The sequence below is a fragment of the Malus domestica genome, chromosome 13 (assembly GCF_042453785.1).
Source record: "Malus domestica chromosome 13, GDT2T_hap1".
Classification (NCBI taxonomy): Eukaryota; Viridiplantae; Streptophyta; class Magnoliopsida; order Rosales; family Rosaceae; genus Malus; species Malus domestica.
In genome coordinates, this window is record NC_091673.1 from 15,708,636 (window position 1) to 15,769,583 (window position 60,948).

The 60,948-nt window shown below is 39.3% G+C and overlaps 4 protein-coding genes, 1 long non-coding RNA gene and 1 pseudogene across 5 annotated transcripts; 4 read left to right on the plus strand and 2 right to left on the minus strand.

The window, feature by feature from the left end:
• Positions 1–16,026: 16,026 nt before the first annotated feature.
• Positions 16,027–18,893, plus strand: LOC114820508 (sugar transport protein MST4-like). The gene is made up of 5 exons (XM_029091334.2): positions 16,027–16,329; positions 16,742–17,064; positions 17,347–17,471; positions 17,582–17,873; positions 17,986–18,893. Exons 1-5 carry the CDS (start codon positions 16,197–16,199, stop codon positions 18,646–18,648), a joined length of 1,536 nt encoding a protein of 511 aa, XP_028947167.2. The 5' UTR covers positions 16,027–16,196; the 3' UTR covers positions 18,649–18,893.
• Positions 18,894–20,435: 1,542 nt separating this feature from the next.
• LOC103453196 (sugar transport protein 13-like) lies at positions 20,436–27,418 on the plus strand (annotated as a pseudogene).
• A 5,917-nt stretch (positions 27,419–33,335) lies between these two features.
• Positions 33,336–36,073, minus strand: LOC103453108 (sugar transport protein 13-like). The gene is made up of 5 exons (XM_008392652.3): positions 35,798–36,073; positions 35,353–35,675; positions 35,128–35,252; positions 34,503–34,794; positions 33,336–34,175 (listed from the first exon to the last, which is right to left on the minus strand). The coding sequence occupies exons 1-5, from the start codon at positions 35,925–35,927 to the stop codon at positions 33,513–33,515; spliced, it is 1,533 nt and encodes a 510-aa protein (XP_008390874.1). The 5' UTR covers positions 35,928–36,073; the 3' UTR covers positions 33,336–33,512.
• A 2,007-nt stretch (positions 36,074–38,080) lies between these two features.
• Positions 38,081–38,548, minus strand: LOC139190814 (uncharacterized). The gene has a single exon (XM_070811301.1). It carries the CDS (start codon positions 38,546–38,548, stop codon positions 38,081–38,083), a length of 468 nt encoding a protein of 155 aa, XP_070667402.1.
• A 6,014-nt stretch (positions 38,549–44,562) lies between these two features.
• LOC108175009 (uncharacterized) lies at positions 44,563–46,949 on the plus strand. The gene is made up of 3 exons (XR_001791882.3): positions 44,563–44,674; positions 44,834–45,014; positions 46,632–46,949. It is a non-coding gene; the product is annotated as an uncharacterized lncRNA (long non-coding RNA).
• Positions 46,950–51,316: 4,367 nt separating this feature from the next.
• Positions 51,317–53,603, plus strand: LOC103453109 (sugar transport protein 13-like). The gene is made up of 4 exons (XM_008392653.3): positions 51,317–51,582; positions 51,717–52,039; positions 52,181–52,305; positions 52,446–53,603. The coding sequence occupies exons 1-4, from the start codon at positions 51,450–51,452 to the stop codon at positions 53,398–53,400; spliced, it is 1,536 nt and encodes a 511-aa protein (XP_008390875.1). The 5' UTR covers positions 51,317–51,449; the 3' UTR covers positions 53,401–53,603.
• Positions 53,604–60,948: the final 7,345 nt, after the last annotated feature.

The following is a 60,948-nucleotide window of genomic DNA, read 5'->3' on the forward strand; positions in this document are numbered from 1 at the left end:
CTTTGGGCTTGAAAATACCATATTTGGACCTGGTTTGCATTGAGTGAATATTGATAGGTTAGGTGAGATTGGTAGGTTCTGAAGTTGTTATTGAAAGACTGGAATTTGGAGTGATGGAAGGGACAAAGTGTAAGGAATGAGCTGGAGATGAAGGAGAAGGTTGAAAATTGAAGGTAAGGGTAGAAGGAATGGTGGTGCCTGAGTTAATAGGAAAGTGTGGGGAGGCAGATGTAGTAATGGTGGATAAATGTTGAAAAGGAAAACTGGACTCATTAAACAGAACATGTCTAAAGATGTAGAATCTGTTGGTTGCAGGATCAAGATACTTGTAACCCTTTTGATTCAAACTATAGCTAAGAAATACATAAGCCTTGCTTTTGGGATCCAACTTTAAGGAAGTGTAAGGCTTTAGCCAAGGAAAATAGGCACATCCAAAAACTTTCAAAAAATTATAATTAGGTGTTCTGTGATACAAGGATTCCCAAGGAAATGCTTTGGAGACAGTAGGCAATCGATTAATGAGGTAGACTGATGTGTCGAATGCCTCAAAAGAGTTCGAGTTGTCTCTACTAAATGGCGATGCTTGCGTTCTGCACACCCATTTTGTTCAGGGTTGTGTGGACATGTGAGTTGATGTTGAATGCCATGTGTAGCCAAGAAACTTGAGAAAGAATTACTCAGGTTGTTGATGCACAAAATCAGTGAGGACTTTGGTACAACAGAAAATGTTAAGTTTGTGACCTTCGGTAGATTGCTCCGGCCACTAGTGTGGATAAGTATGTAAATGGATAGAGACAGAGAAGCAAACACAAGATGTACGTGGTTCACCTAGATTGGCTACGTCCACGAAGTAGAGGAGTTCTCATTAATTTTGAAGGGTTTACACAAGTACATAGGTTTAAGCTCTCATTTTGTGAGTACTAGTGAATAATTTAGTACAAATGACATTAGGAAATATTGTGAGAGAATGATCTCTATTTATAGAAGAGAGTTTCTAGTTTCATTCTGACATTGACACGTGTCGTGATGTGATTGGCTTCTGATGTCGACACGTGTCGCGCTATGATTGGCCTTCTGGTTAGAGGGAAACTCTTCTGGGTCCTTGACGGTATAACGTTGACCGGTGCTCAGTAGTTTTGGGATTGGTCAAGTATGGTACAAACAGTGCTCCCTTAAGTTCCCGAGTGAGGGAAGCTCCTCGGTTGGGGACTTGCAAGATCCAAGCCATTGAGTAATCACGAAACTTCTAAGTACCGAAATGTGGTATCATTTTTACTTGCCTTATCTGTCTCATATGTAGATGTGGCATCTTCTCTGGAAGTACTTTTCCTCCATCCAGGGGTGGTATCTTTAACCAATGAAGATGCACAAGGTAATGTATCAATTTCACTTGAAGCTTACTTGTAGTTTCGGGCTTGGTCAAGTGCGATACAAACCCTATAGTAGGAGTCCCCCAAGTCGTCGAGGTAGGAGATTTACCGAATGAAGTAACAGACAAGGTAAGCAAGCAGACTTCTAAGCAAGCAACCTGGATCGGAGGTTCGACTTCGGCTTCCGGTTGATTGTTCTCATTCTCCTTATGTCGTAAACAACAACAAGGATAAGGAGAAGCAAATGGAGAAGAGATGATCTGAGATACTTTTGCTTTTCAAAAAATAACTTTCCACAGTCTTATTCTTGAACTAGGCTGGAGGGTTTTTTGGTTTCCTCCAGAGTATAATGCCGACTCAAGAATTTGAGGGTCAAAACAAGTCCATCAAATCTAGAGTACGTTCGACCCTGATGATATGGGATACTTTTGCTGTTGACAAAGTAGTGGATGTATTGGCACGTGTTCTATTACGCTTGTCTCCACATGCTCCTTGTATCCTTCTGATTTGCCCTATCTGTTCCTCATGCAGATGTGGTATCTTCTCTGGAAGCATAAGATGTTGAAGATGAGTACTCGAGAGCAATGCCAGGTAAGTAATCAGGCAAGGGGTTCCAGGCAGTCAGTTCCTGACTGGAAGCTTGATTCCAAGTGCTGACTGATTGCTCTCTTTCTCCTTGTCTAGCAGGTAAGAACAAGGCCAAAGGAAAAGATAGGGAAAAAGCATGATATGGGATACTCTTGCTTTTAACCCTGATAATATGAGATACTCTTGCTCCGGTGTGGCTTGTTTGCAGAGGTATTATCGGGAGGAAAAGAAGCTGAGTATTTCGAGAGACTCTGCTGAGAGTGCCTTCTCGGATGTGAAGAAAAGTTGATCATATTTTATTTTATTTGCAGGTCTGCCTGGCTGTGGAGGATGGAGGTCGACATATATAGGAGTCTCCCTAACAACAAGTAGTAGTGATATTCCTTTACCCTTCTTGGTTATAGTAATGTAGTGGGAGCTGCAAGTTTTATGTGTTTTAATTTTGTCAGAGCACTTTGAAAAAGTGGTATGTGGTATCTGGAAAGCTGATGTTGCGTGTGAAGATTGCAAACAAGCTTTATCCAAGGAAATTTGGCTCTCGAAGTTCGGAGAGCGGTGCCTCTTCGATTTTCGAACAAGCAATCCTGTCGGGGATCTGGCTCTTGAGATTCAGAGAACGGTGCCTTTCCGATTTTTAAGAAAGCAATCCTGTTGGGAGTCTGACTCTTGAGATTCGGAGAGCAGTGTCTTTTCGATTTTTGAGAAAGTAATCCTGTTGGGAGTCTGGCTCTCGAGATTCGGAGGGCGGTGCCTCTTCGATTTTTGAGCACGTAATCCTGTTGGGAGTCTGGCTCTCGAGATTCGAAGAACAGTGCCTCTTCGATTTTTTAGAAAGCAATCCTGTTAGGAGTCTGACTCTTGAGATTTGGAGAGCAGTGTCTCTTTGATTTTTGAGAAAGTAATCATGTTGGGAGTGTTTTCTTGAATGTGAGTAAAGGTTGGGCATTTTTGCCAGTCTACCTTGCCATGGAGCAAGGAGGTTGACACACATTGGGACTTTCTAGTTATCAAGCAGTGGTGCTGTTCCTTTACCCTTGTGGATAATAGTAGGGTAGTTGGACCTTCAAAATTTATGTGTCTAACCTTTGTCAGAGATATTTGGCAAAGTTATCTGTGGTACCTGAAGAGCTGATGTTGCATGTGGAAAGTGGTGCCTCTTCGGAATCTGGAGAGTGGTGCCTCTTCAATTTTTGAACCAACGACCCTGTTGCCTTTTCTTTTATAAAGGCACCAATTGTGTGCAAGAAGTACATTCATAGAGTTATTGCTTGTAGGAATTTTCCCCTTACTTCAGAGATTTATTGAACCTCATTTCTCCTTCATCATTTCTGAGAATGCCTGGCCCATCCGACCGTCGTTTTGACTTGAACTTTGGTGAAGAGGCAACCATGCCTTCTCAAGACAACATATGGCTCTCATCCTTCTTATCCTCTACTGATCCTCTTACCGTTGGGGACTCTGTGATGAAGAATGATATGACCGCTGCAGTGGTGGCCAGGATCCTTCTCACTCCCAAAGATAACAGACTATTTTCCAAACGGTCCGATGAGTTGGCTGTTAAGGATTCTCTGGCTCTCAGTGTTCAGTGTGTAGAATCTATGTCTAATATGGCCCAACGCCTATTTGCTCGAACCCGCCAAGTTGAATCATTGGCGGTTGAAGTGATAAGTCTCAAACAGGAGATCAGAGGGCTCAAGCATAAGAATAAAAAGTTGCACAGGCTCACACATGAATATGCTATAAACATGAAGAGGAAGGTCGACCAGCTGCAGGAATCTGATGGTTAGATTTTACTTGATCATCAAAGGTTTGTGGGTTTGTTCCAAAGACAGTTATTGCCTTCGTCTTCTAGGGCTGTACTGCGTAATGAAGCTCCAAATGATCAACCTTCGGTGCCTCCTCCTTCTGGGGTTGTGCCTAGTGATGAGGCTCCAAATAATCACCATATGGTGCCTCCTCTTTCTAGGGCTCTGCCGACTGCTAAGACTTCTCCTGAGCAACCTTTGTGAAGGCTCCCTCTTGTTTGTTTATTTTGATTCATGTATGTACATATTTGTAACTTATCAGAGATATCAATAAACAAGCTTTGCTTCATTTCAACGTATTGTGTTAAATACACCAAGGCCTTCTTCACTAAGTTCTTTGAATTTTTCCTTTTGTTGAATCTTGTATGTTGAAGCTTTGTGAGTGAAGCATGTAGGTTGAGGTAGTGCTCCCTTAATTTGCCGAGTGAGGAAAACTTCTTGTTTGGAGACTTGAAAAATCCAAGTCACTAAGTGGTCGTGAGACTTCCGAGTATCAAGGTGCAGTAGTATATGGTAGGAGTCCCTCAAGTCTCTGGTCGAGGGAGTTGACGAATGAGACATTTCTTTTCTAAGTGGTAGCCCAAAACTCTTTCTTCATATATATTTGTTATGAAAGTTGTTAGGCACAAAGAAGATGAGGCCTAGGCAAATTTTTTTTCGATTTATTTTTTATTCGAAATTTTCTTTTCGATTTTTTGAATTTTTGAATTTTCGAATTTTTGAATTTTTGAAAATATATATATATATATATATATATATATATTAAAGCTTTGTAGGTGAAGCTTTGGTGTTGAAGCTTTGTTGGGTACCATGAATTGATTTTGCTTCACATTATCTTGATTAAGATAGTGTGAAGCTTTTGAGAATTGTGGTTGCCCTTTATTGATGAAGCTCTTGTTGGCACCATAAATTGGTTTTGCTTCATACTGTCTTGATCAAGAGTGTGTGAAGCTTTTGAGAATTGTGGTTGAACTCCTTTGATGAAGCTCTTGTTGGCACCATAAATTGGTTTTGCTTCACACTGTCTTGATCAAGAGTGTGTGAAGCTTTTTACGAGTTGTAGTGTTTGCATTGTTACAGAGGGGAAATGTTTGAAGCAGATGTAAGAGGGCTGAATAGCTTGATCTTCGTATGCCATGCACTGAAGTTGTTGTTGGCTTGCTATAAGACTTTGTTGGTGACTATAACTTTTGTTAGGCATAAGTGCTCCCCTAGTTGAGTTGTCAAGTTTGAGGGTTTTTGATTATTTATGAATGCTAGGAGTTCACATGTACAAGTTGTACCACTCGTCTTCTGGTAGGTGGAATGAATAGTGAGTTGCTTTCATCACTTGGTTGGTGATACGAAGGTGAGTTCCTTCATCACCTTTCATCACATTTCATCACCTAGTTGGTGGCACGAGGATGAGTTCCTTCTTCACTTGGTTGGTGGCATGAATGGCAAGTTGCCAAATGATATTAGAGTACAGGTTGTACATTTCATCACCTGGTTGGTGGCATGAAGATGAGTTCCTTCTTCACCTGGTTGGTGGCATGAGTGGCAAGTTGCCAAATGATATTATAGTACTGGTTGTACATTTCATCACCTGGTTGGTGGCATGAGTGGCAAGTTGCCAAATGATATTAGAGTATGGGTTGTACATTTCATCACCTGGTTGGTCGCATGAAGGAAAGTACGGGTTGTACATTTCATCACCTGGTTGGTGGCACGAAGATGAGTTCCTTCTTCACCTGGTTGGTGGCATGAGTGGCAAGTTGCCAAATGATATTAGAGTACGGGTTGTACATTTCATCACCTGGTTAGTGGCATGAAAGAGAGTACGGGTTGTACATTTCATCACCTGGTTGCTGGCATGAGTGGCAAGTTGCCAAATGATATTAGAGTATGGGTTGTACATTTCATCACCTGGTTGGTCGCATGAAGGAAAGTACGGGTTGTACATTTCATCACCTGGTTGGTGGCACGAAGATGAGTTCCTTCTTCACCTGGTTGGTGGCATGAGTGGCAAGTTGCCAAATGATATTAGAGTACGGGTTGTACATTTCATCACCTGGTTGGTGGCATGAAGGAGAGTACGGGTTGTACATTTCATCACCTGGTTAGTGGCATGAAGATGAGTTCCTTCTTCACCTGGTTGGTGGCATGAGTGGCAAGTTGCCAAATGACATTAGAGTACGGGTTGTATATTTCATCACCTAGTTGGTGGCATGAATGAGAGTATGGGTTGTACATTTCATCACCTGGTTGGTGGCACGAAGATGAGTTCCTTCTTCACCTGGTTGGTGGCATGAATGGCAAGTTGCCAAATGATATTAGAGTACGGGTTGTACATTTCATCACCTGGTTGGTGGCATAAAGGAGAGTACGGGTTGTACATTTCATCACCTGGTTGGTGGCATGAAGATGAGTTCCTTCTTCACCTGGTTGGTAGCATGAGTGGCAAGTTGCCAAATGATATTAGAGTACAGGTTGTACATTTCATCACTTGGTTGGTGGCATGAAGAAGAGTACGGTTTGTACATTTCATCACCTGGTTGGTGGAACGAAGATGAGTTCCTTCTTCATCTTTCATCACCTGGTTGGTGAGAATGAGGGCAAGGTATCGAGGCACATTGTAGCAAGTGTCGAAGACACAAAGTATGTTGAACCCTTTCGAAGCACAGTTGGCTTATGTATGGACGTGTTGGAATGTATGATGTTTATATATGAATGTGTTGGAATGTATGATGTTTATGTATGAATGTGTTGGAATGTATAATGTTTATGTTGATTGATATGAGTGATGCTTATGAATGTTTTGCTATGCATGAAGGGATCCATGCTTTTGATATATGAACCATGTTTGTTGTAACACTTAGTATCACATACTTTGTGTCAAAGTACGCATGTTGAAGCTCTGAGTTGGAGTATAAGGGTAGGTCAGCGTAAACCAAGTGTTCCAGTGCTAGGAACGCAAAAGACTCAGAAGAAGTTGCCTAAATTCCCTCTTCTTTAAACATTTGTAATGTGTATGCCTTATTATAATAGCATTTCCTTCAGTACCTAGTCCTCCACTTTGAAAGAGTGAGGCTTAGCCCCATAGTCATAATAGTCGACGGTACGTTCACCCCTGGTTGTCTTGATACGAACTTTTATCCCTCTTGTTGTAATGGGCTTGCTGAGAGTAAAAATCCTTCCTCTTACCAAGAGACAGATACGTTTGGTGACTTAGCGAGTAGCTAAATGAAGCAGGAGATGATGCAATGGGTGTCCGAATGGCCAATATCTCCTCACTTGGTAGAACTTGACTTCCACTTCCCATTTGTTGATAAGGGTTAACCATATGGGGGTTCCTTTGGTATGTCCTTGCTTCGGCGAAGGCATGGTTGTAAGCCTGTGCCATCACCTCAGAGTAAGTCTTCTAAGTGTTGGCATTGATCATGTACTTGAAGAAACAATCATGTAGGCCTTGAGGGCGGTCTTGTCATCTACCTCAGCGCAGCGAGAATACTCATGGCTGAAGCAACCGACATACTCTCGTAGTGACTCGTCCAGCTTCTGGCGAATAATGTACAAGTCATCTGCAGAATGCAAGTGATCGGTCTGGCAGATGTGTTGAGAGACAAACAGTTTCCTCAATTTCTCAAATGAGTCTACTGTCTCAGGTGGAAGACGGCAATACCAGTTTAGAGCTCCGCCAGAAACGGTGAAAGGGAAGAGAAGACACCGCTCTTCGTCGGTGTGCATCTGATATGCCATGGTGGACTCAAAGAGGTTAAGGTGTTTAATTGGGTCCTCCCTTCCAGTATAAAGTTGTAAACCAAGCTTTTGTTTTGCCTTCACTTAAAGGGGGTGTCGATGATCCTTCTTGTGAGAGGGCCAGGCCTGGGTTGGTTCCAATCAGGTATCTCGACCTGATGTTCGGCCTTCAACTTGTTTACTTCCTCAATGAGCTGTAAGACAAGGAAGTCCTGAGTGAAGTTATGTACCACTGGAATTTGCTTTCGTAAATTTCCATCGCCTCTTGGAAGTAGGAAAGTTTGAGCAAGGGTGTGTGGTTTTTTCTTGGACTCGCCGTACTAACTTCTAGGGCGAGTCTGTTGGAATACCTCAGAGTTCCCCGTACCTTCATGTTCCTCTAGGACCTGTCGTTCCTTCCCTAGATTGGCAGCTGGCCTGGGTCATGGGAGGGGACCGAGTCTTTCAGAAACCCTTAGGTCATTGATCTTCTAGCATATGTGGAGGGGATTCTCTCAACGTTGCTTTCTCAACGTTGCTTTAGGAAGTCTCGGCAGTCACGATAAAAGGCTTTCGATCCTTCCAACCATTCTGCAATGAGATGTCTTCCTTCACTTCTTCTACTTTGGGTCGAAACATCTGGGTTGAGAGAAGTCTCATGTTGATCAATGTTTTGATGATTAGCTCGCTCCTCATCAGGGATACCCATGTCGAAGAGAGGTGACCCTCCGTGTTAGGGGGTCTCATGTTGATGTCCACAGGGGCAACGAGCTCGCGTGTTTGAGTACGCCTAGTTTCGTGGAGCTTCTCATACTGCTCATGGAGGACCTCATTCTTCATTGCTATCTTGTTGTTCTGAGCTTCTAGCTCGTCGACTTTAGCTTGAAGAGCAACCCTCTTTCTTTCATTCTTTCATTGCTTCGTACTAGGTGTAAGAGGGGTGTCATTTTGTGTGCTGTGGCTTCCTTCACTCCCCATGTTGGAGAGGAATGCTTGGTCAAAAGAGAGTGTACGAATGGTGGAAACCATCTTGGCAAAGCTGAAGAGAGTGGGAATAAGTGTCGTTCCCACAAACGGTGCCAAATGTTGATGCACAAAACCGGAGGTCTTGGAACAACGTAAATCCGACCGTGAATCTGTAAGTAATGTAAATAACACAAGATGTATCGTGGTTCACCCCAAGGTTTGGGCTACGTCCACACTGATTATGTATTTATCTGAGAAATGAGGGAGAGAGATTCAGAGCCTCTGAGGGAGAAAGTGAGGTCTCTGATGGCCTAGGAATTGGTCTCCCCTAATTGTGAGGGTGAGGAGTCCTTTTATAGAATAAGGGCTCCTCACTTATTACATATTTGCCCATTCCTTTATTACATAATTACATTTAAATCCCCCGAGTATTTGTACCAGATTTAAATACGGAGGCTCTAAATATGGTATAAACAGTAGTCCCCCAAGTCTTCAGTAAATAGAGTCTTTTGGCTGAAGACTTGAAATTCAGTCCATGTGTGGGCCGAAGTAACTAGATGTTGTCTTGAACTGATGGTCGATATGAGGCAGTGCTAAAAGTGAAATGTTGCTCAATTATAAGTAGCACATGTTACGAGGCTGCTCGGCTTGTGGCTTATATTGCCTTAGTTGGCTCGGCTTGTGGCGTTTGAAAGTGAGAGGGTCCCTTTTATAGAATAAGGGCTCGCTCCTCAATATATAAATGATAGGCTAGAGTTGATGCTCGCGGCAATGCGGTTGCTCAGTAGGCGGCGATGCTCTTTAATGGTGGTGAGGGAGTCCCTTTTATAGAATAAGGGCTCACTCCTCAATATATAAGTGATGGGCTAAGTCCCCCAAGTATTATTCATGAATGCTCTCTAATGAAAGTGAGGGAGTCATTTTTATAGGATAAAGGCTCGCTCCTCAGTACATAGATAATGGGCTAAGTCCCCCAAGTATTTTTCATGAGGCCCAGTTAAGGCCCAATATATGGTACATAATGTAGTCCCCCAAGTCTTTGGTCAATAGAGTATGTTGGCTGGAGACTTCAAATTAAATCCAAGTATGGACCAAAGTGGCGGTTGTTTGGATGCGGTATTTGTATACCCTGCATTGAAGCTTTGTAGGTGAAGCTTTGCAAGTGAAGCTTTGAAGCTAGGGCTCTGTAAATGAAGCTTTCAAAGCTGGAGCTTTTGTAAACGAAGCTTTTGAAGCTAGAGCTCTGTAAATGAAGCTTTCGAAGCTTGAGTTTTTATAAATGAAGCTTTTGAAGCTAGAGCTCTGTAAATGAAGCTTTTGAAGTTGATTGACATGAGTGATGCTCATGAATGTTTATGTTGATTGATATGAGTGATGCTTATGAATGTTGTCATGAGTGATGCTCATGAATATTTATGTATGAATGACATGAGTAATGCTCATGTATAATTTGGAGTACTGGGCGTACTCTTGATCACCTGGTTGGTGGCATGAAGGAGAGTACGGGTTGTACATTTCATCACCTGGTTGGTGGCATGAATGGCTAGTTGCCAAATGATATTAGAGTACGGGTTGTACATTTCATCACCTGGTTGGTGGTAATAGCTGCAGGTTGCCGAATAATTGTGGAGTACTGAGTGTACTTTTGATCACCTGGTTAGAGCTATTTTGGGCTTATGGGCCTTCGCCCTCTACACAACATTCCAGCCCATTTATTTTGGGCTTTGCCGTTTTTTTTTTTTAATTATTATTACCTTATGATGGGGTTTATACAGATGTCTCTGAAAGATAAGAAAAATAATTTACACCATTCAAAAACAAGAAAAGTAAATCACATCATTCTGGTGGGGTGTTTATTCCTTGCTTTTGCTTTCTGCTTTCCGTCGCACTCTCTCTGTCTCTTCACCTGGTAGACAAAAGGAATCGTAATAATAGGAACCTTATAATTTTGCCCCTTTTATTCTTTTCTCTTTTCCTTTTCTGCTTTACTTTTGCTTTGTAGAGTGCAGATGGCACTCAAGTTCTCTGTTTCTTTTCCTGTAGCTTTACTGGTGGTCTCTCTGTTTCCGCCAATGTGGCTAAAAAATCCTCATCCTCTACTGCCCCAAAGTACCTCTCCGTCGCTCCAAGTTGGCTTAAAAGCTCCAGTATAGTTATCCTTTGGCAGGTAGATGTCCTTAAGCACGCCAAACTGCCCAAATGACATGCAGAGATCTTCTGGCCTTAACCCACTCAAACTTCTTCTCGGGAAGCCTATCTGCATCAAGCCTTTCCCATGACATGGAAGTGTTACCACTGGCAACCTCAAAGATATCTTGAGGCCAGCTGTCATCACTCAAGCTTGCATCATAAGCCGTTGAAGATCCTTGGTTTGTAGATGTCGGTGGAGACAAGTACGTGCTCGACGCCGAACTTGAGCCGGTTGAGGGAGATCTTCTTATGGACGACGATGAAGGGCAAGTTGGATCTCGTGAGCATCGACATGAATAGCAAGAGAGCTACCACCGTCATGACTCACCACCTCCATCCGAAATCCCCAACGTCATGTGAAGGTCGTCATTGCTGGTGATGAATGCACCTAGGAAGACGGGCCCGTCGAGGCTTCCGTTGCCAGACCAGCTCCCATTTCCTCTCAGAGTTGACTGAGGAGTCCTGGACTTAACCCGCTCGAACTTCTCTTTGGAGAAGGCAGTGGGGAAGATGGTATTGATGACGGCGCTGGTTGGCTTGACTGCGCTAATGTAGAGGAAGCTTGAAGAAGAAAACCCAGATAAGAAAGAAGCAGATCCAGATGGAGAAATACGGGGAGTAGGTGTAACTAGTAATGTTGGGCTTTCTTCTGGTTCTGGTTCTGGTTTTAGAATTATGGGAGGAGAGAGAGACACGAGGGCTTTGTGGAAAGAAAAAGGGAGATAGATAGGAGGAGAGACCGAGAGAGAGAGCGTGTGTGTGTTCTCTGGGAAAGCTTTGGGTTCCTGGGTTTTGCAGATCCACGGTGGACAGTGGTGAGGTTATGAAGGTTTCACGGTGGTGAGATGAAAAATTGAGAGGGAACCGACATAGTTTTTTGTGTCGTTTCCCACAGACGGCGCCAAATGTTGATGCACAAAATAAGTGAGGACTTTGGTACAACATAAAATGTTAAGTTTGTGACCTTCGCTAGATTGTTCCGGTCACTAGTGTAGATAAGTATGTAAATGGATAGAAACAGAGAAACAAACACAAGATGTACGTGGTTCACCCAGATTGACTACGTCCACGGAGTAGAAAAGTTCTCATTAATTGTGAATGGTTTACACAAGTACATAGGTTCAAGCTCTCCTTTTGTGAGTACTAGTGAATAATTTAGTACAAATGACATTAGGAAATATTGTGAAAGAATGATCTCTATTTATAAAAGAGAGTTTCTAGTTTCATTCTGACATTGACACATGTCGTGATGTGATTGGCTTCTGATGTCGACACGTGTCGCGCTGTGATTGGCCTTCTGGTTGGAAGGAAACTCTTATGGGTCCTTGACGGTATAACGTTGACCGGTGCTCAATAGTTTCAGGATTGGTAAAGTATGTTACAAACACAGGTATTCTCCACCAAAGTCAAACCTTAAGGTAATAATCTTTGTGCACAAAGAATTTTCAACCATAGATTTGTATTGAATAAAAGTGGACAATACATCAGACTTGTATTTCAATGGATAGAACTAGCAATATCTTGTATAGTCATCCACAAAGATGACATATTACTTGAAACCTTGAGTAGAGGTTGTGGGTGAAGGACCCCAGACATCTGTATGAATGAGTTCTAAAGGTTTGCTAGTTGTACAAAGTGTAGAGACAAAAGAAAGCCTAGAACATTTAACTAGAGCATAATCTAAGCAAAAAGACTTAGTAGCATTGGATGAAATTGAAATACAAGATTGAGATGATATTGTATTGACAATCTTAACAGAAGGATGACCCAATCAATTGTGCCAGAGATATTTTCAGGCTTTCATAGATGCAGTAAGTGCTTTAGAAGAACCATGTGTTTATGATGAGAAAAGGAATGGATAGAAACCATGCTTAACTGGTCCTTTAAAGCGCATCATCCTTGAAGAAATATCATTCATAGTGAAGTGAGAAGGATAAAGATGCAAATAATAGTGATTATCAATCAGGAATTGATTTGCATATAGTAGATTGTGTTTCAAATTAGGAACATATAAGACTTTATTCAGATTAAAGGCACTAGTAGAAGTATTCAAAACAGTAAAGCCAGAGTAAGTGTTGGGCAAACTTGTTCTAGACCAGTGTATGCTTCAGGGTTTTGCAGAGTAGTATAAAAGTTGGTCACATGGAAGGTGGCTCCTGAATCCACAATCCAAGTAGGAGTGGAAAATGATGTGTTTTCAACCATTGTTGAATAAAAAGATTTCCCACCATAAGCCAGATTCATGCGATGAGGACAATCACAAGCCTCATGATCAAACTAATGACACATCTGGTAGGAGTTCTTCTTGTTGTAGGAAGAAAAGATATTTCGACCTCCACGATTATAACGCTGATTATTGTTGTTTGAGCGATTGTAATTGCTGGACCTCTGATTATTAAAGAATCTAGATTTTCCTCGATTAAAGTTTCCACGATTGTGATTATACCCGTTCCACGACCTTCATTGGTAAATGTAAGAGCCTGAGCAACAAATACTTGAGAGGTAGGATTTGATGCAGGAAATGGAAGAATATTAGCAGAGGTATTTAAAGCCTGAAATGATGATGATTCAGAGGAACTTTTCTTGCGATTTGTCAACTGTATCTCTTTGTTAAGGAGTAGACCATGAAGTTCATCAGTTGTGGTGGATCCAAGGCGAAATTGAATGGCATCAACAAACGAATCATACTCAGGAGGAAGATCACGAAGAGTAACCGAAATCAAATCTGAGTCGTCAACCAGAGAATCGGCTTTAACAAAGGCATAAGGGATGGCCTCAATTTGTTGAAGGTATTAAGTAGCAGTAGATTCACCTTTGGTAAGATTACGAAGGTGAGATTGAAGCTCATGAATGTGAGATTGAGAGGCCGTGGCAAGCCTTGATTCCAATTTCGTCCAAAGTTCACGAGCTGAATTCACACCGACAGTGTAAGGAATGAGAGATTCAGAGAGTGTAGAGTTGATCTAGATGAGAATATTCTGATCATTCTCATACCAAGCAACATATGAGGGATTGAGGATGCGATTTCCTGAAGAATCAAAACAGAACTGAGGCGATGCGGCCATGGATCCATCAATCAGGCCAGTCAAATTGTACCGACGGAAAATTGGAGCAAATAGAGCACTCCAGGTCATATAATTGGTGGTGTTGAGTTTGATTGGCACCATGGATCCAATTTTTGGATTGTAATTGAGGAGGGGATCGAAGAATTAGGGTTTGGAGGTGCAGTCAGAAGAGGATGAACTTGAGAATCCGATTTCGACGAAGGAGATGCAGAGGTCACCATTAACAGATATCGATGAAGGAGGATCGAAGATCTCAAAGCACGATAAAAAAAAAACAATCAAGAAATCAAAGAGAGATGCAGAGATCGATCAAGAATCAATCTGAGAAGAAGGAGGTCGCAGAGAAAAGTGCGACGTTTGGGGATCGAAGAAGAGAGAGAGTCGTGAGACAGTTAGGCGGATGATACCATAATAGGAAAATTATCTTTTCATTTCATGAAGAATAATTTTACACTTTGAGTATATATATATACAATTATATTGTAACCACTAAGATATCTAAAATATAACTAACTAAAAATATCTTAACCACTAAGTAATATCTCTAGATAGTGTAGTTACAATATTGCCCTTTATACTCCATTGCCTACATAGTCATTAATTCTAAAACAATCTCCTCTTTCCGGCCCTTAACACATCAGACAAACTCAGTCCCATTCTAAGTTCACGAGATCCCATTTATCTGAGTTGGAATCCAAACAACCATGTCTTTGTAGACATGTAAATTTTGGTGAAATAAATACTCACCAACACATTAAAATTTCGATATGCCAAAGCTTATGTGGCATGCGCCGTGTCTCTCACAAATCGTACACATGGCACATGACTCATTAAAACCGAACAAGTCATCAAGAATAACACGCGTTGACATTTGGAGGAAAGTAATTAAGGAATTATCTTTATCAATTATTTATTTATTTTTTTGAATAATAATTGATTTAAATTTAAAACAAATGAAAAAGCCAAATCGGGGAAGATTGGCCAAATAATGATGAAATGTGTGCTTTATTTGATATAAATGAAAGATTATTGATGAACTCAATGACGAACCAAGCCCAAATCAAGTCTTGGCTCTTTCGTCAATTAATCAAGTCTATAATAAAGACCAAATCAAGTCTCACTCAAGACTTGGAGAGCCTAAAAATACGAGGCTCTAAGACAAAGAAAGAACATCTCTCTCTCAGACAAACATCCTCACAATCAGACGCTCAAACTCCCAAACACTTTACACACTCAGAAGACTTAGAAAGCTCTCTGCATTGTTCACAATACTTGTGAAGAACGATCAAGCACCTCTACATATGTCAGTTCCTCCACCGCCTTGAGCCAAACTCTTGCGGCATTTGTTGGTTCGAGATCAAGTCACTACAATCCTTAGATTAATCACTCTACACATATACTTTGCAACCCTAGAGATCGAATCAAAGGATTTAAATTTTGTACTCAGAAATGAGACCCCTAAATTTTACATTAATACAAACATTATTTTATACACGTGTTCTTATTCATTTGTCACAGAAAATTTGTATTTACAGTCTTCTTCAGGCCTCCACCCTTTAATTTGTTCGTAATTGTGCCAATGCAACTACTCTATAAAAGCTAATTTGGCTGCTAGGAGTTCATTGGCACCAGATCTCTTCGGATCCGAGGAGCTACTGAACTTTCTTTAAATACCGATAACATATATCTGCTCGACCTCTGTTTTGTCAACAATTCTCTTACTCTTACAAAGATATTAATACTATTAATATACATCAATAAAACGTATATATAATTAAATCTTAATTAAAAATAGTTTAAACATAAAAATCTTTATTAACTAATATATTTACTTATTACAAATTATTTTATATGTCAAAACATACAAATCTTAATTAACTAGCTAGTATCGTTAAAACAAAACATTTTTCTTATAAATAGAGAAGTCTTAAAATAAAAGGGTAATTAAGAATGCCTACATTTAGAAAAGCAACACTGATTATATAACTTCAATCACTGATAAACTTAGTAAAATGGAAATTTAGATTGCCTACATTTAGCTAATATTAAATCAGAAAACGAGAATAGTTCTAGCTGAATGAGGATCTAATTTTGGGCTGTCTAAATATATCTTGGTCATGAGTAAGACTAAGCAAAGCAACAAGAAGGAAGAGTAGATCAGAGTTGACGCCATGTGGAAAGGTCCTGTCCATGCAACTTACTAAGTCATGACAGTCATCCATTTTATACGTGGTTCACTCTCTGTCGCTTTCAGGTCTTGAGGTCGTCGGGTATATAAAGCCTCTCAAGGACACCTGATTTCACCGAGTTAGTCTTCTTCTTTAGTTGAATTCAGGTCTTCTATATATATATATATATATATATATATTTATATATATAAATATATGTCCACACACTTTTATGTATGTAATTAATTAGATACTACGATTAACTAACGTGTATCAAAGTAAGATCAGTAGTGAACAAAAGAAAAAGAAACAAAGAAAGCAGAAGCAATGGCAGGTGGTGGATTTGGGGCCGCAGGAGGAGGCGCAGACTTTGAGGCAAAGATCACTCCTCTTGTGATCATTTCTTGTATATTGGCCTCTACCGGAGGCCTCATGTTTGGTTATGATGTTGGTATTTCTGGTACGTACCTGAGGTACCTCGTAGTAACGTGCCACTAGTTCATGCATGCCATGCAACTCGATCTAGACAGGGCCTGTTTGGGGTTACTTTTGAAATTTTGGTAGGGTTAACAACACTTTTTGACAACCAAGAATGTTTTTATTGCGTTTGGTGGAAAAACTTAAAACTGCTTGGCAAAAACCACTTAGGCAAGCATTTCTAAAAAAAATGCTTATGAAAAGAAGTGATTCAATTCTTACAAAAACAAGGGGTTTGTGCCAGATAAGCCCCTAGGTAATGCATGCATTTATTACATTCGGTTTTACAAAATAAAGCTCAATTAATCAAGAATTATATTAGCTAGGTGAACGTGAGTATTACTTCATTTATATTATATATGGCTTGTCCGACGAACAAATATATGCAAATGCAGGGGGTGTTACATCGATGCCAGAGTTTCTAAGGGAATTCTTCCCAGGCGTGTATAGGAAGAATCAACATCCTGGACGTGAAAGCAATTATTGTAAATACGATAATCAAGGCTTGCAGTTATTCACGTCTTCACTGTACCTCGCTGCTTTGGTAGCAACCTTCGTCGCCATGCACACTACCAAATCGCTAGGTCGAAAGTTAACCATGTTGATGGCTGGCATTTTCTTTCTGATCGGAACAGTTTTTAATTTTGCTGCCCAGAACCTTGCCATGCTTATCATTGGAAGGATCTTACTTGGTTGTGGAGTTGGTTTTGCTAACCAGGTTCAAATAGCAAACTCTAAGGATAATGCTAGAGAGACTAAATTTTTAAACTAAATTTGCGAACTAGATGATGTGTCACTAATAGGAAATAAGCATGTTAAAACACTCAAGCTATAATCCAATTATCAACAACCACATCATTTAGTTTACAAAATTTAGTTTAGAGATTTAGTCACCCTAGCATTACCAAAACTCTAAATTATATTAATGATATTAACTATATATGTTAATCAGTAAATATTTTCTATCTAACTAATTAAGTTATATATATATATGATACAGGCGGTGCCACTTTTCCTTTCAGAGATTGCACCCACAAGAATTCGTGGGGCACTTAACATACTCTTCCAACTCATGTGCACTATTGGCATTCTTGTAGCAAACATGATCAATTATGGAACTTCCAAGTAATTAAGCCAGCTCCCAACTTCACCCAAGTTATTATTAAATATAGCGCGCGCACATAATTCCAAGTACTTACTAATCATAATGTTTATTTAAATCATTTGTGTTGCAGAATTAAAGGGAACTATGGATGGAGGATATCACTAGGTTTGGCTGGTGTGCCGGCCATCTTGCTAACTGTGGGCTCTCTAATTGTGGTAGACACTCCGAACAGTTTGATTGCTCGTGGTAAGTTAGAGGAAGGAAAAGCAATTCTTAAAAGGATTCGGGGTGTGGACAATGTCGAACCAGAGTTTTTAGAAATTGTTGAGGCAAGTCGTGTGGCTCAAGAAGTGAAAAGTCCCTTAAAAAATCTCATGAAGCGTAGGAACAGGCCTCAGTTGGTCATTTCAATTTGCATGCAGGTGCCTATGTGAGAGTTAACTAGTTATATCTACATAAGTATATCATAATTTGGAGCCTTACTAGTAATGTATATCATATAGTCTGACATGTTATGTTTCTACGTATGTACAGATTTTTCAGCAATGCACTGGCATTAATGCAGTCATGTTCTATGCTCCTGTTTTGTTCAGCACCTTGGGATTCAAAACCGATGCTTCCCTTTACTCATCTGCAATAACAGGAGCCGTCAACGTCCTTTCAACCATTGTATCAATCTACTTTGTGGACAGAGCTGGCCGCCGTGTACTCCTGCTAGAAGCAGGTGTCCAAATGTTTCTTTCTCAAGTGGTGATTACAATTGTGCTGGGACTCAAAGTTAAGGACGATGTTAACAACCTTGGACATGGATTAGGAATCCTTGTGCTGGTTTTTGTGTGCAGTTTTGTTGCCTCCTTTGCATGGTCTTGGGGACCTCTTGGGTGGTTGATCCCTAGTGAGATTTTCCCACTAGAGGCTCGTTCAGCTGGCCAGAGTGTGGCTGTCTTTTTTAACATGCTGTTCACATTTATTATAGCGCAGGCCTTCCTATCGATTCTTTGCCACATGAAATTTGCCATTTTCTTGTTCTTTGCAGCTTGGGTCTTCGTCATGACAATCTTTGTAATCTTTTTAATTCCGGAGACCAAGGGAATACCCATTGAAGAGATGACTGAAAGAGTCTGGAAGAAACACTGGTTCTGGAAGCAATATATGGATGAGGTCGAAGATGATCCCAAGGGCAAGGCTGATGCTTGAACCATCTTTACCCTCTTATTCCTCTGCCTGCCAGTTTATTAGTTTAAGGCTGAGGGGTTCTTCATTAGTTATAGGAAGTAGCTTCATAGTGCACGCTCTCTGCATGCCTTTTCTTTGACATGGCTTCATTTCATTAAAACTAAATCAAGCAAAGGTATACATTACTTTAGCTTGGAGAATAAGCTCTCTGCATGTGATCAAATGCAATTTTTTTCTTATCCAATTAATGCAAATTTTAAAGGTTATGTTGTGTCTCCTTAATTAATTATTTTACTACTCTAATTGCGCATTAAACAACAAACCGTATGTACGTATAATATTTTAATTTCTACCGAAAATATGACTTTAGCCCCTGAAATTAAATTTTCTTCACAAAAAATCCGTCATAAGTTTTTTACTCAAATAAAACCCATTAACTAGATTTCACATCAGCAAATTCATTAATTATATTTGACTTTACACATTTAAAAATTTTTTATGCCCAAAACACCCCTATCTGAATGTTTGATGTACACAATTAGTTCCATATAGATTGTCAGAGAGAATTAATGATTTTACGAAAAATAATAAATAATAAATTTATTGCCTAATATATAATAACAACAAAACATGCCTAATATATGTAATAATACATGCTTAGTTAAGTCAACAAACTATATTTTACATATAAATGTAGGTAAATTATTTCACACACATATATATAACCAAAAAAAAAAAAACATGCCTAGTATACGTAAAAATTCATGCAAAATAATTTACCTACAAAAAATGTTATTTGATTCAGTGCACCTATTATTCAAATTTTAAAATGTTAGATTGCTTAAAAAAAAAAGCAAAATAATTTCCCAATTATATGTAAAATACATACAAAATAATTTACCTACATAATAAAGTAAACCCAATGTATGAAAAATACATGCAAACTAATGTACCTACATAAAAAAAATGTTATTATTTTATTCAATACTATTTTACCTATTCTTTTGTACACATAATAATAAAATGTGCCCAATATATATGATGATACCTACAAAATATATGTTATTTGCTCATCATAAATTTACATATAGGTAGATTAATTAGTATAATATGTTTGATCATATATGTAGTATTGTGCATATATTTGAACGTATAGTAGTACTATATATGTAGGTAAACTATCTATCTATCTATATATATATATATATATATATATATATATATATATATATATATATATATATATAGCTTATGGTAGTATTATATAAGTTTGAACGTATATATGTATATATATGTGTGTGTGTTAGGGGTAATAATCTGCAATAAATTATTTATTCATTGTAATTAAGGCGAGTAATAATATTTATTGATTTATTTTGAATATTGTGGTACAAGTTGTAAATATTTTGTATTAATAGTTCAATTACTTTCCTACATGGCAATCACTTTTAAATTTAGGTTTTATTTGAATGTTTATAATTAGATGAGTTTTTATATAAGAAATAAGAGTTGCAAGGGTCTATATCTAAAGAATCCAAATGTGGCCCTTTTCTAATAATACTCCGGATACACTCGATCAACTTTAGTTACAACAAACTTCTTTTTAATGCCTAACCAAGTATATCGACAAAGAATCCCAACCATGTATTACGCTTTGCCACTGCCTAAATAATCCATTTTCTACGCCGTTCACTTGCTGTTGCCTTAAGGTCATATCTGTTGACTTGTATAGTTTCCTGTAATTTAGGATTTCCTAGTTTAGGATGGATCCCGTGTAATATGGGAGAAATCTCTTTGTAATCTCCTGTAATTTTTCTTCCCCATTTGGTTAGGATTAAGATTGTATATTATACATTTTCCTGAGAAGAATAAACATATCATTCTAAGCATTCTCTTCTTAGCACCAGAGCCAGGTCAAAAAAAAAAAAAAAAGGAAAAAACCCCTAGTTACGATAGCATTGTCGTGGCTCAACCGTGTTTGGTGCGACGACCTTGATTAGCGAGCAATTATTGGTGTTGCTATCGCTCGATCAGTGAGCGACTATTGTCGTTGCTACCCTTTCTAAATTCAGAACGAACAACAAGCGACACCTTCGTTGCTAACCTGAATTTGTCGAATCATTTCACTCTTCGTTGTGTGACACGACAGACTAGTTGGTCTGTTTGCTTCTGATTTGATTAGAAGCCGTGAAGGATTGCACTGATTACAGCTTAAACGACTTGTGCCTCTGCGCCGTACCTGACTCGAGGTCCGATGACCCACGAACAAATGCAGATCTCGACCCACTGGAATTGCTATCTGAACCTCGAAGCCACATCGAACCCTGACCTGCATCTGCACTGCTGCAATCCTGAGCTTTGATATGTACTCGCATCTTCTGTGACTTCTATCAGCCATAAAGAACCAACCATCACCGCTACTCCAATCTGTTTTGAACTGCTGCTATTTTCCTCACTAGAGTCTTGAACCAAGGAGAATCAAAATGGAAGAGAAAAAAACTAATGGTGTTAGGCATTTTTTAATCTTTTTTGGCCCATACTGATTGCGACTGTGCTTGGGCCAAGTATATTTGGAGATTGGGCTTTTATCCATCACTTACTTTGTACCGAGAGCAATGGTAGGCCGAACTCGTCGAATCAATAGTAACCAGTCCAAAATTCTTGGACATTCTTCTTATCGTCCATCTAGCAAATGTTCTCACTGCGGTTTGGAAGGACATTCGAAAAATCGATGTTTCAAGCTTATTGGTTATCTTGATAATTGGGACAAGACTTGTGACCCCCGTTATGACAAGTCGCGTGCATTGATTGCTGAAGTTAAGGTAACTTCTGATCATATAGGTAAAAATGGTAAGGCTTTAAATGTTTCTACATCTGTTACGAATAATACATGGATAATTGATTATGGTGCTACTGAACATATGATTTGTGATTCTAGACAGGTACAAACCCTAAAACCATCCACTAAAATTGTCGTTAGTGTTGCCAATGGTAATGTTGCCCCAATTATTGGGGAAGGCGATGTCTCACTTTTTGATACCCTGAATCTTGATTGTGTACTCGTTGTTTCTTCTCTTGACTATAATTTATTATTTGTTGCTCAAATAACTATCACCCTACCTTGTCTTGTGATTTTTTGTCATTCTTTTTGTATTTTTAAGGATATTCGTACTCGCAAGACGATTGGTTATGGTATTAGGAAGGGAAAGCTTTACTACTTGGGGAGAAGCTTTCACCTTAGCTGGGTATCTCATGAATCGTGTTCCATCTCGGTTAGTCAACTTTAACTCTTTCTTTATATGTTGATGCTCCTACAGTTCCTAATCTTCCACCTCACGTGTTTGGCTATGTGGCTTTCGTTCATCTTCATAAACAACTGAGAGGTAAGCTTGAACCTTAGGCTTTACGATGTGTGTTTGTGGGGTATGCCTCAATTAAAAAAAGGTATCGTTGTTATCACCATTCGACGAAAAAATTGTTTCACTATGGATGTTGCGTTTCATGAGAATGATATGTACTTTGCCAATCTCGAGTCTGCACTTCAGAGGGAGATTTAGACAAAAGTTCAAACTCTTGATTACCAAATATAGATAATGTGAATGATTTGGATTTAAGTGGTGATGTCTTGGAAATAAGTGGTGATCATTCACACACAAACAATGATGTGAATGAATTGGAACTGAGTGGTAATGTCTTGGAGACAAATGGTGATCATTCACATGCAATGTTGAAAATCTTGAAAGGGACGAGTCGACATCGCCAGATAACTCACTGCCTGATAGCTCACTGCCAGTTTCCTCACTACCAGATAGTCATGTGTCACCAACTACCTCACAGTTAACCTTGAGTCCCAATAACCATAATTAATCATCTTCGATCTCAGATGCACCACCACCACGTCGTCTCCTTGATCGTGTCAACCGAGGTATTCCTAAACTTACTTATGAAGCTGACACTAAATGCAAAACTAGGTATTCGGTGAGTAAGCCCAACCCTGAGTCTAATGTGCTATACCTATTAAGTAATTATGTGTCTACCAATCACCTATCAGAATCAAATAAGTCATTTGTGCATCAATTATCTACTATATCTATTCTTAACAGTGTGCATGAGGCTTTTGCTGATCCACGTTGGCAAGCAGCAATGAATGAAATGTTGAAGTCTTTGAAGAAGAATGCTACCTGGGAGATTACAAACTTCTAGCTGGCAAGAAACTTGTGGGATGCAAATGTGTCTATACAGTGAAGTACAAAGCTGACGGGACGGTGGATCGCTTTAAGGCAAGACTACTAGCAAAAAGATATACTAAAAAATATGGAATTGACTATACAGATACATTTACCTTTATGGCCAAGATCAATACAGTCTGTGTTTTGTTATCCTTGGCTGCAAATCTTAATTGGCCATTACAGCAGTTCGACATGAAGAATGCCTTCTTGTATGGGGATTTGACATAAGAGATTTACATGGAACTCCCACCAGGGAGTAACGTTCCAGATATGCATAGACAAAAGGTGTGCAGGCTTCAAAAATCATTGTATAGGTTGAAATAGTCCCTAGGAGCATGGTTCGGTAGATTTACCAAGTCTATGAAAGCATTTGGATATAAGCAAAGTAATTGTGATCACACGCTGTTCTTAAAACGTCGGAATGGAAAGCTTACAACACTCATTGTCTATGTGGATGACATGGTAGTTACCAGTAATGATCCAGATGAGCGTGCAGCCTTGCAAAAATATTTAAGTACATAATTCAAGATGAATGATCTTGGGTCTCTGAAATATTTTCTCGGGATTGAGGTATCAAAGAGCAAGTCAGGAATCTTCCTGTCACAGAGAAAGTATATTCTTGATCTGTTATAAGAAATTAGCATGTCAGCATGCAAACCCCTGACTACTCCGTTGGTAGAAGGAATGAAGCTGAGCATTGATCTAAACCAAGTATCGGTGGATACGGAGAGGTATCAATGGTTAGTGGGAAGATTAATGTCTTTGGCACATACTAGACCAAACCTTGCTCATGCCTTGAGTGTCGTTAGTCAATACATGCATGATCCAAGAGAATAACACATGAATGCAGTTATGAGAATATTGAGTTATTTAAAAGGAAGTCCGGGGAAAAGGGATTTTATTTAAGAAGAATGGTCATTTCAGTATTAAAGGTTATACGGATGCTGATTGGGCTAGTTTGAGTGATAATAGGCGCTTAACATCAGGTTACTTCACCGTTGTTGGTGGAAATATGGTTACTTGGAGAAGCAAGAAGCAGGGAGTAGTAGCAAGGTCAAGTGCAAAAGTGGAATACAGAAGTATGGCCCTTGGTATTTGTGAGATTTTATGGCTTAAACTACTACTACAAGATTTGGGTGTCAAACATAGTCAACTGATGAAGTTGTTTTGTGATAATAAGGCTGCTCGCGATATTGCTCGTAATCCAGTGCAAGATGATAGAACTAAACATGTAGAGGTTGACAGGTTCTTTATTAAAGAAAAGTTAGAAGGTAAAATAATTGAAGTGCCTCCAATTAGAACTGAAGATCAAATAGCTGACATTCTCACCAAAGCAGTTTCTAGTGAACAGTTCTCTAAGTTTCTAGACAAGTTGGGCATGTGTAACATATATGCACCAACTTGAGGGGGAGTGTTGATTTGTATAGTTTCCTATAATTTACGATTTCCTAGTTTAGGATGGATCCCATGTAATCTAGGAGAAATCTCTTCATAATCTCCTGTAATTATTCTTCCCTATTTGGTTAGGATTAAGATTGTATATATTATACATCTTCCTGCAAAGAATAAACATATCATTCAAAGCATTCTCTTCTATATCTAGTATATAAACCCCCCTCTAGGACACACTTTTCATTGTACCGAGCTATTCAAACCTTTTCCATGAGGTCGTTAATGAGTAATTTAAAATCCACACTTCAACCAAATTAGATACTGAGAGTTAAGGCGCAGCCAAAGTAAGTAATTAATTCTGAAGCAGAAGCCATGGCCGGCGGTTGATTTGCGGCCTCCTCAGGAGGCGGAGACTTCGAAGCAAAGATCACACCTCTTGTGATCATATCGTGCATAATGGCCGCAAGCGGAGGCCTCATGTTCGGCTATGATGTTGGCATTTCAGGTTCACACAAATGCACACTTATACAATTAACTATTCACGTTTTTTCTTAAAAAAAATGATTAGAGTTTATGGATAATTAATTTTGTTGAATTCGTATATGGTTATATAATGCAGGGGGCGTTACATCCATGCCCCATTTCCAAAAGAAATTCTTCCCGGCTGTGTATAGGAAGACTCAAGAACCTGGACTAGAGAGCAACTACTGCAAATATGAAAATCAAGGCTTGCAGGTGTTCACATCTTCATTGTACCTGGCTGCTTTAATATCAACCTTCATTGCGTCGTACACAACCAGATCACTAGGCCGAACTAAGTTGATTGCTGGGATATTTTTCGTAGTTGGAGCAGTTTTTAATGGTGCAGTAATACCTTCTCATGCTTATCATTGGGAGGATCTTGCTTGGTTGTGGAGTTGGTTTTGCTAACCAGGTGCAAACCATAAAATCTTAATCTTATCTTCTTTTAAAGAAAAATATTCTTTTTTGTTTATAAATTACCTGCTTCTTGACTGCTGACTAGGATTTGCATGATGTCTAGCTACCTTTTCCTATTACATGCCTTGAACACAATATAATTACTGATCAACGTAATATATTTACAGGCAGTTCCGCTTTTCCTTTCGGAAATTGCACCAACAAGAAGTCGAGGGGCACTTAACATCCTCTTCCAACTCGATCAATATTACCATTGGCATTCTTTTTGCAAACCTTATCAATTACGGAACTAACAAGTAAGCCGGGCCAATCTTGCTAGCTAATTCAAAAGACAAAATCTGAAGTTCTGAGACAACAAATTTTAGTGTAGTAATTTGTTCCAATCACTTGAAAGAATATACAACTAAGTAATATTTTGTGTTACCATACATGCGCAGAATTACGGGAGGATATGGATGGAGGGTATCGCTGGGTTTGGCTGGGATTCCTGCAGGTTTGCTAACCTTGGGGTCGCTCGTTGTGGTAGATACTCCTAACAGTTTGATTGAACGAGGTAAGTTGGAGGAAGGAAAAGCAGTTCTTAAAAGGATTCGTGGTGTCGACAATGTGGATCCAGAATTCTTAGAGATTGTTGAGGCAAGTCGGGTGGCTAAAGAAGTGAAGAATCCCTTCCAAAATCTCCTTAAGCGTAGGAACAGGCCACAACTGGTCATTGCAGTTATGATGCAGGTGTTCCAACAATTCACTGGCATCAATGCAGTCATGTTCTACGCTCCGGTTTTATTCCAGACCTTCGGGTTCAAGAGTGATGCTTCCCTATACTCAGCGGTTATAACAGGAGCTGTCAACGTGCTGTCAACCGTTGTATTAATCTACTTTGTCGACAAAGCTGGTCGCCGTGTTCTCTTGTTAGAAGCCGGTGTCCAGATGTTCCTTTCTCAATTGGTGGTTGCAATAGTTATGGGACTCAGAGTCCAGGATAACTCTAACAACCTTACTCCAGGCTTGGCAATCCTTGTAGTGGTTATGGTCAGCAGCTTTGTGTCTTCCTTTGCATGGTTTTGGGGACCTCTTGGGTGGTTGATCCCTAGTGAGACATTTCCCCTAGAGGCTCGCTCGGCCGGCCAGAGTGTGGCTGTGTGCATCAACATGTTCTTCACCTTTATTATAGCACAAGCCTTCCTCTCAATGCTTTGCCATATGAAGTTTGGCATTTTTTTGTTCTTCACTGCTTGGGTTCTTGTCATGACAACCTTTGCCATGTTCTTAATTCATGAGACCAAGCATGTCCCGATCGAAGAGATGATAGAAAGAGTCTGGAAACAACATTGGTTCTGGAAGAGATTCATGGGTGACTTTGAAGATGATCGCAAGGCATATGCTTGAACTAAGATTTTACAAGATTCCGGACTCTGAGGCTTCGAAGTTCTTCTTTTAGTTCAACTAGCGTCACAACACGAGCTCTCTTTACATGCCAAATGTTTGTTTAGTTAATGTTTTGAGAGGTCTTAGTAGCAGGTTGGCACAGCTGAAATTATATATAAAAAAAATAAATAAATAAAAAAGCAGCTATGAAAAAATGTTGGGGGTGTAAAATGTGTTTGGTAAATGTAAAAATAAGTGCTTTTTTTCCAAGTTCTAACCAAAATAAGCAGAAAAATGGAAGCAGCATTTTGCTGCTCCTCAAAACCAGCTTTATTTTCAAAGTAGGCAGATGAACAATAAAGTTTAATGAAACTTTCTTAAACCCAATTACACCCTCTTTCTCCTTCTCGCTTCCCTCATTGTATCAAATCATCGAATCCGATTGTTTGAGAGGACGAGGTCCCTCAGCGAGTTGAATCCGGCACTTGATGCAAGCTGAAGATATACGGGATGAAGGATTGACTGTTGATTACCAAGGTCGAATTCAAAGAGCACCAAGGTCAAATTCAAAGAGCTCCATTTCATTGACACGGTCAAATTCAGAGAGCTCCGACGAATTCAGAGAGCTCCATTCATTGACACAGAGAGACAGCTCGTGAAAACCATGGTCAAATTCATCATCTCGAGCCCGAAGCACGCGGATTCGAACAACAATTTCTTCTCCGGGAATGAGACAAGACGGAGGAAAAAGAACCCAAATGGGAATTCTTTCTCTTCGTGCTGAAATCTGTCGTCGATTTTGGTGATTGGGAAGGGAAGAGAACAGAGGGTTGGAGGGGAGGGATTTGGATCTTGAGCTGTGACCCGAAAATGACGAAGATTGAAGATGAAATTATAAATAAAAAATAAAATAAATTATTATTTCACATTTGATATTATATAATTTTAGTCATTTATTATAGTTGCAACAGTTTTAAATAAAGTTTACCAAATACTTGAACATTATTTTTTTTTTTTTTGTTAAAAGCACTTTTACAATAAAAATTTATTAAACATTTAACTGTTTTATTTTACAACTGATTATTTTTATAACACAGTAAAAATAATTTTTTTTATAAAAAAACACATTATTACCAAACTAGCCCTTAAGCTTTCCACAATATATTGTTGGACTTCCCTTTTGGATTGTATTCTTTCGATCTCTTTTCAAAAGTACTTTTCTTTTGTATTTTAATCTTTCAATCTCGTTTTTCAATTCAGTAGTCGGATGCAGTTGCCATTAATTGTTTTTAATGCGTTATTTGTTCATATGAATTGTAGAGATTTTTTTTTTCTTTTTGAACTCAACTTTTGTTTCTTTACACTGAAAATGAAAATTAAATATGCATTTTCTAATTTACTCCAGTTTGTTTTTTTTTTTTTTTTTTTTGGTAAAAGTGCGAATAAATAGATGTAAAATAAAGTTGTGAAGCTACCTTGTAAATAAAGTCAAGAGGAAAGAATGAATTATTTTTTAGTCATTTAACATATTTATAGCAATTTATATAAAAATTTACCACATACTCAGATATTAGTTTTTTTTTTTTGTTAAAACCACTTTTACCAACCCAAAAAGCAATTTATATAAACGATCTGTCATCCACAATCTCTCTCTCTCTCTCTCGCACATCATCTTAGCCATCTACGAACCCAAAAAGCCTAAATATTCTGATGAAATTAAAACATAACTTGTGCACAAGTGGCCCTCTGCCATAGTGGTAGATAAGAGTGTTGTCTTTGCACCTTGACATGGATTCAAATCTCGTCGACTCTCTAATCTAACATCTAATCTAACAAATTTATCGCTTGAACAAAAAAATACAAAACTTGTGGCAAAACATCAAAGTAGATATTGCAGCAAAGTTTGAGAGGATTAAAAAGGAACTCTCTGAATTGAAGAAGTCACAAGAACGTGACGACCTTTCACACAAGAAGTCACTGGTAAACAAATCAAATGAGTAGAAAAGAAAAGAAATGGATTGCAAACTTGGAATCTTATTTCATAGACTTTACACTAGTACTATAAAATTGTCAAGACAACTACATATAACTTGAAAATATCACAAGTCATACTTAATTTTTTCTATTACCTAGCACGAGGCCTTTTGGAAGCTCACTGGCTTCGGGTTCCATCGGAACTCCGAAGTTAAGCGAGTTCGGGCGAGAGCATTTCCAGGATGGGTGATCTCCTAGGAAGTTTTTGTTTGAGTTCCCAGAAACAAAACCAAACCATGAGGGTGTGTTCGGGGTCCAAAGCAGACAATATCGTGCTACAGCAGAGTCGAACCCGGAATGTGGTGGGGGCCCGGGCCGGGATGTGACATTAATTGAGTCTTTCAAGTTTGAAGAATGTTAAATAAAATTAATAAATTAAAAAACTCTTTTTTGTCAAAAAATTAAATTAAATTTTGTATATTAATAAATTTAAATATTTAATGGGGAGACATTAAATAAAATGCACATTAATTATTTTGAATTAAGGACACATCAAGGGATTATAATCAATATGTAATCTAACACCAGGTTTATTTAAATTTCAATCTTCTTGAAGGATTAAAGTTAAAAAAAAACTCCTTTTTATAATATAACAAAAAAAAAGAAGTTACATCTAGGTAAAAGGACATAGGGGTGGGAAATTTTGCCATAAACTGATTTATCGACCGAACCATACCGGTCGGCTCATAATGGTATGGTATAGTTTTGGCATTTTTTCATAATCGGTTGGCATTTTACCGAACCGACAATTAATGGCATGGCTTTGGTAATTGATTTTGTATGATGGCGGTATGCCATACCTACCAATATATATATATATATTTTTAGATATTTTGGGTATTTTTTACATGCTTGACTCCTCAGTTTTAGGGTTTAGAAAATAAATGACTCCTTAGTTTTAGGGTTTAAAAAATATAAGTATATGTATATGATTCATGCCATAATAAATATAGAAAATATTGTTAACAAAATTGATAGCATGATGATTACCGATACTATATATACACGTACATATATATGATTTTGAATGTATATGCGTTGCTTATGTTTAGGATGATGGGGTCTAGCCAATCAACCGCTAGTGCACAACATGAATTAACCCAAAATGACACAATGCAACCGAACAAGCACCCAAATCTGAAAATCAAATTGAGCCCTTGGAACTAGAAGATAGCGAGGAAGAAGTGGAAACCACCGGTTGTGCCATTTACCAATTGAACCAGCCAATAATTTTGGCTGAACCAATTTTTGGCTACCACAAGAAGACGATTGGTTAGTGGTAACTGATTTTCGGTAATTATGTATATGTGGCTGCCAAGTGGCACAAGGAATTTGGCACGGTTTGCCAACCGAACCCAGCCCTAAAAGGACATAAACCTTACTTCACATAATACAAGAAAATTGATAAAATGAACATGAAAAAGAAGGACATAAACCTTATCCCTTTAGAAACAAAATATAAAAAAAAAAAAGATACAAGGAAAAGAGGGGGGTGACATGAAACCTAATCCCTCTAAAGCCAAACTTAAAAGGTCTAAACCTACAAAATAAGTCGAACAACACCACAAGGTTAGAAAAAGAAAAAGGGAGACAAATTTGTATGCTGATATGCACATTATTCGGAGAAGCGAAAGCTAGGCAAGCCAGCATAGTCCGAAAACAAAGCAACACAAACCACCGGCGAAGGAGAATCATGCCATATCTAAGTTTGAGAAAATAAGCATATGTTAGCAAGTTTGTCTGCGACAACATTTCCTTCGCGATATATTTGAGAGGGATAGAAGTTATCTTCCGAATGCGGTCCAAACAAATAGACCATTGTGTACGAAGAGGCTAAGGAGGATAAAACTCAGTCAATTGGAGAAATATATTATTGAAGGGTTCGGGATATGAGAAGCCAATAGCGCAAACGGAGGAGAGTGATCTGCAAGGGACAATCAAACATCAGTTTGAGAAGCAGGCTTCTTTCAAGAAAGGTATGTCTGCATTCTACTAGTTGAATTTTTTTTTTTATTCGTTTAGGGTGCGTTTGGTACGTGGGATGGGACGGAACAGAGTGGGACGGAACCGTTCCGTCCCACGTTTGGTGCCTTAAAATTGTGTGGAACGCGCGTCCCACGGAACGAAAAAGAGTCAGATTTTGGTTCCCCCTCCCCCACCTGGAACAGGTTTTTCCATCCCGTGGGACACAAATTTTTTTTTTTTTGGACAACAATACCCCTTTTATTTTTCATTAATTACATTGTCTACCTCCCTTCTCTCCCGTAACCTCCCTCTGTTCTACCACAAACCCAGTAACCCAATCCCTTCTTTCCCGTAACCTCCCTCTTCATCCACCACAAACCCAGTAACCCAATCCCAGCAAACCCATCCGACGACGACGACGTCACCACCGTCACCAGCAAACCCCTCTTCTTCTCCGGCGTCGTCACCACCGTCACCAGCAAACCCTCTTCTTCTCCGGCGCCGTCACCATGGAGCCGTCACCAGCAACCCCTCTTCTTCTCCGGCGCCGTCACCATAGCCAGGCCGATGACGACGACGACGCTGCACGGAGGATGATGACGACGCTGCAGGGAAGACGATGACGACGCTGCAGGCCGACGACGACGACGACGCTGCACGGAGGATGATGACGACGCTGCAGGGAAGACGATGACGACGCTGCAGGGAGGACGATGACGAAGCTGCAGAAATTGATTGAAATGAATTTTGGGATTTTTCTGTGTTTGATTTTGGGATTTTTCTGTTTTTTTTCTTCTTGTAATTGTTTGCTGGTGACGAGATCTGAAATTGATTGGAGGGTTTGCTGGTGACGAGATTTGAAACTGGATTGGTTGCCGAGAAAACGAAGGAAAACGAAAACTGGGGTCTGATTGTTTGAGTTCATACTCGCACTCAGCAATTGTACAAACAAGGCTAAGTTAGTCATTTAACACGAAATCCAAACCATTCCGTCCTACGCGTACCAAACATAACACGAACCTCCGTTTCGTTCCGTCCCGTCCCGTCCCGTCCCGTCCCATCCCGTCCCGTCCCGTCCCGTCCCGTTCCGTCTGCGTACCAAACGCACCCTTAGATATTTCAATCATTTATTCTTAGTACAAGTTATAATGTTTTTAGGATTTTTCATGTAGTTCACATTAAAATTTTATTCTGTAAATTGTCAAGTAAAATATGACCATATATTTAAATGAGAAGAAAGGAAAAAAAAAAAAAAAACCGACCATAGTACTTATATGCTAAAAACTGCAACAGAGGAAAAGGGGACAATCTCCACTTCACGTGATCCAGAACCTAAAGAATCAACACATTTGGAGTTAAATCATCATGAAATGGCTACAGTTCATGCTGATGACCAAACTGTAGAAGATGGCAGTGGACCTTTAGAAGTAGGAAGCGAAGACTCCCTAGGATCAAATCCTAATTTCTAGGTGAATGACCACCTCTCGGACGGTGAGGCGTTGGAAATTATGGTTGAAAGTGTTGATTCTAACACTGATCCAATTAGGGAGAAGCAAATGGATGACTTATTACTGGAGCAGAAGGCATCCCAAGAACAATTCGAGTCCCCGAAGAGAAGTCTGAAACTAGAGATGGAGGTAAAGTTGAATGTGGAGAGTAGCCAGGAATAAATTTACCACTACGAACAATCCCAGAAATGATAGACATGCACATTCGATGAAGGTAGATTGGCTGAGCTTAAAAAATAAACTTATTTCGAGCTTTCCAAATAGCCGAAATAGTCGACCCCCAAAGTCCAGAGATTATGCAATTGTTGGGAAAAGGGCTTACGCACATAGATATTCCAAAAATCAACTGAAGAATCTGAAAGAGGCAAAGAAGTACCAAATTGACATGTTAACCACCTCCAAAACAACCTAGATATAGGACAGCTGAAGAAAAGATGAGCAATAGATTTCTCATAATTATGACATAAATAACACATAGATGCCAAAGATATACCACGTCGTTTTAGAGCCCCTTCGGTTGGAAGTTATCATGAAAAAGTTGTCAAGCCAAAATAGACAGCCGAGGTGGGACAAAATGTCGCCAAATAACCTTAGCCCAAACACAATCACTATTCTTTCGTTAATAGAGATGAGACCTAATTGTATTGGCGAGTCTTATCTCTATTAGAATGTAAAGTAATTATGACTTTACTACCGTGAAATATTGTGGTTTTCAAACTTTCATACATCAGATTTTTTTTATCCCAATCTCATGCCTAAAGTTACGTTTTTTTCTCCTAGATTCATACTTCCGTTTTGTTGATCGTAAGTAACTCTGTTAAAGTGTGATGTGTCTCCCATGTGAACGCTAACTTTCATACACATGTCAATGTGGCTTCACGTGGACAATTTAAAAAAAAAAGATTTGTCAAAATAAAAATTAAAAAGTACTTATGTTTTCCCTTCGTCTTCCTCCCAGAGGGAAGAAATTCGATCCAATTCTCGAATCTCAACCTTCCGAACCCAACCCGATCAAAGTTGCTGCGATGGTTCGACCGCCCCGTCTGAGCCCACCGAACCCTCAACTGATCCAGCGGTTCCTGAGCTCCGTCCTCTCCGAACGCGACCCTCCTCCCTGCGTGTACGTCAACCTCACGCGCGACATGGTCATTACTTGAAGGGAAACTGGAATAATCTTCCAAGCATTACTTTTCTCTCCCCCTATCTATATTATGTTTATTCTTGTAGTGTTGACTGTAATAGTACAGAAGCAAATTAAGCACAACGGAGAACGAAATTATTTGAAGGGAAACTGGAAATTAAACTGATAAAAAAAAGTTACAATTCAAACTGTAACAATATAGAAGTGAACGCAAGCACAATTGGCGTGTAACCTACAATTGAGAAAATTAAGCAACAAAAAATTGATTGGAAAACTGCCATTCGAAAGCGCTGCGTGAACAAGGCCAATGCTTCAAGCATGTCCCTTCTCCTTAGGGTTATCTTCACAGTCATCCACATATCTCTTCCAAAACCAATGCTCCCTCCATACTACCTCTACCATTTCTTCAATAGGGACACCTTTAGTCTCCGGAAGTAAAAAGAACACGAAGACTGTCATGAGAAAGACCCACGCTGCGAAGAATAAGAAAATCGCAAACTTCATGTGACAAAGCATTGAGAGGAAGGCCTGTGCTATAACAAATGTGAACAACATGTTTACACACACAGTCACACTCTGCCCGGCCGATCGAGCCTCTAGCGGGAATATCTCACTGGCAACCAACCAGCAAAGAGGCCCCCATGACCATCCAAAGGAACCCACAAAAGAGCAGATTACAACAACCACAAGAATTCCCAAGCCGTGATCGAGGTCGTTGGATTGATCCTTAAGTTTCATCCCAAGAATGATCGCAATAACCACGTGAGAGAGGAACATTTGGATGCCACCTTCAATCAAGAGCACACGGCGACCAGCTCTGTCGACAAAGAAGATTGAAATAATGGCTCCGAGGACCATGATAACACCTGTTATAACCGATGAGTAAAGGGAAGCATCGTTCTTAAATCCCAAGGTCTGGAACAAAACTGGGGCGTAAAAATTGATTGAGTTAATGCCTGTGAATTGCTGGAAGAACTGCAGAAAACATTACCACATATAGAATTCAGACACAACCAAAATTCGAGAAAATTTTCTTCTGACAAATTAATTATGTTGTCAAGTTGTCAATTATAACACGCAATATATTATGCTATGAAAACCTTGGCCATTAAAAGTAGGGATATATAGATTGTTGTCCTTGAATATTGGTTTTATGTGAAAAATTCTAGTGTTAGTTTGGATTTTCATTTTAGTCCATTATGTAAGGTCCATTAATTTTTTTTCCCTGGTTGACAATATAGTATTCGATTAAAGTACTCAGTATGATTTTACATTAACCAAGGCAATTAAATACTTAATGACCTGCAAGAAAATTGTAATGACCAGTTGAGGTCTGTTTTTACGGTTGAGGAGATTTCTGAAGGGATGCTTCACTTCTTTAGCAGCGCGACTTGCCTCGAGAATCTCAAGGAATTCTGGATCGACATTCTCAATACCCCGGATCCTTTTCAGAACTTTTTTTCCTTGCTCCAACTTCCCTCGTTGGATCAAACTGTTTGGAGTGTCTGTTACAATGATAGCCCCCAATGTTAGCAAGAGTGATGGAATGCCAGCCAAACCCAGCGATACCCTCCATCCATATCCCCCTTTAATCCTGCATGTGGTAGCACAAACATTGTAGTTGGGAACTTGGAGAGAAACCGAAATACAAAATTGTAGTTGGGAACTTCAAGAGAAATCGAAATACAAAAAATTTGGTTAGGAACTTGGGATTCCTATTAGGCCCCACCCTCAGATACATATCGATTCAAATTAAATTCTTCGGTGTGACTATAATACTGGTAATTCACCACTGTTATATCCCATGTACATTAATTAATATCAGACAATAGAGTATAAATCGTTTTCTACCTTCATGAACTAGTAATACCACATGACGGTGATACAATTACAAACAAAAGTTTCTTGGGGAGATAGGCTGGCTTACTTGGCAGTTCCATAATTGATAAGTTGTGCTACAAGAATGCCAATGGTGACCATGAGCTGGAAGAGCAAGTTAAGTGCTCCACGAATTCTTGTGGGTGCAATCTCCGAAAGGAAAAGTGGTACGGCCTGTTATGGTTGAAGAAAATCGCAACATGATCAAATTATTTATCCATGAGTTAACCAATCATTAATTAGTATTCACCTGGTTAAGTAATTATGTATTTACCTGGTTAGCAAAACCAACTCCGCAACCAAGTAAGAGCCTCCCAATAATGAGCATGATAAGGTTCTTAGCTGCAGCATTAAAAATAGTTCCGGCTATGAAGAAAAACCCGGCCATCAACATGGTCATCCTTCTGCCTAGAACTCTGGTTGTATACGACGCGAAGAAGGTTGCTGTCAATGCAGCAAGGTACAATGAAGACGTGAACAATTGCAGACCTTGATTGTCATATTTACAATAATTACTCTCAAGTCCTGGAATTTGCTGCTTCCTATATACAACCGGGAAGAATTCCTTTAGGAAGTCGGGCATTGATGTAACACCACCTGCATCGATTGGTACATCAAATTTAAAATTAATATGTACAACAAATTTAATTTTTGATTCATGAAACAAAACAAAATTTTGTGCATAAATACATGACATGTTGTAGGTTTTATACGAGTACCTGAAATGCCAATATCATAACCAAACATTAGGCCTCCGCTAGCGGCCAATATGCAAGAAATGACCACGATAGGCGTGACCTTTCCTTCAAAATCTTCTCCGCCTGTCGGCCCGCCGAATCCCCCCGCCATGATTCCTACCCTGTTTTTCTTCTTCTTATGCTTTGGTTAGTTATACCTGATTAATTCTTGAACCTAATTATGTTACAAGACGATGCGGCCAACCGGAGTAGAGAGAAAGGACAGAGTAGCTCGGTGAAAATGCATATGTGTGCGTGCGTGAGGGGTTTATATATTAGACGACATCAAGGTAACAGATCGAGATTGAAAGACGTAGAAAATGGATGAATTAGTAAGTGCCATGGTCAACAGCTTTTCCTATGGCGCGACCTGCGGTTTCTGTTCATCCTTGTTGCTTGGTTAGTCATGAAGGGTACGAGAAGTTAGTTGCACCACAGTTGATTAAGTCGTTTAGAGTTATGTTAGAAGCACCACGTTTTCCAACCATATTCTTTAGCGAGCTCAACACATCATGTGGCCTTCAATTTATCAAATAACAGCTTGTCATATAATAATCAAATTAATATATAGAGAGTACATAAATTTCCACGACAAGGGTTACATTGTGCATTTGTACTAGTCAGAAAATCGCATCTGATTCCTGGTTAATTATACTAATTAATTGAATATGCAACGATAAATACAAGTATAATTTTAAAAGAGTATTGATAGGGGATCACATTCTTGTAGCAAGTAATGCCACTAGTTATCTCTTGGATTATGTTATTTTTAGGTTGGCTCGGCCTGTAGTATTTGAACCTATCGTATTATTTCGTTTTAGTCTCTAGTTACACAGTTGGGGACTAAAGATTGGTCCTAAATTCAATAATCAATATTTTAATTATTTTTATAAACAAACGATATTATTTACAATTATAAAAACGATATTATCTATACTAAAGGAGTCAAAGAGTGGGCTAAGCCTTATAATGATTTAGCAACAATGTGGTTCAAATTTGTCTTTAACTAAAATTAAATCTAACACCTCTCACTTACAAATGAAAATGAATACCACTATTTTTAAGTTAACATTTAAACGGATATCAACATAGAAATTTTGGCCGAAGTGTATAGCACGCACTGAAGGCTGCATTTAATACTTTTTTGTTGGGAAACAAAATATGGTTTTTATCACAAGTAGTTCCTGAAATTGACTTATACCATCAAGATGGTCCCTAAAAATAAAAATCAATCAATATAGTCCCTAAATATGGGTATTGGAAATCAATGTGGTCTTTCTGTTAGAATTCAGTCAAAATTTCTGTTAGTATGTTGATTTGACACATGTAGACCCCACAAATATTGCCACATGGATAAGTTATTAAAAACTTTATAAAAATTCAATTTAAAATCATTTAAAACTAAGTTCAAAATGTTTAAATAAAAAATTAAAAGTTGTTGGACAAAAACAATTAAAGCTGTTACTTTCACGATGAGGATGACTCAATTCGTACAAGGACAGAGAGAGCTATGGGCAAAGGAGATCATATACAATGACCAAGTCGAGGACGTCATCCAAGCTTGTCCAAAAAATTCTTCGTTCTTAGGTTGTCTCGCTGTCTCAAAATTAGGATCGGGGGTTGCGATGGGGGACTGGTGGTTGTTACCTTGGTGTCGGTCGGAGGTTGGGTTGAACGGAAGCGGGTTGAGGTAGGTTGGTGCGATCACAGTGAGGAGGGAAGGGGTCGATGATTCAACGGTGAGGGGGAATGATTGACAACAACGATGTCAGGGTGAGATGCGGGTGGGGAAGATGGTGGCTTGTGGTGGGAAAGATGGCAAGAGAATTGGCAGATGATGAGGATTGAGAATTAAAGCTGCACCTAATTGTTTAATTTAATTAGATGAGGCTTGAGGATTAAAGATGCATCTAATTTTTTTGTTGAATAGCTTTTAATTTTTTTAATTTAATCATAATTTGAATTTAGTTTTAGTGATAAATTAATTTTTATAAAGTTTTTAATAATTTATTCATGTGGCAATATTTAATAGACTTGTGGGTCCATATATGTGCCAAATCAACATACAAACATAAATTTTGACGGAATTCTAACGGGAGTACCATATTGATTTGCAACAATCATTCTCAAGAACTACATTGATTGATTTTCATTTTCAATCAAAACTGACATTGGAGAAGCATTTCCAAGCTTTCGTTTGAGGAGAAGCATTTCCAAGCTTTCGTTTGAGGAGAAACATTTCCAAGCTTTCCAAGCTTTTTCTATTTACCATTGAAGAACCCCAGTGGAGTTAATAGAAGGCAAAACTGACAATGGAGGAGAAGCATTTCCAAGCTTTCGTTTGAGGAGAGACACATGAAAGACTTGGTGGATTTTGGAGTCTGTAGGCCAAAGAAGTCGATATGTTACAAAACCAATGCACTGAGTTACCTGAAAAGATCCATAGAACTTGGATGCTAGATTGATTTTTGTTCTTGCAGCCACTGAGTGTTGGCGGTATGGATGAAGCTTAAGGTAAACCCAATCACCAATGTTAAATTCCCGCTCAGTTCTCTTGTTATCACATACTTGTCTCATTCTGTTCTGAGCAAGCTGCAGATTTGTTCTCAGAAGGCAGATCAATTTGTCCTTATCTTGGAAAGCAACATCCACTGACTGTACCACCGTGGAACAGGGCATATACATGTGAATTGTCAGTGGTTTAATGCCGTAAACAACCTGATAAGGAGACATTTGGACGGCAGATTGAAAGCTTGGATTATATCACTATTCGGAGGAGTAACATCGAAGGTAATGTTCCAAGGTGCGGTTGAGTACTTCTGTTTGGCCATTCATTTGAGGGTGGTAAGCTGAACTTGGGCAAAGTTTGCTACCTTGGAGTTTAAAAAACTCTTGCCAAAAGTTGCTGATTAAAATTAGGTCACGGTCAGAAACAGTCGACTTAGGCAATCCATGGAGGCGAAAAACTTCCTTGATGAAAGTATCAACTATGGAGGCAACTAAGTATGGGTGCTTAAGTGGGATAAAGTGGCCATACTTCGATAGGCGATCAACGACAATTAGGATCACGGTGTACCCGTTGGAGGGGGGAAGTCCTCCCACAAAAATCCGTAGCTATGTCCTGCCAGACGTCGGTGGGGATGGACAGGGGCTGCAGCAACCCAGGAGGATGTATATTCTCGATGTTTTGGCGCTGACATTCCATGCATTCAACCACAAATTGTTTTGTTTCTTTCCGAATTTCGGGCCATAAAAATTTTCGGGAGAGTCTTTTAATATGTGGAGAGTATATTATTTTCCACGACAAGGGTTACATCGTGCATCTGTACTAGTCATAAACTTGCATCTGATTCATGGTTAATTAAACTAATTAATTGAATATGCAACAATAAATACAAGTGTAATTTTAAAAGAGTATTGGTAGGGGATCACATTCTTGTAGCAAGTAATGCCAGTATTGTCTCTTGGATTATGTTATTTTTAGGTTGGCTCGGCCTATAGTATTTGAACCTATCGTAGTATTTCATTTTAGTCTCTGGTTACATAGTTAGGGACTGAAGATTGGTCCTAAATTCAATAATAAATATTTTAATTATTTGTATAAACAAACGATATTATTTACAATTATAAAATGATATTATTTATACTAAAAGGGTCAAAGAGTAGGTTAAGTCTCATAATGATTTAGCAATAATGTGGTTCAAATTCGTTTTTAGCTAAAATCGAATCTAATACCTCTCACTTGCAAATGAAAATGAATACCATTATTTTTAAGGAAAACTAATGAAAATGGCTTGAAAACTTTGAGTTTTAATGATAAGGACAAAATAAAGGGTAAAGTGAATAGTAACAGAATTGACTTTTCAGTGTAAAAATGTGGTTTTTGGTTAAAGTGAACAGTACCGGGTGCTTTTCGTTAAAGTTCCATTTTTTTTAAGTTAACATTTAATACTTTTTTGTTGGTTGAAGTGTATAGCATACACTAAAGGCTACATTTAATACATTTTTGTTGGGAAACAAAATAGAGTTTTTATCACAAGTAGTCCTTGAAATTGACATATACCATCAAAATAGTTCTTGAAAATAAAAATCAATCAATGTAGTCCTTGAATATGGATGGTAAATAAAAAATTAAAAGTTGTTGAACAAAAACAGTTAAAGCTACTACTTTCACGATGAGGAAGACTCAATTCGTGCAAGGACAGAGAGAGCCCCAGATGAGATCATATGCAATGACTAAGCCGAGGACATCATCGAAGCTTGTCTAAAAAATTCTTCGTTCTTAGGTTGTCTCGTTGTCTCAAAATTGGGATCGGGGGTTGCGATGAGGGCTGGTGGTTGTTGGCTTGGTGTCGGTCGGAGTTTTGGGTTGAAGGGAAACGGGTTGAGGTGGGTTGGTGCGGTCACGGTGAGGAGGGAAAAGGTCGACGATTCAACGGTGAGGGGAAAGGATTGACAACAACGATGTTAGGGGTGGGGTACGGGTGGGGAAGATGGTGGCTTGGGGTGGGAAAGATGGCAAGAGAATTGGTTGCTGATGAGGATTGAGAATTAAAGCTGCACCTAATTGTTTAATTTAATTAAATGAGGCTTGAGGATTAACGATGCACCTAATTTTTTTTTGTTGAATAGCTTTTAATTTTTTAATTTAATCATATTTTGAATTTAGTTTTAGTGATTTTAAATTAATTTTTATAAAGTTTTTAATAATTTATTCCTGTGGCAATATTTAATAGACTTGTGGGTCCATATATGTGCCAAATAAGCATACTAACATAAATTTTGACCAAATTCTAACGAAAGGATCACATTGATTTTGCAATAATCATTTTTAGGAACTATATTGATTGATTTTTATTTTCAAGGATCATCTTGATAATTTGCGTCAATTTCAAACATGTGATTAAAAAAACCCAACAAAATATGTATTTTCATACTGTCAACTTTTGATGTCTTACATAGCAAGGTTTATTTGTCAAAAGTCAAAAGGAGTGTCGGGTTTTCTAAGTCAATCAGAAAGTAATGTAAACTTGTCTTTGCGAGCTTTAGTTTTCCTTTTAGTTGAACACTGACACAATGGCATGTTGTTTTGCTAAATTTTGTATTGCTTTTCTGCTACGTTTGTAATTGAGAAATTGCATTCTCGAGGGACGGAAGTGATAACAGTACCTATGAGTCTGTACTTTTCAAACAATAATACTATTCTTATCATATTTTTATACTATATTTATATATCATCTTACGTGTTATTTGATGTGGACATATACATCATTTAAATTAATCACAATTTAATTTAAATTAAAAACCATTTAGTAAACCAATAATTAAAAAAAAAAATTGGAATTAAATGGTTATTGTGATATATGAGGAATCTTTTGTTTCTTCTCCCGTTTCTTCTTCCAGTTCTTTCACGCCATATTTTTTTTCTTCAGCCGCCTCGCTATTGATGGAAGCAGACGAAGTAATGGAGCTATACGATTCTTTCTGGTTTGAGCTCCAGATCTTCAAGAAACAACCAGTTTCATCGAACCCATCAAATTTCAAAGAACACCCAAATCATGAAATCGAAGAAAACGCATCAAAACCAGAGTTTTAAAGGATTCCAACCAAGCACACCAGGTCCATGAGCGACGAGTTGAGCTCCAATATGAGCACTCTCTCGCTGGACTCTGTCCTCCACAGATCGAAGCTCTCCATAATTCTTTCCAGAAAAGAAGCCAAGGAAATCGAAAATTGGAAACCCGAAGCAGATATATTCAGAAGAAGAGCCACATAAGAAAGTTGAAAAGAGGAGGAGAAGAAAGAAGAAGAGTGAGAGCAAGAGCTTGATGGACCTTCAGTTTGAAGAGCTAAAAGGGTTTATAGATCTTGGTTTTGTTTTCTTAGAGGAAGATAAAGATTCAAACTTGGTTTCAATCATTCCTAGGCTGCAAAGATTGGGAAAGAAAGATGATAGCAGAGATTGAGAGTTTTGATGAGCCTGCAATTACAAGGCTGTACCTTTCTGAAGCTTGGGAAGACCACATCAGATTAATTTAAATGAATTTTAAATTATTGGTTTATTAAATGATTTTTAATTTAAATTAAATTCTGATTAATTTAAATGACGTGACTGTACACATCAAATGCCACATAATATGGTATAAAAACATGGTAAGAATAACTTTACTGCTTTTAAAAACTTCATCACAAACCGTTGAACGTGGTTTCTTTGCAGTACTGGTATTATCCATAGGGGATTTGGATCCTTTCCAAGACAACTAGTCGGATCCTCTTGACCAATGTTCATGGACCGTTAGATTTTTATCTAACGGCTACAATTATTGTAATTTTTAGAGAGCCCCCTGTTTGTAGCCGTTGGATAAAAATTCAACGGTCCACGAACACTAATCAGGAGGATCCGACCAGTTGCCTCGGAGAGGATCCATATCCATCAACAAGGGTGATTGATGAGTATATTTTATATTATATATTTTCAATATAGGACTTTCGACTTCTTCTGGAGCAAAACAGGATCAAATGGACGAATTTTGGAGTAATTCTAGTTGGAGGACGTTCGTGAGTCACTTAGCTTGATCGTATCAAAATTTGGGATTTTTCCACAAAGTGGTTATTTTCTGGCGATAAAATAAAGAAGCAGTGCGTAATGCTGGAAAATGACGTTTTTGGGCTTAAATTGCGTTTTTGGAGCCCAAGATGACCTCGGATGGGTTAGTGGCCTTCTGGAAAAGTGTTCAGAATATTCCAAACATTAAATCCAGCTATATTGGGCCAGTTTTGGAGCAGCTTATGGGTCAAAACGTGGCTGTTCAGATTTTAAACGAATTTTATCATTTAATTTAGGGTTATGTTTCCTAAATTTTAGGGGGATTTAAATTAATTTTAGTTTCCTAGGGTTTGTGTGGGAGGCTTGGCAGATATATGGCTTGGCCGTCTACCATATTTCTTAAGGAATGCTTTATTTTATGCAACTTTGGAGACAGAGAGAATTACTAGGGTTTTGGAGATTTTCTACTTGAAAGTGTTTTCAATCATTTTCTTAAGAATATTTTCTATGATTTCAATTATGAATATGCGGAACTAATTTCTTTTGCTAGGGCGAAGTCTTGAGCCTTAGCATGAATATGTGATTTTTATTTAATTGCTTATGATTGATTGCATGCGTACTTTGAATTGTTAATCACCGGGATAAAATCTATCTAATTGTCTTAATGCCTGATCACCATTAAGATCTTTAGAAAAGTAATTTGATGCAATTTTGGTCGGAAGGTTCCCTGAAATTGACGCTGGCTTCTTGTGATTAATAATTGTAATTTCTCTTAGGATGAATATCACGTCTTAAGGATTGCATGGTTTTTCAAAGGATTTTCATAAAGCATAATGAGTCTTTCATGTTCAGATTTGATCCGAACGTCCAGACGGGTTGCATGTTAGATATACGTTCTATGTTGGAGGTTCCAAGTAGAATATGAATTAGGAAAATCTAACTTTCAAAGTGGCATGTGTAGATTATAAGTAATTGGTAAAAATTCATAGGATTGCTAGGTGATGGTGGAACTCTAGTGTTTTCTTAATTTTATTCTCCCAAAACTGTTTTCTTTTCTCTCTAGTTCTAATATTGCAGATTGTTTATTTTAATTCATTAATTTCGTTTTTATTTTAATTAGGTTATAAAATCAATCACTTCAATTTCTACTTTACAATAATTAAATAGAATCTGATTAGTTCGAATTATTTAATAATCCCTGTGGAGACGACCTTGCGAAATCCGTTTATACTACAATAATCTTGTGATTCTTGCAAGTAAAATAGGAGATTTAAGCCCTTTCACATGAGTAGTAAAAATCCCTATCAAGAAAATGAAGAAAAAGGTGATGTACGCGAAATTCTATATATACTAAAACTCAGTTCAACAAGTTTACTGTTTTTAAGTACAGTAAAATGACTGAATTGCCTCTGTCTTTTGCATTCCTCTTCGTTGTGTTTTTCAGTCTCAACAGTAAAATGATTAATTTGGCCTTATTGGATACGTGTTGGCCATTTGTTATTCCATTCTTCAGCTGTCGTTGGCTCATTTTGACAGCAAGTACTGCCGACCGCTCCTCCACTGCTGCTGTGTTTACCCTCTCTCTTCCTTCCTCTTAGAGCAACTCCACCCATGGAGTTTGCTCGGGGGACAGGCTCCAGGAAAGGGCCCGAGGGCCAGTGGGAGTAGGTCCAGCGTTGAAGGGCCCGAGTGAGGGTGGGAGCCCGAGTTGCAGGCCTGTGGAAAATTGACAGGCCTGCTGCCCGAGGGGGGAGGGGTCATGCTGACGCAAGGGAGAAAAAAAAAACCATTTTTTGTGTCAGGCTGGGTCTGGTTTTTAAATTTTTTTTTTTCTATATGCATTATTTTCACTTTTTCTATGATAGGTGTTGTATTACAGGAAGAAAAAAAAATCATTTTTTGTTTTCATCATTACTTTCTTGGCAAAAGAATTAAAGATATTATTTTTAGATACAATGACACGTGGCGCAACGAGAACGATTTAAAAAATCTTATTCGAAATTACAAATAATTATATTTTGTATTATTTAAACAAAAAAAAAAACTAATATTTTATTGCCTATTGCCAGGGGAGAACTCCAAGGGTGGAGATGCAAATGATAATTACTGTTCATTAATGACAGTTACTATTTATTAAAGGCAGTTACTGTTCAATAGGTGAATTCAACAGTGGATTGCCAAGGAGGGCTCAATGGGTGGAGTTGCTCTTACTCGATCCACTACTGCTTTGATTCATATGTTGTTCTGTCAACCAAAAAGCCAGAGCCTGTTTCTCGAACTCTCTCCTACGGCGGAACCACCGCCATCATCAGGTGCGGCAGCTCCTTTTTGAATCTGCGTATTTCTGTACCTTAAAAAATTAGGGGGAAAAAGTGGGTCTTTCCTTTTTACTACTTCCCTTTGATCTCTGCAAAAGCAAACTGAAGTTTTGATATTTTATTTATATCGCTGATGATTTTCTGGTAATTTAGTTTTTTAGATTCACACTCAATTTTCCTCACAAGTCGAATCTGCAACCACGATGTCCATGGGAAACAGGGAGTCTGATCGGGGAAGTTCTTGAGCCAATTCAGGGAAATTGAGATCGGTAGACGCACCTTTGAGGTCTATAGCTGCTGCATCCTATGCTCGAGCTGCCATTTCAGTTGTTGGGTATGACTAATTTCTTTCCTTTCTGGCCAATTTTCGACACCCAAAGTTGTTATCTTTCAATTTCCCACATGGCTCTTCTGGTTCCTCGATTCCCTTCACTCCTCCTTTCCCCATTCCTACTCCTCCACTCTCCTCTTTCTTTATTCTTCTTATTTCTTCTCTTTAATTTTTAGTGCTTATTTCTATAAAGCTTTTGAAAATATTTTGGCTTAGGATTTTGTTTGTTTTGTGTGATTGTACTTGCAGAGCAAGGGGAATGTTACCCCCAATGATTACTTATAAAAAATAAAATAAAATAATAATAATAATAAAAAAAAAAAGAGCAATTTGGTTCTGCTTCAAACCTACAACGAGTAAGTTCCTCTGATCTGTGATTTTTAGGGTTTCGAAAAGGGTTATCGGCTAGAAATAGTTTGAGATTTGGGGAGTTAATGTTTTGAGAAATAGCTTTGAATTTTTGGTTTTATTTTTGCTGATTTTCGAAGTGGTTGTGGAAACCGGTTCTTTTGAACCAGTTTAATCGGTTTTAGTGATTGCATGTGGAGTGGGTTTTTGAATTTGTTTAGCCTATCTCAATAGGTCAAGATTATATTTTCCTTCAAGATTATATTTTCCTTCATTTTTTAGTAACCGAACAGAAAATTAACTCTCTCTCCTTTGTTTGGTTTAACTTTACCAATTGATACTTTAATAGCATGTTTACGTAAGGGTAATCGGAATAAAGAAAGGGAATTGAATTCCGATTACGGAGTATTCCGGTGTTTACTAAATATTAAGGAATCAAAAAAGTGGTGGAGCCCACACGAAACAAGGAATCCAATTCCTGAAATTGGAGGAACCGGATTCCCTAGTTTTGTGAGGTATTTGAATTCCCTAAGGGCAAGGGAATCAGGAATGCATATTTTATTCCAATTATGCTATCACTTGTTTCTTATTATCCCAACATTGCCCTTCATTTGACACTCATTATGTCATTTTTAATAAATAAATAAAACCTATTTATATTTTTTATATAGATAATTTTATTATATAAATTTAATTAAGAATTTAATTTAATTAATTAGTATGAAAATAATTTATTTATGTAAGGGCAATTTAGTCATCAACTTAGTTTTCATTCCGATTGAAGTGAATTAGTAAACAACTTATATAGACTCAATATCATTTTTGCAATCTTTTAATAAATAAATAAAACCTATTTATACATGCTTATATAGATGAATTTTATTATATAAATTTAATTAAGAATTTAATTAAATTATTAGTATGAAAATAATTTATTTATGTAAGGGCAATATAGTAATCAACCTAGTTTTCATTCCGATTGAAATGAATTAGTAAACAACTTATATGGACTCAACATCATTCCTACTCCGATTCCTGACAGTTTTAGTAAACAACTTCAACAGGAATCTGATTCTGATTCCACCTCATTTCAATTCCTCCTCAATCCAATTTCCCCTCAATCCAATTCCTCTCAATTTGATTACGGATTAGTAAACGCGCCATAAAAGTTTCTTAAGTTACTTCAACTATTAAGTGTGAAATAATTGAATACTTGAAAATTGGGTTTCGTTTGATTGTTTGTGCCAATTGAGCTAATCTTTTGTTGTGTAGCAACAAGGAGAAATGAGTCGGCCGGAGGACTCTGAAAGATAATTGTTGTTGTTGCTGCTATAGATATGCCGGCGGAGCCTGTGGAGGGAGAGTTTAGGCTTGGTTTGAGAAGTGGGATAATCCTCTGCAATGCTATCTATAAAGTTCAAACTGGAGCTGTGCCCAAGGTGACCCTGATCCTCTGATCCTTTTCCAAATTGTCACATTTGTGGTTGTTGTTGAATGGTTTATGCATATGGAAGAAATATGGGAACCATTGAAATATTGAATACTTTGATTTTGTGTATTTTTTCAAGGAATGGGAGAACCTTTGAATAAGTATGGTTCCTTAATTGAAGCAATTCATGTCATGACTGGATCACTATTTCACCTATCGCCAATGAAAATTATTGTCGACGATAGGCATTGAAAAATCCATATGTTTTTATCTGCAAAAACATTCAGATATGGTGTATCTTAATAACTTTCTCATGACCGCCAAAGAAAATTACTGTATCGACTAGGCATTGAAAACTGCCATTATTTATAAGATGTTATTATCTGCAAAAACATTCACATATGGTGCATCTTAATAACTTTCTTCTCATGCTATTTTATTTGATTCTATAATCAAAATTTTGTAGTTTTTAGATTTTGTGGATCTTAGTAAATTAGGTAATACGGAGAGTTGAATATCAGAGTGCGCCACGAACAAACAAACCAACTGAATATAAAATTTTATTAAATGGAATTGCTAAGAATGCTACATGAACCGAAGAGACTACATCTTGACTGACTTATAATTCTACGAGCTGCAAAGTACCATATATATAGAGAATTAACCTAACCCTAATAAGCAAGGAAACAAAACCCTAATACTAACGGGCTAAGCCCAAATTCAAACAATAAAATAATCCTAAATTTCAACACCCCCCCCGTCAAACTCATGGTTGTACACGTCATGAGTTTTCCAACAAGCAAATGTGGATGCAAGCTCTGTTAGGCGGACACGACAAGGCAAACTCCGTTAGGTGGACACGACAAGGCAAGCATGCGAGCAATCAAGTGAACAAACGAACAATCCAGGTTTCAATCAACAAGGCCCAACCAATGGCCTTCAAACAAATCATAATAGCCCAACAGATTGTGAGCTCCATACTTTTTTCTTTTTTTCCTCCTTTCACGCCATAAGTTTGCCAACAAGCAGATGTGGATGCAAGCTCCGTTAGGCGGACACAACAAGACAAGCTCCGTTAAGCGGACACGACAAGACAAGCTCCGTTATGCGGACACGACAAGACAAACTCCGTTAAGCAGACACGACAAGGCAAGCGGGCGAGCAAACGAACAATCTAGGCTTCAATCAACAAGGCCCAACCAATGGCCTTTTAACAAATCATAATAGCCCAACGGATTGTGAGCTCCATACTTTTTTCTTTTTTTCCTCTTTTCCTGTTTTCTTTTTCTATTTGTTTTTTTCTTTCTTTTCCTTCTTCTTTCTTTTTCTGTGCGAACAAGTGCAAACAGCGACGGCGAGACTTTTGGTTGCAGATGGCAGGTGGTGGTGACAGCGTTCGATGGCGATGGCATTCTGTTGCAGCGGTTGTTCCAGTGGGTTCGGCATTCTGGTGTAGCGGTTATTCGAGTGGGTTCGAAACTGCAGTAGAGTACATGGCGAGGACAAACTCGATCTGTGTTTGTGGTTCTACGGTCGAGCAGGAGCGGTAGTGGGGCAGACGGGTTCAAGGGTTCAGGTGGGCTTGGTGGCGGGTTTGATGCAGGTTTGGCGGCGTGATAGGGTTAGGTCCAAGGCGGCGGTAGGTTCATCAGATCCGACGCGGTGCGCATGCAGTGACTTCAAGTGCGGGTGCGGGTCATCAGGTGTTTCAGACTGGGTGCAGGGTGGCGAGGTGGTGCGTGTCTGGAAGAAGCAGCAGTGGTGGATGGTTCAAACAACGGGTGCACAACGATGATCTCATCAAGCAGAGACTGATTTTAGCGAGTTTGCAACAACAGGTTCAAATGGGTGTAGGCTGTGCATAGCAACCACTTCAAATTTTATTTTTTTTAACTACGAAACCCTAACCTAGGGCACAACGAGAAAACAAATCACAACGAAGAAGATGACAAGACAAACAAGCTAGCTACCAAGAACATATTTAACCTCGGAAGATCAAACCTGCTCTGATACCAAGTTGAATATCAGAGTGCGTCACGAACAAACAAACAAACTAAATATAAAGTTATTAAATGGAATTGCTAAGAAGGCTACATGAACCGAAGAGACTACATCTTGACTGACTTATAATTCTACAAACTACAAAGCATCATATATATAGAGAACTAACATAACCCTAATAAGCAAAACGGAACCCTAATACTAATAGGCTAAGCCCAAATTCAAACAATAAAATAATTCTAAATTCCAACACGAAGTACTCTTTCGCTTCTTTCATTGAATGTGGGTGAATCATAGTTGCATAAGTAATGATGTAGTTCGCAATTGCTAAAAACATTTGGCTTACTACTCTGTCAGTTGTGCATCTAATCTTCTGTAGGTCGGCATTATTCATGCTATCAAAAAGCTCCATAGTGATCTTCTAGCCATGGATTAGCAGTTTCACTTCACGCATCCGTCCAAGAAATTTGTTGTCAGATAATGCCTGCAACTTGGGCTTTTCCTTTAGTAAAGCTTATGGATGCATTGCAAGACTACCAAGAGAACACATAAAGTTTTATTACACCTCATGCGTTTAATAAATTATTTTAGCTTTCATTTGTTTGCAATGAAACTTTTACTATCGTTTTACACTCCTAGAGAATCTCACTATAGCCCTTTTATCTGATTCTGCAGTCAACAAAAAATCTTCATTGAATACATAATGTTTGATGGAGTGACTGATGAGGAGCAACATGCACACCTACTCGGGGCAAAAGTTGGAAAATTGCTAGAGACATTTCAAGTGGTTAGTTCTAATCTTTATGTACTTGCATAATAGGAGGAACTTCAATCCCTTTTGTGTGTTTCGTATAATATATATATACAAAATAACTTTTGCATTTGTTGTCTCCTTTCCTACAATTCATGAATTAATACCTTTTCATCCAATTGGTATTCTGAGTAAATTCACAACCAGTAATGAAAGCAAAGTAATGAGCTTCTTTCTTTTCTTAACTATGTTTTTTTTTTTCCAGATCATGGAATGCTTTTCTTATGCTGAGATTGTAATCCAATCAATAAGCAAGTGAAACACACAAGTTCTTCATCGCATGTTAGTTTTGATCCATTTCTAAAAATCCTATGCGTGGTACAAGAAAAACATCTCTTTAGCAGCAAAGAAGAAAGAAGAGTAAAGTACTGAACAACAATATGAAAAGTTGGGACATAGAAAACAAGATATTTTGTGTATTATAACTATATGGATGTAAATAAGATAATTTTTATTTATGATTTGGTCTCTATAGAACATAGGGATGTGAATAGATTTTGATATGGATGTGAATAAATTTTTACAAGTCCCACACATGTAACGAAGTTTTAAAACCCGTGCATTGCTCGAGCTCTTTTGCTCGTTTAAGCTAAAGCGAGGCCTTGTAATGGCAGAAATATATTTCTCAAGATTGAGCCAATATCCAACAGTATGGGGAAGAACACTCTCAATAGGGGTGATTTTATCCGAGTCTTACATGTTCTATCCTTTGTTATCCAATGTGTTAAAGAGGAATTCTCAATGTTGGTGGAACGATATTGAGGTAGACATGTTTCAGATCTAACTATGATACGGCCAAGCTTATAATATGTCAGCAATACTGGGATAAATGGACTACCCAAAGTAGGTAGTTATCGCCTGCGAGCTTAATGGGTAGGAGGGAGGCAACATTCCGAGGATCAACGTGTAATATTGTACGTTTGTGCACAAGAGGAAAAGGTATTGAGGCCAGTAAAAGAATAAGTCAAGCCATTAAGGAAGAGGGGAAGGAAGAAATTCTGGTGGATGAAGAGAGGAGAAGAGAGAATAGACAACAGATAACAGAGAAATTGGTTTCTTGCTTTCGCAGATGAGCTTAAGCTCTTACCTTTGCTTAGTTATTGAGGCAGTTTTAACATGTGAAATATAGCATTCATATTAATATTTTTGGTCGCATATAGATCCTTGAAAATTTGGAGGATTTATAAGATTTGGATTTTCGTATGAATTATATCTACTTGTATTAGAACAGCTTTTGACACCTTAGAAATTGTTATGTCATTAAACTCATCCATATGCTATATTAGAGAGCCTAACTTCCTATGGAACAAAAAGGACAGTCAAATTGGATTAGCCGCAAAAGTGCACAAGTGTCACCCTTTGATCCTTTGTGGCAAATATGAAATCATATTCTAATAAACCTATGCGTACTAGATTCCTAGACACACGGGCAATTTCAGTCAAATGGACCTTACAGTTGACGGATTACCTGCCACATATCGCAATGAAATGTGGTCGTTCAAGCATTACTCATAACAGACTCGATCAACTTTGGTGCAACTAACTTCTCGTGAATGCCTGACCAAGCATAAAGAAAGAAATTCAACCGTAGATCATGCCATGGGGAAAGATCCTGACCGTGGTAGTGACTAAATCATCCACTTTCTACGTAGCTCACTCGCTGTTGCCACAAAGTTTTTCAGCATATAAACCCCACAAGCACACGTCTTATTTCAACAAGCTAGTCTCCTCTTCTAGAGTTTCCTTAGATCATCTAATACATAAAAAAAATTCCACATTCATCAAATTCGATACTGTGACATATAGTGCAGCAAAATAAGTTTGAGCACTTAATTAAGAGCGAGAAACCATGGCAGGCGGTGGGTTTGGGGCCGCATCGGGAGGCGGAGACTTTGAAGCAAAGATCACGCCTCTTGTGATCATTTCTTGCATAATGGCCGCTAGCGGAGGCCTCATGTTTGGTTATGATGTTGGTATCTCAGGTACATATACGTGACTCAAGAGCTTTCCGTCGCATCCACACATACAATTAACTATTAACGTACGTGTTTTGTAGAAAATTTATTAGATTTCACGTATAATTCTGTTTAATTTGATATATGGATATACAACGCAGGGGGTGTTACATCCATGCCCCATTTCCAGAAGAAATTCTTCCCGGTTGTGTATAAGATGACTCAAGAGCCTGGACTTGAGAGCAACTACTGCAAATATGATAATCAAGGCTTGCAGTTGTTCACATCTTCATTGTACCTGGCTGCTTTAATGTCAACCTTCGTTGCCTCGTACACAACCAGATCACTAGGCCGAAAGCTAACTATGTTTATTGCCGGGATATTTTTCATAATCGGAACAGTTTTTAATGCTGCAGCTATTAACCTTCTCATGCTTATCATAGGGAGGATCTTGCTTGGTTGTGGAGTTGGTTTTGCTAACCAGGTATATAGTATAAATTTGTAATAATCTTTTCTTTTTTTTTTTCAATAAACTGCCTGCTACTCAATTGCTAATGCCAGCTGGATTTTCCTGTTAAATGTTTTTGAACACAATACGTTTACTAAGAAATATACGTAACTACAGGCGGTACCGCTTTTCCTTTCGGAGATTGCACCCACAAGAATTCGAGGGGCACTTAACATCCTCTTCCAACTCAATATTACCATTGGCATTCTTTTTGCAAACCTTATCAATTACGGAACTAACAAGTAAGCCGGCCCAATCTTGCTAGCTAATTCAAAAGACAAGATCTGAAGTTCTGAGCCCACAAATTTTAGCGTAGTAATATGTTCCAATCACTTGAAAGAATATACAACTAAGTAATATTTTGTTTACCATACATGCGCAGAATTACGGGAGGATATGGATGGAGGGTATCGCTGGGTTTGGCTGGGATTCCAGCCGGTTTGCTAACCTTGGGGTCGCTCATTGTGGTAGACACTCCTAACAGTTTGATTGAACGAGGCAAGTTGGAGGAAGGAAAAGCAGTTCTTAAAAGGATTCGTGGTGTTGACAATGTGGATCCAGAATTCTTAGAGATTGTTGAGGCAAGTCGGGTGGCTAAAGAAGTGAAGAATCCCTTCCAAAATCTCCTTAAGCGTAGGAACAGGCCACAACTGGTCATTGCAGTTATGATGCAGGTGTTCCAGCAATTCACTGGCATCAACGCAGTCATGTTCTACGCTCCGGTTTTGTTTCAGACGTTGGGTTTTAAGAGCGATGCCTCCCTCTACTCAGCTGTTATAACAGGAGCTGTCAACGTGCTATCAACCGTTGTATCAATCTACTTTGTTGACAAAGCTGGTCGCCGCATGCTCTTATTAGAAGCCGGGGTCCAAATGTTCCTTTCTCAAATGGTGGTTGCAATAGTGATGGGACTCAAAGTCCAGGATAACTCTAATAACCTTACCCAAGGCATGGCTATTCTTGTTGTCATTATGGTTTGCAGTTTTGTTGCCTCCTTTGCATGGTCTTGGGGACCTCTCGGGTGGTTGATTCCTAGTGAGACTTTCCCTTTGGAAGCTCGCTCAGCTGGCCAGAGTGTGGCTGTGTGCATCAACATGCTCTTCACCTTTGTTATAGCACAAGCCTTCCTCTCAATGCTTTGCCATATGAAGTTTGGCATCTTCCTGTTCTTTAGTGCTTGGGTCCTTGTCATGACAATCTTTGCAATGTTCTTAATTCCCGAGACCAAGGGTGTCCCAATCGAAGAGATGACAGAAAGAGTCTGGAAGCAACATTGGTTCTGGAAGAGATTCATGGATGACTTTGAAGATGATCCCAAGGGCAAGGCCCATGTTTGAACTATCTCACCTGGCCACCGGTCTCTTCCTCACAGTTTATTACATTTCATGATTTCCTTGAGTTTGAATCTTAGGACCAACTAATAACTCTTCCTTTACTTCTAGCTAGTTGCCTCACAACGGGAGCTCTCTGAATGCCAAATGCTTTGTTTATGTTTTGAGATGCGCTATTTGCACTTCCGAATAAACTCCTCTTGTACTTCCCTTTTGCATTCTATTCTTTTGATCTCTTATCCGTTTATTAGTTGTGTTTTAACATGCTAGGTCTAATTTCTGATACAATATTCATCCGTTTATAAACATCACCATCTTCTATGGGATAAGTTAATTAATAAATGGTATGTCAAGGCAATAAAAAGGAACAAATTTAAAGCATTAATAAGATAATCTCTTGGAGGAAGTTGCTCTTTATCACGTCCTACAATGATATATTCTGCCACATAATCATTGCTAGAATCTTTAATTAGTAAAATCGCGTATACAATATATTTGCAGAAGTAAGTTTTCTTCTATTGATACGAAGACTGTATACAAAGAGGTTCACTTAACAAAGAAGTAATTTAGCCTACATTCTACATATACGAAAGGAATATAAACTCCTTATACTAAACAACTACAAATTTTTTTCCTATACTAAGCCAAAACTACCAAGTGTCACGGGATGACTCTTTAAGCCTTCCGCCCGTGCGGCACTTAGACTTGAATACCTCGATGAACAAGCTAAGTAAGCCTTCGAAGCCTCGCTTCCCCGGATCGAATCACAAAGAAAGCTAAGATAGCTTGGAGAATGCTAAGATCACTTAGAAGATGGGAGAAAGGAAGCTTTGTATTGAAAGTTAAGAGAACTTTACAATTGCTTACAATTCTTGGATTCTTGGATGGTTTGGCCAAATGGCCTTACCTCCTATTTATAGGCCTAAGTCACCTCCTCAATGGAGGGTTCTAGAATCCCCTACTTACATCCAAAAATATCTAGCATAGTTCTAGATACAACTTGCCTAATCTAGATTATTCTAGGTGAGGCTTAAATATGTACACTTGTGTGGAATGTTCCGGAATGCCCTAGATTATCTTGAATGCTCCGCCACGTTCTTGATTTCTCCGGGACGTTCCAGAAGCTTCCATGAAGACATGGCTTCATGGGCTTAGATATATGATGTCTTGGGCATTTTCTTTGTTTTTAACATGCGGTCCGTGACATCCTCCCCCACTTAAGCCGTCGACGTCCTCGTCGACTCTTGCCTCTCGAATGTCTGAATCAAGTCCTTATATTGCCATAAGGACGTCTCCTTCTCCCAGGTTGCTTCGGAGTATGGTAGCCCCTTCCATTTGACAAAGTACTCCACATGCTTTGGTTGTCTTGGTCGCACCACGACACGCTTGGCTTCAATGCTCTCCACTTCTTTGTCAAATGCCTCCGTCAGCAAAGGGGGTGCTCGATGAGACTCACCTCGACTTGGTTCTTCATCGTCCGCATGATAAGGCTTCAAGTTGCTCACATGGAACACTGGGTGAAACTTGAGGCGGGGTGGGAGTTCCACAACATACGCGGCTTTGCCAACCTTCTTGATGATAGGGAATGGTCCCTTATATTTCCGCAACAAGCTCTTATGCAAGCCACGAGTACTCTTGTGCTGAGACGCATTGAGCTTCACAAAGACTTGGTCGCCAGTTTGGAACTCCACATTCCTTCGCTTGCGATCTGCCCATTTCTTCATCTTCTTTGAAGCCTTCTCCAAATGAGCTCGAGCAAGTTCGTGGGCTAATTGCCACTCCTTAGCAGTTTTGAAAGCGGCTGGACTATTCCCCGTGTAGCCAGTCACGACCGTGTTCGGGGTCAAGGGTTGTTGCCCTATAGCCAACTCGAACGGACTTTTCCCCGTCGACTCCAAACGTTGCAAGTTATAAGAGAATTGGGCAACATCAAGTAACTTAGCCCAATCTCGTTGATTGGCACTAACATAGTGCCGCAAATAAGTCTCCAACAATGCATTAACCCGCTCCGTTTGTCCATCAGTTTGGGGATGAAAAGCTGTGGAGAAGTCTAACTTTGAGCCAAGTAGCTTGAAGAGCTCCTTCCAAAATCTACCTGTGAAGCGAGCATCTCGATCGCTGACTATGCTCCTCGGAACACCCCAATACTTCACCACGTGCTTTAGAAACAAACGTGCAGCTACTTCGGCTGTACACTCCACGGGTGCGGGTATGAAAGTGGCATACTTGGTGAATCTATCGACCACGACGAAGATAGATCCACATCCATCAGACTTGGGCAAATGTGTGATGAAATCCATGGTCAAACACTCCCATGGTCTTGATGGGGTGGGAAGTGGTTCCAACAGTCCTCCCGGTTGCTTTTGTTCCACTTTGTCTTGTTGGCACACAAGACAAGTCTTCACGTATGAATCTACATCATCTCGCATTTGTGGCCAATAATAAGCATCGCTCACCAAAGCCAACGTGCGGTGAGTGCCAGGATGTCCTGCCCACATTGAGTCATGGCACTCCTTAAGGATTTCTTTCCTTAAGCTTCCCCACTTTGGGATGTAGATCCGCTTGCCCTTGGTGTATAGCAAGCCGTCCTCAAGCCAAAACCTTCTTGTCTTCCCATCCTTGACAAACTCCACAATGTTCTTGGCTTGGACGTCATGTGATAAACCTTCTCGGACACGGCCCAAGAGATGGCTTTGCGGCTTGAGTACCGTAGCCATTAACTCTACTCGTCTACTTAGAGCATCGGCCACCACGTTCTCCTTTCCTTGCTTGTACTCTAGCTTGTAATCAAACTCCGCTAAGAACTCTTGCCACCTTGCTTGCTTAGGTGTGAGCTTTTGTTGGGTTTGAAAGTAGCTAGTGGCAACGTTGTCCGTCTTGATGATGAATGGGGTACCAAGCAAGTAATGCCTCCAAACTCTAAGGCAATGGACGATGGCGGTCATCTCCTTTTCATGGGTCGTGTACCTCTTCTCGGCATTGTTTAGCTTGCGACTTTCATAGGCTATTGGATGTCCCTCTTGCATCAACACTCCTCCTATGGCAAAGTCGGAAGCATCAGTGTGCAACTCGAATGGCTTACTAAGGTCGGGCAACCTTAGTACAGGCTTCTCCATTAGGGCCTTCTTCAACCTCTCAAAGGCCTCTTGACACTGGTCCGTCCATTCCCATGCCTTGTTTTTCTTAAGAAGGTCTGTTAAGGGTGGTGCTATGGCTGAATACCCTTTAATGAATCTTCGATAGTAGTTGGCTAGCCCCAGAAAGGATCGTAGTGTTGGTACCTTGGTCGGCGGTTCCCACTCTTGAATGGCCTTGATCTTGCCCTTTTCCATCATAAGTTTCCCCTCCTTTATCGTGTGGCCAAGAAATTCTACTTCTTTTGTGGCAAAGGAGCATTTCTCCTTCTTGACATAGAGTTCATGCTCCCGAAGGGTCTTGAACACTATGCGCAAGTGCTTGACGTGCTCCTCCAATGTCTTGCTATAGACAACGATATCATCAATGTAAACCACAACAAACTTGTCAAGATAAGGGTGGAATACCTTGTTCATCAATGTGCAGAATGTTGCGGGGGCATTGGTCAGACCAAATGGCATGACTTTATACTCGAACGATCCATATCTGGTCACCATCGCCGTCTTCGATTCGTCTCCAGGGGCTATCCTCACTTGGTAGTATCCCGATCGAAGATCTAACTTTGTGAAGTACCTTGCTTCACCAAGTTGATCGAATAAGTCGGCGATCAACGGAAGTGGGTACTTGTTCTTGATGGTAATCTTGTTCAATGCTCTATAGTCGATGCACAACCTTAGGCTACATTCTTTCTTGCGTTGGAACAAGACGGGTGCACCATATGGGGATTTGGAGGGTTGGATGTAGCCAGCATCAAGTAGCTCGTTGAGTTGCTTCCTCAATTCCTCCAACTCGGGTGGCGACATCCTATAAGGTGATTTGGAGGGAGGCTTAGCACCAGGCTCCAACTCAATTGCATGGTCGACCTCTCTCCTTGGTGGCAACTTCTTTGGCAGTTCCTTAGGCATCACGTCCGCAAACTCCACAAGGACGTCTTCCACTTGTTTCGGCAAAGGCCCGTGCTTCTCCTCCCCTTCATTCAACATTAGGGTTGCAAGAAATGTGGCCTCGCCTTTCTTCCAAGACTTGGCAAATTGAATTGCCGACAAGTGCTGGGTACACTTCTTGGCTTGCCTTTCCAATGGCACCAGGCAAGGTTGTCTTCCGTCGGCTAGGATACAGAAGATATTGTAGAAGGGAATGGGAAAGGCTCGTACCTTGTCCATGAACTCTAACCCAATGACTACGCCATAGTCGTCCATCTTGACTACGGTGAAGTCGATATTTCCCTTCCATGTGCCAATGTCTACGTGCACATTACGCGCAACTCCAACAATGGGGATGGCAGCGGAATTTACCGTCTTCACGCTACCAGGCTCCTTGGTGACTCGGAGGCCAAGCCTTGTGGCTTCCTCCGACGTCATGAAGTTGTGTGTTGCTCCCGTGTCCACCAACACACGCGTCGTCTTGTCACCAGTCTTGACGTCGACGAACAATGATCCTCCCCCAACTTGAGCCTTAGGTTGTGGGAGGGTTGTCTGGATGGCATTCAGTAGACGGATGCATCCCATCGTTGCATCGTTACTCTCTTTGACGTTGTCCTCCTTGAAAGCCATGGCCTTAAGGGCCTTCTTTTGTGGGCAATCTCGCATCATGTGAGGGCCGTCGCATAGGTAACAAGTGGGTTGCCAAGACTTACCTTTGCCTTTGTCATGCTTATCGGCTTTCTTCTCTTTCGGTTTGCTTGTCTCGGCCTTGTCCTTCGGCTTATGTTCTCCCCCACTTCTCTCATGGTTACCCTTCTTCCCCGTGGACTTGGAATCACCTTGGTGGCTTGATTTAAACTCAATCAAGGATTCGGCAGCGGCAATGGCATCAGACAATGTTTGCACGTGTCTCCTTTGTAGTTCGAGTTTCGCCCAATTTTGCAGTCCACTCATGAAGTACATGAGCTTGTCTTCCTCTAACATGTTAGGCACCTCGAATAACAAGCTCACGAAGGCGTTGACATAGTCTTTGACGCTCCCCGTTTGCTTGAGCCACCTTAGTTTCTCCTTGGCTTCGTACTTGGCATTTTGGGGATAGAAGTGCAGCATAAGATCTTTCTTAAACTCATCCCAAGTGGTGAGAGAGAACGTACCTTGCTCAATCTCCATGCTCCGACGACGCCACCACATAAGGGCATTGTCAGCTAAGAACATGGTTGCCGTTGAGATTTTGGACTCATCATCTTCAAGCTTCAGGTACTTGAAGTATCGCTCCACGTTCCACACGAATGTGTCGAGCTCCTTTGCTTCCCTCTTCCCATTATAGGATTTGGGTTTAAAGGAGTCGATTACCTTGGAGTCCAACGACTTGATTTCCCTCGACCCTTGCACGAATTGCTTCACGACTGCTTCTTTACAAAACGCCACATCTCCCTTAAGTCCCCTTGTGTCCTTTATCTCTTCTTGAAGCGCCACAAACCTTGCCTCTATGTTGTCAAGGTGAACCTGGACTTCCCTCCGCATCTTGTCTGCCATGGTGTTGAGAGCGCCAAGGAGCTCGTCTCGTAGCCCTTCCACCAAGCCACGCAGTTCATCCTTACCATTGTCCACCATGGTTTGGATTTCCTCCTTGTCGACAACGTCCTCATCAAGTCGAGTATCGAACTCGAGTATGGTTCGTTCCACCTTCTCGAGTCGCTCTTCCATGGTCTCCATCGATGCTTGCAAGTCCTTTAACTTTGGCTTGCTCTTGGTAACGTCTTGGACCTCGGCAGTACGCTCCCTTAGATCGGAGACTCCGGACACCATCTCTCCACTTGCCATATCCTACTTTCCTTCAAGTGATTCACGAGCTTGGCTCTGATACCAGCTGTCACGGGATGACTCTTTAAGCCTTCCGCCCGTGCGGCACTTAAACTTGAATACCTCGATGAACAAGCTAAGTAAGCCTTCGAAGCCTCGCTTCCCCGGATCGAATCACAAAGAAAGCTAAGATAGCTTGGAGAATGCTAAGATCACTTAGAAGATGGGAGAAAGGAAGCTTTGTATTGAAAGTTAAGAGAACTTTACAATTGCTTACAATTCTTGGATTCTTGGATGGTTTGGCCAAATGGCCTTACCTCCTATTTATAGGCCTAAGTCACCTCCTCAATGGAGGGTTCTAGAATCCCCTACTTACATCCAAAAATATCTAGCATAGTTCTAGATACAACTTGCCTAATCTAGATTATTCTAGGTGAGGCTTAAATATGTACACTTGTGTGGAATGTTCCGGAATGCCCTAGATTATCTTGAATGCTCCGCCACGTTCTTGATTTCTCCGGGACGTTCCAGAAGCTTCCATGAAGACATGGCTTCATGGGCTTAGATATATGATGTCTTGGGCATTTTCTTTGTTTTTAACATGCGGTCCGTGACACAAGGATACTATCGTTGACTCCTCATTCTTAACACTCTCCCTCAAGTTAGAGAGTGGATGTTGAGAACTCTCAACTTGTGTACAACAGTTGAGAAAGTTTTCTTTCCCAATGCTTTTGTGAATATCATCTGCGAGTTGGTGTGAAGAGGGAATATATTTGGTGACAACTAAATCATCTTGTATATCTTATCTTGAATAAAGTGGCAATATGTCACCATATGTCTAGTTCATTCATGAAAATTGGATTAGTAGCAATATGGAGACCCATCTTGTTGTCACAATGTAGTAAGGCTGGTTTTGGATGTAATAAACCCAAATCCCTTAGAAGATATCGAAGCCATGTCAGTTTCACAACAAGTTCTAGTCATGGTTCTATATTAGGCCTCAAAGCCGACCATGAGGGTGTGCAAGTGGTGCCACCCGTAGGGCTCCCAAATTTTCGATTTTAGTTTACTTGTATATTGCATATATAAATTTAAACATGCAATGAAATAATAATTTGTTCTCTCAAAGCTAGTGTTTTGTGCGTATTATCCGTGAACCGTGAACTGGGTTCAAGTCCGCTCAGTGGCGTTTATTTGTGTGTTTTATTTTTAATTATTTTGGTATTTAAAATGGTTTTGTGTTTTATTTTAGGGGCTTTTAGATCCAGGTTCAAAAACATATAGTATTTTTAGGAGTGACTCCAGTTATCTAATTATATGTTTTTATTTCTTTTATACTCCTTTTATATTTTCTAAAAATATTAGAAATCAATTAAAATCTTTTAATATTTTGCATTTTTCAACTCCAAAATATCTAATTAATATCTTATAAACAAAAATAATTAATATACTAACATAAATCTATCTGCAAAACATTCTACCCTTAGTCAAGTAGCAAAATATATGAATATATATTATACCTATAAGTGACATATGAAACCTAACTAAAAGGTAGAAAAAAAACATAATATACCTACAAGTAAGACATATTAATCTGTGACAGGTTGACTATGAAAACCTATGATATAGGTTGATTATAAAAATTTTAAAAAAAATCTATAAATGGGTTAAAACAGGAGGAAGAACAAAAAAT

What these genes read in the sequence shown, in the direction of transcription:
- LOC114820508 (XM_029091334.2), top strand. Translation starts at nt 16,197, where the DNA reads ATGGCAGGTGGTGGATTTGGGGCCGCAGGAGGAGGCGCAGACTTTGAG. An exon ending in TTATGATGTTGGTATTTCTG is followed by an intron (nt 16,330 to 16,741) that starts GTACGTACCTGA and finishes ATGCAAATGCAG; the next exon opens with GGGGTGTTACATCGATGCCA. An exon ending in GAGTTGGTTTTGCTAACCAG is followed by an intron (nt 17,065 to 17,346) that starts GTTCAAATAGCA and finishes TATATGATACAG; the next exon opens with GCGGTGCCACTTTTCCTTTC.
- LOC103453108 (XM_008392652.3), bottom strand. Translation starts at nt 35,927, where the DNA reads ATGGCGGGGGGATTCGGCGGGCCGACAGGCGGAGAAGATTTTGAAGGA. An exon ending in GAGTTGGTTTTGCTAACCAG is followed by an intron (nt 35,253 to 35,352) that starts GTAAATACATAA and finishes CAACCATAACAG; the next exon opens with GCCGTACCACTTTTCCTTTC. An exon ending in ATCAATTATGGAACTGCCAA is followed by an intron (nt 34,795 to 35,127) that starts GTAAGCCAGCCT and finishes TACCACATGCAG; the next exon opens with GATTAAAGGGGGATATGGAT.
- LOC139190814 (XM_070811301.1), bottom strand. Translation starts at nt 38,548, where the DNA reads ATGTCTCCTTATCAGGTTGTTTACGGCATTAAACCACTGACAATTCAC.
- LOC103453109 (XM_008392653.3), top strand. Translation starts at nt 51,450, where the DNA reads ATGGCAGGCGGTGGGTTTGGGGCCGCATCGGGAGGCGGAGACTTTGAA. An exon ending in GAGTTGGTTTTGCTAACCAG is followed by an intron (nt 52,040 to 52,180) that starts GTATATAGTATA and finishes ACGTAACTACAG; the next exon opens with GCGGTACCGCTTTTCCTTTC. An exon ending in ATCAATTACGGAACTAACAA is followed by an intron (nt 52,306 to 52,445) that starts GTAAGCCGGCCC and finishes ATACATGCGCAG; the next exon opens with AATTACGGGAGGATATGGAT.